Source organism: Hyla sarda, chromosome 2 (genome assembly GCF_029499605.1).
Source record: "Hyla sarda isolate aHylSar1 chromosome 2, aHylSar1.hap1, whole genome shotgun sequence".
Lineage (NCBI taxonomy): Eukaryota > Metazoa > Chordata > Amphibia > Anura > Hylidae > Hyla > Hyla sarda.
In genome coordinates this window covers 186571793-186632740 of record NC_079190.1, presented here as the reverse complement: position 1 = coordinate 186632740, position 60948 = coordinate 186571793, and the positions used below count along the sequence as shown (strand labels likewise).

General features: G+C 43.9%; 1 protein-coding gene across 3 annotated transcripts; it reads right to left on the bottom strand.

The window, feature by feature from the left end:
* Positions 1 to 681: 681 nt before the first annotated feature.
* LOC130355586 (uncharacterized) lies at positions 682 to 50395 on the bottom strand. Of its 3 annotated transcripts, none has more exons than XM_056555904.1 (6): positions 50328 to 50395; positions 42259 to 42445; positions 19548 to 19727; positions 2268 to 2379; positions 1973 to 2109; positions 682 to 1124 (listed from the first exon to the last, which is right to left on the bottom strand). In XM_056555904.1, exons 2-6 carry the CDS (start codon positions 42439 to 42441, stop codon positions 816 to 818), a joined length of 921 nt encoding a protein of 306 aa, XP_056411879.1. In that variant the 5' UTR covers positions 42442 to 42445; positions 50328 to 50395; the 3' UTR covers positions 682 to 815. The 3 variants fall into 3 exon arrangements, with proteins under 3 accessions (XP_056411879.1, XP_056411881.1, XP_056411882.1); XM_056555906.1 differs by lacking the exon at positions 50328 to 50395 and adding an exon at positions 47864 to 47946; XM_056555907.1 differs by lacking the exon at positions 50328 to 50395 and adding an exon at positions 45839 to 45989.
* Between the last annotated feature and the right edge of the window lie 10553 nt (positions 50396 to 60948).

The following is a 60948-nucleotide window of genomic DNA, read 5'->3' as shown; positions in this document are numbered from 1 at the left end:
CTGGTGTGGATAGGAAGGGGTGTGGAATTTAACCTCTGTGTTTTTTCCTGTCCCAATCAGGAGGAGGAGATAATCTCATGGGTTCTGTCGTGGAGACTTCCAGAAAAGGAATTATCAGTGAGTATAATTCACCATTTTAGCTGTCTATAGGTAGTTCCTGGTATTTCATCTCAACTGAACTAAAGTGAATGGGTTGAGCTGCAGTGCCACAAGTCTTGTGCGGTCATTGGAAGATAGCTGCAAGGTTTAATTCTGGACAACACCTTTAGACTAGGTTCACACTAGTCTAATACAGCTGTATTATTACAACTACAAGCCCTCACCTAAACGAGGGTCTAACTACCTGAACTGACAGGTACGTCACTAGACCTATGGCCATAATTATGTGTTCGTATTAGGCTAGTGAGAATGTAGACACATGCTTATAACTTTAAAGTACTCAATGTTCCCAACCTGACTCCATGTTCCCTATTACAGCATTGCTGTTCTAGCAGACTTGGAGAAACCACGTATTACGTAGTAAAGTATTTACAGCAAACTAATGTGAATCTGCATGACCTAGAACATTGTTCCCCAACCTGTAGCTCCTAGCTGTTGAAAAACCATGACTCCTAAGCTTACCTTGAAGGCTGTCTCGCCATGCTGGAAGTATTGTCCATACTTTTTAGCGCATTTGCAAGGTTATATAACTTTTTATTCAGATATATTATATCCTGTACATAAGCTACATTTTTAGAATACATGTGCAGTCGTTGTAAAAAGAAAAAAGTTACTCAAACAAAAGGTTTATTACTTTTCTCATAATGTGTTACTTCTTATAGAAGAGCATTCCATAGTCTTTCTTTAAAGAGGTCTAAATTACATTTCTTCATTAGTAAAGCTTTATGCTCCTTCTTCCACTTATCGTCTGTGTCCAGGACCAGCATGCCTCTGGCGTATCTCCCATGAAGTTCCACACTCACAGCACATGTCATATATTCTGTGATAATATTATCTTCAATTGCTGCAGCCATAGCATATGAGTCGTAAGAGACAAAATATTGTTTCTGAGGCCACTTTGCTGTGATCTTCTTCATAAATTTGGCTTTCTTTGTGTCCTGGTTTACCCAGTTATTGAAATATTCCTAAAGAAAAATTAAACACAAAAATTTTTATTTTATACCTCATCTAATATTAAAAATTATCTTCCCCCACTCTCCATTTTACAAAGGAAGTAGTAGTCCTGTAGAGTGTTTTTGCTGAAGTTTTATAAACACAAGTTGCAGGTAAAACTTGTTGGGGAAGAATTAATCTGCTTAGAGTGCCATATCCGGTTGGGACGATCGAAAACCGTCCGCTTCCGTATCCCAGCTGGATCCGGCCCGAACCCCATTCATTTCAATAAGCCAACCGGAGTCAAACGCTGACTCCAGTCAGCTCATTTTTGCCATGTATACGATTCTCTAACTGGACCTAAAACCGTGGTATACCACGGTTTTAGGTCCGGTCAGAAAAACATATAAGGTGCATATGGCTGGGATACGGGAACCTGTGTGAACCCACCCTAACTATGGGAAAATTCTGATTAATCTCCTCCAATTCACTTGTTTTTACTATAGTGCAGAAAATGTGCAGTATAGTCATGCCATTACCTAATTATTAGATTACATGATCTAAATGTAACCAAAAATTGTAGTATCCTAGTATTAATAAGAAGCCTTCACAGCTTCCCTAGTAATCCAAACAGCCCCTGTGCCTGTTAGCCACACACTGTGCATGTTAGCTGCTTGTGACTTACTGCCTGCTAACCCACAAATGGAGAGAACCGATGAAACAACAATATCGGCTGCTTTGATTTCATAGCTACAAGTTGTTTTTTCACCAGTAAGGGGAGTATGATGACCTTCAGCTTTACTGTAACAAGTTATGTCACAAGATAACTAGTGTTTGTCAGCTGTCATTACTTAACATTACAGCACGATCTGGTAAATACCGTGGTTAGGAAGTTTTCACGGGTGAACTCCAGAGCAGCAATAAACGTGGGACATGTAAACTCATTTGTTACAATATAAGCAGCTTCTGGATCCATGTAGAAATTAAATTCTGCACAAGTTGTCCTGTTCCCTCTGCCTGAAACACACAAAATTGCATTTATGCAGAAAATATAAAAATTATGTAAATATAATTTATGCATAGTGGACACCATTGCCCTGATTTTGAATACGAACAAGGCCTAAACCAGATGAGTCCTAAAGTGTAAGATTGTGTTAGTCGGTGAAATCAGTTACCTTCTGTGTTTCCTCCCATTATGTACAGCTTATTTAGCTTCTTTGGGAGGCTTGAATCTATTTTGACTGCCAACGCCAGATTAGTCAAGGGCCCCAACGCTACCAGGTTTATCTTAAAATGTTAAAGAAAGAGAAATATATTTCAGTCATATGAGGTTGTGAACCATTCAGCATTTAGTCTCTTAACCCCTTAAGGACGCAGCCCTTTTTCACCTTAAGGACTGAGCCCTTTTTCGCAATTCTGACCACCGTCGCTTTATGAATTAATAACGCAAAAACGCATTTACCAAATATTCTGATTCTGATATTGTTTTTTCGTGACATATTCTACTTTATTTTGGTGGTAAATTTTCAGCGCTACTTGCATCCTTTTTTGGTGAAAAATCCCCAAATTTCATGCAAATTTAGCATTTTTCTAACTTTGTAGCTCTCTACTTGTAAGGAAAATGGATATTCACAATAAATTTTATCTTTATTCACAAATACAATATGTCTACTTTATGTTGGCATCATAAAATGGACATATTTTTGCTTTTTGAAAAAATAAGAGGACTTCAAAGTAGAGCAGCAATTTTCAGAAAATTCTTGAAAATTGCTAAATCTGAAGGGACGCAATGGATAGAGTTTCTCCGAGACAATCGTGCTCAGGGGAAAAAAATCGGTGTCCAAAAAAGCGCTCTATCCTCTGCGTCAGCTCGCGGGTATCGGATACAAATGGTGGTCATGAAAAGAAATAGCCTTGCTCGGTGGAGTAGTTTAGTAGTTGGAGTTTTGAGAAAAATCACAGATAATGCGTTTCGAGGGGTGGGACCCCCTCTTCGTCAGATCCAATGATGTGGCATGTATGCAGAGGCCACTGATTTATACATGAAAAAGCCCGCGAAAATCACCGCGAATTACCGGGTGCAAGGCAAGAACATTAATGCAAACATGACCATAATTATAATATACATATGGGCTGTACCGTGTCAGCAGTGTTTACAACCCTCTGGCGGAGGTAAAACGGGAAAAACACAAATTCTGAAAATACACAGATACATCTCCCATAATAAAGATACTTAAAAGTATTGGGACCATTGGCCCTGCCCTCCGTATGAGAGGCGGTGTAGGTGTGAGTGATAGAGTGCTGCTTCCTGTAGTCCAGTGACATGCAGAGATAGATGTGCGGGAGGATCGCGGCTGTCTTTGGTATGGGAGACCTGGGTGAGTGTTTCCCATGTGGACCACATGTTAACATTACATTCCGAACAGGCCCGAGCTAGAATGAAGGGCTGTTTTTCTTCTTCTTCGGTGTGGTGTTTTTATAGGGGTAACGTATAGAGCTACCTCTCCAACAATCGGCCCCGTGGGAAGGCAGTGATGTAGCCAGGGCGTAGTCCCTGAAGGTTGGGTAAGGGAATAATCCTCTACCCACCGAGCCGAACAAAGAAACCCCGGGGATCCCACACCCACGAGTGGATGAGCACATGAAAGACATCAGACATTCCATAAAACGTCTGAAGGACAAACTGAAAGAAGATATGATGTTCAACATAGAGGATGTCGTACCAATCCTACAACTGTCCCCATCACCACTAAAGGAAAATCCCCTGGATCTATCAACACTAACAGTGCACGACACCAGCATTTCAGAACCAAACTCTGATTCACATACAGTCCTGATAGACAATTCTGCCACAGGAGAAAACGCCCTAGTCCCTTTTCTAAAAACGATAAGGGACTCTCTACACACCTTTACTGTCACGGCTGAGATTCACCAATCCGCCCACCTAAACGATCACCTATCTCCTTCACTCCGGACCACCGAGCGAGATCTTATCAACCTCTCTGGAGGCACCGACCATGGAGACATCCACAGCCCTTCAGAAACAACCACCACAATCCCAGAAACCACCCACAGTAATCTATCCACCCATTTTTTAGGGGTGGGTCACGATCGGCCCCGGCAAATAACGGATTACTTCCAACCTGGAAAACCAACAAAAAGAAAACTAGGAGAGGAACACGAGGAGGTGTCCGAAACACCCAGTGGAAAAACGCCAAAAAGAAAAAATTAAAACCTTTCATCACACTAGAACTCGCAAGGGAGTCTATAAAGGAATCAACAATCAAAATCTTTAACCTATCAGACCACCTACTAAACCAAGGAGAGATATCCTTGCTGCAGAAAGGTCTATCATATTGCCCTAAATCACACCCGGACAAGTTTGATCTATTTCTAGACCTTCATAGGTTCACGAGATGTCTGACACTACAGCGTCACTTCGCGCTACCAAGCATCAGCCCTAAATATCTCCCACAGGAGACAACCATAATACCCGGGGTGCACCCGGAGGTGAAGGCCAAATCCAAATTCTACCCTGTGGAAAGTCAGGGTCATCTTCTGAAGTCCTTCCATGACCTAGTAGCAAAGGACTACAAGAGTCTCCCCGACACCTCTAAGTCTACCACAAAAGAGGGCCACCTCACTAAGTGCGAACGCACTGCCCTGAAGGCATTAAAAGAAAACCTGAATATTGTGATACGTCCCGCCGATAAGGGCGGAGGCATTGTAATACAAAATTACATGGACTACGACAAAGAAGCATGGAAGATTCTGGGGGACACCTCGTACTATGAACAGGTTAACAGTAACCCCCTCCCTGCACTAAAACAAAAAGTTTTCTCTATACTGGAAGATGGTGTCAAACAGAATGTCATCACCAAGAAAGAAAAGAACTTTCTATGGATCTCCAACCCAAAGATGCCCTTTTATTACCATCTACCTAAGGTACATTAGGACCAGGAACATCCACCAGGAAGACCTATCATTTCTGGGATTGAGAGTATTACGAGTAACATCTCACAGTACCTGGACCTTATACTCCAACCCCATGTCCAGAATCTACCCAGTTATCTTAAAAATTCGGACCAACTAATCCAAATACTAAAAGATATAACATGGGAAGAGAACATGCTGTTTGTAACTATGGATGTGTCGGCCTTATATTCCAACATCAGACACGATCTAGGAATAAAGAGCACAGCGCCCTACTTAAGAAATGACACCAAAATCCCTGCAAATCAGGCAGATTTTCTAACTACATGTCTGGAACTTATTCTAAAGAATAACTTCTTCACGTACAACGGGAGAACGTTCCAGCAAACCAGAGGGACAGCCATGGGCACCAGAGTGGCGCCCTCCTACGCGAACCTCTTCATGGGGCAGTTTGAGGAAGAGTTCCTCTACAAAAATAACCTGTTTTGCGAGCACACAGTCATCTACAAACGCTATATAGATGATTTATTCTTGCTTTGGAAAGGTACAGTCGAGCAGATCCATACACTGATCTGCGAAATGAACAACACTAATTTGGGGTATCACCCTAACACCAAACATCTCCAACAAGGAAATCGAATTTTTAGACCTGCCAATCTCTCACCATGACAATAAAATCATCACCTCCACGTTTTTCAAAACCGTGGACTCACACAGCTATGTACCTTTTTTGAGTGGCCACTACTCGAAATGGAAGCAAAATATACCTTATGGCCAATTTCGCCGGGTGCGCAAAAACTGCACGAGTACAAAGACATACATTGACCAATCAAAAATTCTAAAGAACAGATTTGCTATAAAAGGATACCCTAAAACCCTGGTAGAAAATGCATTCCAGAAAGCACTTAAACTCACTCGGGAATCCTGCTTACCATCCCCTCGAGTGCCGTCAACCACTCCGAATGATGCAAACCCAAAAGAAGAATGTAAAAAGGAGAAATCAGAAGAAAACCGAGGGAACCCAAACAAATGTTTGAAACACAACACGGAGAGGAAGAACAGTAGTTTTATAACAACCTACTCCTCAGGCCACTACAACATAAGAAAGATACTACAAAAATACTGGGGTCTTTTAAAAAATGACCCCTACCTGAAAGAAATCCTGCCCTCTCAACCTATGCTTACATTCAGGAGAGCTCCCTCTCTTAGAAATATGATAGCGCCCAGTCGCTTGAAAAAACAAAGACCAGCCAAACGTTGCACTAAGGAGACCACCAGATCCCTCTATATATATATATGTTTATGGTGGTCTCTATATTCTTATTTTATATCTTTTATAATTTTTTACAAGTATATTTTTATATTTTATATACTGTACTATACATATGCTATAGTTCTTAATAGTTGGTGCTGCGCCTACACAAGGGCCCTGTGAGACGCAGTTGCTGCTATTTACATTTTATCTAATATTCAATTGTCACATTATATACAATCAATAAATTGAAATATTACTTTAAACACAACCTGTCCAGTTGTCTCAAACCCTGAGCCCTAATATATATATTTCTACAGACAAACTACAATCTGACACCTTGGGTATAAGTGTCTAATTAGGTAGCCCGGGTTTATTTGGTGGGTAGTCAGACAAGAGCCTCTCCAACTCTTTTATATTATTACCTTGAATATACCCAGGAGGTTAGAGCTCTGCCTTCCTACTACCATGGACATCTGGACACATTTAGCTAAAAAACAATCTAATGTTGAAACTTTCCAATTCTCCGACTCTACAGACAATGTACAAAATTCTAGTGATGCTACACAACCACAGAAAATAGTATCAGACACATTCAGGGAACTAGAATATTATCTAATTAAAAATTTAAAACAAAAATGGGAAATAAAAACATTAACCCATATGATTAATACAGAAAATATTCCCAAAGGCCTAACAGTTTTTAAAACACCAGCGGGAGACCTACATAGTGACACATTTGATGTCAAATGGAATACATTTTTCAAACAGGTCTCCATAGAGACAACTAAATTAGTGGTGGAAAGACGGGAACAAATTCTCTCAGATATTGACACTAAAATTGCCACATTACGTACAACAATTGACTCATTTGAACAAACAACTGAATTCTTGAAATATCAAGAATGCTTAATTAAAAAATTAGATGCAATTGAAAACGAAATTATCACTAAAAAAAACTAAAAAAAAGATTATGGAATGCCAATAAACAAATATCAGATCAAACTAAATTATCAAATAATCCACAAACACAAACTTATAGTGTACCCACATCCAACAAATACACAGCATTAGCTACAGATAATGCTTTTTTAGGGGTAACTCCCCAACAGCCAAATGCACCATTTTCCCCATATGCCACGAGTCACAAACCAAAATATGGACACACAGCACATCAAACATATCACCGTTCCAATTCCCAGACATATCCTCAGAGCCCTCGGTCTCCGTATTTCCCACACCCCAATTGGAGACAACCCAGACCATATGCTTCACACAAACCACGTCACCCAAAATTCAATTACACACATCACTACCCAACACACCCCCTCACACCAATACCCAGCTCCCCAACAGTATTCCAACAGACAACTTCCAGAACTGATGTCAGTCCCAAACCCCGCACAAGTCCCAGAACCACGCAGGATTATCAAAACAGTGGAAACAGTAGCTCAAATTCACCCGACACCATCAAACAGCATGGGAGTACCAACCCCCAACAGAAAAAGAGAATACGCAGAGGACACCATAGAAGAAACCGAAATACCAAAATCCAAAATGAGCAAACCATAAGTGACACAGATAGTGCTATTTTTAATCTTAGTTCCAAATCTCTCAATCCAGATCAACTCAAATTACTTAATAAAGGTCTAAAATATGCGCCAAGCCAACCGTTAGACAAATTTGGTACATACATTGGTCTAGAAAAATATATTCGCAAGTTATGTTTAAAAAAATATTTTATAAAAAACCCCATTCCGACTCCCACAAACACATCCATTTATAGCCATTCTATTTTAAAAAAGAAATCTTGTTTCTTCCCCTACCAAGAAGTTAGCACAGATATGTTATCATTCAAAAAAGCTATAGAGAATGAATTGAGAAAAATCAAAAAACCTAATAAAACATGGAACAATTTATCTCAGGGTGAAATAAAAGCCATCAAACTATTCCAAGAAGAGTTGTCCATCACTGTTAGGCCGGCCGACAAAGGAGGCGGTATAGTAGTGATGGACACTCCAACATACATGGCTGAATGTATATCACAATTGAATGACACAAACACCTATAGTAAACTCAAAGGGGACCCCACTATAGAATATTTTGAGGAATTGAATACTTTGTGCACTACAGCTAAAGAACAGGGAATCCTCACCAAACAAGAATATGAGTTTATTACTAACACTCCAAAAAGACTTCCAGTTTTTTACACAATCCCCAAAATCCATAAGAATCCCACCAAGCCCCCGGGCCGCCCGATAGTATCGGGTATAGGATCTATCACAGCAAATTTTTCTCAGTACATAGACCAATTCTTGCAACCCTATGTAAAAGAAACAAAATCCTATATACGGGATACCACACAAGTAGTACAAATAGTCGAGGCGATAAGGTGGGATCCATCCTGGATCTTGGGGACACTAGACGTCAGTTCCCTATACACAGTAATTAATCACCAACAAGGAATTGCTGCCATCCAATCCACCCTCACAAAGAAATCCGACTTACATCCAGACCAAATACAGTTCATTATTGATGGTATTCAATTTATACTATCACATAACTTTTTCTCATTTGCATCTGACTATTATTTACAGACCAACGGTACGGCCATGGGCACCAGATTCGCCCCCAGCTATGCCAATCTGTTCATGGCAGATTGGGAAGACACCACCATCTATCCACAGCTGGGGACGGATCTGGTGGCCTGGCACCGTTATATAGACGACATTTTTTTTCATTTGGCGCGGCTCTACCACAAACTTAGACCTATTCATTAATTCACTCAACAACAATAATTTAAATCTTAAATTCACCCCCAATACCAGCTCTGTTTCAGTAGAATTCTTGGACCTATTAATCACCACTAGCACTGACAGACTCATCTGTAGCACTTTCCACAAACCAGTAGCCAAAAACGGATTTATTCTTCACACCAGTTGCCACTTACCACAGTGGTTGACCAATGTACCAACAAGTCAGTACCGTAGACTAAAACGCAACTGCACACAGAATGAACAATTCGAACTGGAAGCCGCAACTCTCACACAACAATTCCTAGACAAATTATATCCATCAGAAAATCTGACACAATCATTAGAAAAGGTTAGAAACCTAGACCGAACAACCTTCTTTCTCCAAAAAAGCCCAGAAGCTCAAAATACCACCAATATAGACAACTCCAAACTAATCATCCCATATAATACTCAACACCGCAAAATAGCAAACATTATTAAAAAATATTGGCCATTACTCCAACAAGATAAAACAATTGGGAGCCTCATCCCCGAGAAACCTCCCATTATATACACAAAGGCCCCCAATCTCGGCATCAAGATAGCTCCCACTATACGTCCCAATCAAAAACGTACCAAACCAGACTCTACTCTGGTTGACTTAAAAGGTTTTTTTAGATGTGGACAATGTCCGAATTGTAAATCCACGAGATTCGACAAGAGAACCGTGACGGTAAAATCTACAGTAAATGATTACACCTTTACTATTAAAGAATTTTTTAACTGTGCCAGTAAGGGGGTTATTTATCTAATTGAATGTCCATGTCACAAACAATACATAGGACGCACGTCACGTGCACTTAAAACACGCATTCTGGAGCATCGATACAACATCAAAAAACAAAATGATAAACACCCCTTATCGGCACATTTTAAATCTGTCCACCAAGGTAACCCTAACCTTTTAAGATATACGGCACTACAACTGATACACAAAGATTGGAGGGGAGGGAATTTTATTGGGAAAATGTCTAGGGCAGAATCTCGCAAGATATTCGAATTTGGGTCACTAGCCCCCAAGGGCTTGAATAAAGACCTGGAACTGTTCGGCTTTTTGGAATAAAGATGGGTGAGGTCCCTTTGGACGGCCCGTCGGGGTCTGGCTGTACAATCAGCACCCTGACGGACCCTTTATTGGGCCCTTGCCTTTATCCACACAACTCGGGTATTTATATCTCCATTGTCTATAACTTTTGTATGTCTTATGTACACTATCTAGTCCCTTCTTCTATACTGCAACAGATATACTGACTGTAGGACACTTAGAGTATAGATACTTTTCTTCAGACACCTGGTCTCTAGTAATCCACAATCACCACATTTGCATATTAGGTTTCACCATCACAATTATACTCACAAGCAAAATATATATCCCATTTCACACTACACCAATATTTTAAATATTTGCATTATCATCAATATTTAGACTTTCACATAGTATTCATACTTTTATACAATTGTACACAGATACTATGATTTTATATTTATGGTCAACAATTGGCACACAATGAATTTACTTTATATATCTCAAACATTCCATTCACACAAAAAGACATCACTTTGTAATTCACTCACGTATATTATTTAATACAGGTCTTTTTTATTTTATTTTCAATGCATTACACAGCAGACTATATGTAATTGAAGACAGTCCTATTCATTTAGTACTGAGCTCTACTACTTTCATTCATAAATCTAACACCACTATTTTGTTTTGTTGACTTTGTTTACTCTGGATCTGATGTCACTAATTGATAGAGGAGGAGTTATATGTATAAAATACGACACAGTGACCCCCCATTACACTTATTCTTTGCTGCTGAAGAAAGGACTGAGAGAGTTCTGAAACGCGTCCAGCGTCCCCTCAATACCTATTGAGACCACCAGTATATTTGCCCTGCTTAAGTCAATAGCAGTCCGATACCGGACAATAAACTGTCAATCACCCGACACCCGGTAATGGAGACATCCGCGCCTCGCTGCCACGAGGACGCCACCGGCACATGTACGTGCGCATCCGCAGAACCGCTGCGACAACACCACCCGCAACCCACCATCTACCAACATCACCACTGTGGGAGACCACAATACCAGAATCGGTCTATATGAGCAGGACTTTTTTATGAGAGGAGATTATTTACCATAGAGGATGGACTAAGACTCTCCCATCCAGATCCCTCTATATATATATATATGTTTATGGTGGTCTCTATATTCTTATTTTATATCTTTTATAATTTTTTACAAGTATATTTTTATATTTTATATACTGTACTATACATATGCTATAGTTCTTAATAGTTGGTGCTGCGCCTACACAAGGGCCCTGTGAGACGCAGTTGCTGCTATTTACATTTTATCTAATATTCAATTGTCACATTATATACAATCAATAAATTGAAATATTACTTTAAACACAACCTGTCCAGTTGTCTCAAACCCTGAGCCCTAATATATATATTTCTACAGACAAACTACAATCTGACACCTTGGGTATAAGTGTCTAATTAGGTAGCCCGGGTTTATTTGGTGGGTAGTCAGACAAGAGCCTCTCCAACTCTTTTATATTAATAAAATCATCACCTCCACGTTTTTCAAAACCGTGGACTCACACAGCTATGTACTGTTTTTGAGTGGCCACTACTCGAAATGGAAGCAAAATATACCTTATGGCCAATTTCGCCGGGTGCGCAAAAACTGCACGAGTACAAAGACATACATTGACCAATCAAAAATTCTAAAGAACAGATTTGCTATAAAAGAATACCCTAAAACCCTGGTAGAAAATGCATTCCAGAAAGCACTTAAACTCACTCGGGAATCCTGCTTACCATCCCCTCGAGTGCCGTCAACCACTCCGAATGATGCAAACCCAAAAGAAGAATGTAAAAAGGAGAAATCAGAAGAAAACCGAGGGAACCCAAACAAATGTTTGAAACACAACACGGAGAGGAAGAACAGTAGTTTTATAACAACCTACTCCTCAGGCCACTACAACATAAGAAAGATACTACAAAAATACTGGGGTCTTTTAAAAAATGACCCCTACCTGAAAGAAATCCTGCCCTCTCAACCTATGCTTACATTCAGGAGAGCTCCCTCTCTTAGAAATATGATAGCGCCCAGTCGCTTGAAAAAACAAAGACCAGCCAAACGTTGCACTAAGGAGACCACCCTTAAAAAAGGTGTGTTCAAATGTGGCAAGAAGAGGTGTCTCTGCTGCAACATCATAGCAGATCACAGCACCGACTTTAAGAGCCACCACACAGGTGAAACTTTCCAATTGCAATTCCACCTGACATGCCAATCCCAGTTTGTCATCTACCTCATCAACTGTTGTTGTGGAAAACAATACGTGGGGAGGACCACGCGAAAATTACACCAAATACTAAATCAACACAGATGCAATGTGAAAAAGGGATTTATGCTCCATGGCCTATCACGGCACATCACAACTAAACACAATGAGATCAAAGAAGCCTTTTCCATCATGCCCATTGATTACATCCCAGAACACATTACCAATCGCTTGGAAGCTTTGGGAAAAAAAGAAATGTATTGGATTTACAGATTGGAATCTCTCCAGCCTCATGGATTGAATGAAGCCATTGAATTAATCCACTAAAGCCAAACACTACAGACCCACCTACTCTGACTGCCGCACCGCTTCTTTTCATCATATCATCCTCTCCTTAGGAACTTCAGTCAGGCCATATAGCCACGGGATCCACTCCCAAAGGGCTACACCTACATTGGAGGATAACATACCACAAAGGGTGAATCTCACTAAATGTTCCCTCACCGTAGCAACAACCTCCGCGAGTCGCGATCCTGCTACATCTCTGCCACCAAAAATTCCCTTATCCAACCTTCAGGGACTATGACCTGGCTACATCTCTGCCTTCCCACGGGGCCGATTGTTGGAGAGGTAGCTCTATACGTTACCCCTATAAAAACACCACACCGAAGAAGAAAACCAGCCCTTCATTCTAGCTCGGGCCTGTTCGGAATGTAATGTTAACATGTGGTCCACATGGGAAACACTCAACCAGGTCTCCCATACCATAGACAGCCGCGATCCTCCCACACATCTATCTCTGCATGTCACCGGACTACGGGAAGCAGCACTCTCACTCACACCTACACTGCCTCTCATACGGAGGGCAGGGCCAATGGTCCCAATACTTTTAAGTATCTTTATTATGGGAGATGTATCTGTATTTTCAGAATTTGTGTTTTTCCCGTTTTACCTCCGCCAGAGGGTTGTAAACACTGCTGACACGGTACAGCCCATATGTATATTATAATTATGGTCATGTTTGCATTTATGTTCTTGCCGTGCACCCGGTAATTCGCGGTGATTTTTGCGGGCTTTTTCATGTATAAATCAGTGGCCTCTGCATACATGCCACATCATTGGATCTGACGAAGAGGGGACCCCACCCCTCGAAACGCGTTATCTGGGATTTTTCTCAATAAAACTCAAACTACTAAACTACCCCACCAAGCAAGGCTATTTCTTTTCATGACCACCATTTGTATCCGATACCCGCGAGCTGACGCAGAGGAGAGAGTGCTTTTTTGGACACCGATTTTTTTTCCCCTGAGCACGATTGTCTCGGAGAAACTCTATCCATTGCATCCTCCAGACGTCCCGGACCCACAGGACGCCACGGTGTGAGCCGCACCTCCTAAATTCAGCCATTCCCGTTGCATCGGGAGACAAGCACTACATGGTGTTGTGCCCAGTGCACAACACCCCAAGGTGAGCAAAAACTGTTCATACATCTTCTGCCCAGTGTATTAAGAACTACATTTACGGCACATTGTCGCGCTATTCTTTTTTGCTTCTATTTTTTCATATATCAAGTATAAATCTGAAAGGACAGATGCTACAGAACTACAACTCCCAGCATGCCTGGGCAGTCCAGGCATGCTGAGAGTTGTAGTTTGGCAACATCTGGAGGGCTACCGTTTGGGCACCACTGCAACCGGCTCCAGAAAGTTAAACAGATTTGTAAATTACTTCTATTAAAAAATCTTAATCCTTTCAGTACTTATGAGCTTCTGAAGTTTAGGTTGTTCTTTTCCGTCTAAGTAATCTCTGATGACACCTGTCTCGGGAACCGCCCAGTTTAGAAGAGGTTTGCTATGGGAATTTGCTTCTAAACTGGGCGTTTCCCGAGACACGTGTCATCAGAGAGCACTTAGACAGAAAAGAACAACCTGAACTTCAGAAGCTCATAAGTACTGAAAGGATTAAGATTTTTTAACAGAAGTAATTTACAATTCTGTTTAACTTTCTGGAACCAGTTGATATATAAAAAAAAAGTTTTTTCCAGGAATACCCCTTTAAGGACTAGGGATGCAGGGCGTATACATACGCCCTGTGTCCTGAACAGGTTAATTCAATCATAGAAGTGGAGAAGGGAAAATGTCCCCCCCCCCCAATGAAGTCGCTGGTCTCACTGGATAAGATGTATAAACTTTATTGCAACGTGTTTCGATACCAAACTGGGATCTTCATCAGGCATACAGTACTTCATTATATTACGTATATAATCTTCTTTTGTTTGAACACTTCTGGATAAATGGTGTGCAACCTTGTGCAAAAGGGCAGGTAAGCAAACAGGTTGAAAGTGCCATGTGCAGATAAATAAATATAAGGCTTAAAAAATCAATAAAAACATTCATTATAGAGCAAATAAATAGATTGCCTGATGTATTTAAAACCAGAAAATCAAACATTTAAAAAGCACTGAAGATTGGTTGTCAATCAGTCTGTGCTATTCAACTAGTGGCCAGTAGATGGCATCAACAGCCCAAAAACAACGATAGAGCAACACTTTCACAAAAAAACGCTGGATGATAGTGGCCGTAAATATGTGGAATATTCACACGGATAGAAGCAGCACTCTCCTGAGCTGTATATGCTCCGAGGTGCCTTGGAGTTCTGAGGAATGTAGCTTGATACTAGAACGAAGGAGATAGCTGTCTATCAGTGAGTAATTTGAAATATTAGAGATCGCAGTCCATCAATAGATGAATGCTAATAGCCGGAGTTGTAGTGATAAGAAACATATATACTGTATTCCGCACTAGCAGAAATTACATAATTAGTTGAATGAACGTGTAAAGCAGAGGAATTGGTAAAATGAACAGGAATTATGAATACTATAAAATGGAATTGATTGAATGTGTAAAACAGAAAAATGTATGGAGTAAAGGGGAGTTATGAATACTATGGAAAGGAGATTTAAATAATTGCATGAAAAAATTTTGTGAATTATGTAGCAAAAAATACATATATGTACTGTAAAGAGTGTATACAGAGGCTGTAAATGATTATATAAATGCATAATATGAATACTATGTAAATAATTATGATATTATGAGAACTATGTAGATAATTATATAAAGGGATATTATGAGAACTATGTGACAGGGAATAAAACAGGGAAAGTAAAGAGAGTTCATTCAGGCTCTCCGGGGCCACAGTTCCCAGGCGGTAAATGCAATATACACTGCTCAAAAAAATAAAGGGAACACTAAGGTAACACATCCTAGATCTGAATGAACTAATCGTATGAAATACTTTCGTCTTTACATAGATGAATGTGCTGACAACAAAATCCCCCAAAAATTATCAATGGAAATCAAATTTATCAACCCATGGAGGTCTGGATATGGAGTCACACTCACACAAAATCAAAGTGGAAAACCGCACTACAGGCTGATCCAACTTTGATATAATGTCCTTAAAACAAGTCAAAATGAGGCTCAGTAGTGTGTGTGGCCTCCACGTGCCCGTATGACCTCCCTACAATGCCTGGGCATGCTCCTGATGAGGTGGCGGATGGTCTTCTGAGGGATGTCCTCCTAGACCTCCCTCAGGAGCTCCTGGACAGTCTGTGGTGCAAAGTGGTGTTGGTGGATGGAGTGAGACATGATGTCCCAGATGTGCTCAATTGGATTCAGGTCTGGGGAATGGGCAGGCCAGTCCATAGCATCAATGCCTTCCTCTTGCAGGAACTGCTGACACACTCCAGCCACATGAGGTCTAGCATCATCTTGGATTAGGAGGAACCCAGGGCAAACCGCACCAGTATATAGTCTCACAAGGGGTCTGAGGATCTCATCTCAGTACCTAATGGCAGTCAGGCTACCTCTGGCAAGCACATGGAGGGCTGTGCGGCCCCACAAAGAAATGCCACCCCACACCATTGCTGACCCACCGCCAAACCAGTCATGCTGGATGATGTTGCAGGCAGCAGAATGTTCTCCACAGTGTATCCAGACTTTGTCACATGTGCTCAGTTCAGTGTGAACCTGCTTTCATCTGGCAGGACGCCAGTGGCGAATTTGCCAATCTTGGTGTTCTCTGGCAAATGTCAAACATCCTACACAGTGTTGGGCTGTAAGCACAACCCCCACCTGTGGACATCGGGCCCTCATACCACCCCCATGGAGTCTGTTTCTGACCGTTTGAGTGGACACATGCACATTTGTGGCCTGCTGGAGGTCATTTTACAGTGCTCATCCTTGCACAAAGGAAGAGGTAGTGGTCCAGCTGCTGGGTTGTTTCCCTCCTACGGCCTCCTCCATGTCTCCTGATGTACTGGCCTGTCTCCTGGTAGCGCCTCTATGCTCTGGACACTACGCTGACAGACACTGCAAACCACCTTACCACAGCTTGCATTGATGTGCCATCCTTTCTGAGCTACACTACCTGAGCCTCCTGTGTGGGTTGTAGACTCCATCTTATGCTACCACTAGAGTGAAAGCACCGCCAGCATTCAAAAGTGACCAAAACATCAGCCAGGAAGCATAGGAACTGAGAAGTGGTCTGTGGTTACAACCTGCAGAACCACTCCTTGCTAATTGCCTATAATGTCCACCTGTTGTCTGTTCCATTTGCACAACAGCATGTGAAATTGATTGTCAATCAGTGTTGCTTCCTGAGTGGACAGTGTGACTTCACAGAAGTGTGATTGACTTGGAGTTACATTGTGTTGTTTAAGTGTTCCCTTTATTTTTTTGAGCAGTGTACTTCCTGTAGCTTCAGTTTTCCGAACCCGTGTAATCTTAATCGGATGTTCATTTTCTGGATGGCAATTGGCACAATGTTGGGAGACTCCATGTAATTGGAACTTATTCCTAATATTGTAGCGATGTTTATTTAATCTATTATGCAGGGGTTGCGTTGTTCGTCCTACATATTGCAAGCTGCATATGCATTGAAGGACATATATCACATAATCGGATTGACAGGTTAGATGGGTTTTTATTCGAAATGTTTCACCTGTTCTTTTTTATGTATCTGTAGTTAGACCGTGTACATGAGCAGTTCTTCCTGTTGCATTTATGGCTCCCTGTTTTAGTTGTAGCATCCGATTGTCCTTTGATATCCGGCCACTGTTGATGAAGCTGGCTAGGCTTTTAAAGGGGTACTCTGGCGCTAAGACATCTTATCCCCTATCCAAAGGACAGCCGTCACGCCCCTTCCCATAGGACAGCCGTCACGCCCCCTCCCATAGGATGTCAGATGGGGCCGTGACGTCACAATCCTCCAGCCCCGTGATCGCCAGTATTCAGACCCGGAGCGAACATGCTCCGGGGACTGATTGTAACTGGGTGCTGCGTGCAAGATCACGGGGATCTCCAGCGGCGGGACCCCCCCGCGATCAGGCATCTTATCCGCTATCCTTTGGATAGGGGATAAGATGTCTTAGCGCCAGAGTACCCCTTTAAGGTTAGGTGCATATCTATATGTTAGGCATGCTGTAGGTAAAGATTCCTTAAGGTAAGCGTCCTATTGGAGTACATGCCAATGAGTTTTTAGGATGTTTTTAATATCTGTGGTTTGGCTGAAAAGTGGTAATAAAATTGCCAGTATATTTCTGATGGTCCACTGACTTCAATTGCACTGTGCCTTCTTTTTGTTTTGACTTTGGGATTATACAGCTTTTTTGGTTGAGTTGTTTAGCTCTATCAAAAGCATTTTCAATGATTTGGGGCGGATATTTTTTGGTTTAAAAACGTTCCTTAAGGATGCGTGACTGAGCAAAAAAAATCACCATCCCTGGTGCAATTTTTTCTAATACGGCGATATTGGCTAAAAGGGATGTTTTGTACACATTTTTTATAATGCCAACTTGAGAATTCCAGGTAGCTGTTGGCATTGACAGACTTAAAATGAGTGAAGGTATAAAAAGAGTGATCAATGTGAGAAATACATAGATCTAAAAACGTGATGACTTCCGAATTAGCTTCCATGGTAAAAGAAATTCCCCAATTGTTATTGTTAACAGATTCTAAAAGCAGTGTCTCAGAGCCTGGAGGAGCCTCCCAAATAAAAAACAGATCATCAATAAAACGTCTATATAAAATAATGTGGGGAGACAATAGTGGGTTGTTCCAAATGAATTTCTGCTCAAAAGACCCCACAAAAAGATTAGCGAAGGCTGGGGCCTTTGGCCCCCATCGCTGTGCCGATTTCTTGGTGATATATTTTTTTGTTGTAGGCAAAATAGTTATTTTGTCAAATAAATTGCAAACAGTTTATTAAAAAATCTTTATGAAGGGCAGTAAGACTGGAATCCTGGTCAAGGAACTCCCGTACACAGGTCAGGCCTCTTTTATGATCAATATTACTATAAAGAGACGGGACGACACACGTCACCAACATCCATACCGGGTTCCAAGGGATTTCCCATTAAGATTCAATATGATGAGAGGAGTCCCGTAAATAGCTAGGAAGTGCTAAAACGTACTCCTGCAAATATAGGTCCACATAGTGGGACACATTGCTAGTTGTTAATTCAATCATTCATTGTCAGAGTGGATGAAGATTGGAAACTATTGATTGACCTGATGAACTTAAATTGATCTTATGTTTACTCCAATGGGCTGGAGAAGTTTGTGTTCTAAACTGGGAAACCTGATTATTAATAACATGATTTATTGTTCAAAACTATCTCATCACTCTTCTGAGTTCAAACATGAGGAGAAATCCCCAAAATACTGAAACACTAAATATGCCACGCTAAAGGCCAGTATATATGCTAGATTCAAAAAGTAAGGTGAGCCACCACATTCGGATCCCCCTCTATCAGCCAGAATGAGGAGCCACTGCAAACAGTGTCTCCCACTTAGGCTAAGTTTCCACTTGAGTTTTTTTCTGGCAGTTTTTGGATTGCTGCCACTGCAGTTTTTGAGCCAAAGTCAGAAGTGGATCCATAAGGGAGGAGAAGTATAAGTCCTTCCTTTATATGTCCTATTCCTTTTGAATACATTTCTGTCTTTGGCTCAAAAACTGCAGTGGCAGTATTCCAAAAACTGCCAGAAAAAAAACCAAGTGGAAACTTAGCCTTAGCAAGACATTGTATTTCATCTGTAGATTTAGATAATTCAGATATGACAACCGCTCTTGTGTACTATTGTGATTAAAACACTGTACATATCTACAATCTTACTTGACTTTCATTTTGATTGATGATCCTTATGAGAGCATGCACAGCATCTTCCTTCTGTAAGTATTCTAGTCCTGGGCTGTTTGGATCTTCTGCATCTCCCAAACCATCACCTCCGAAATGAGAAAACTTAGGATTGATCTCTCCCAAAAGTGAATTAGATGCACCACGAAACACAGGAATCTGATAATTCATCAAATGTATATACATTAATATTCTTCCAAAGCTTCAGAGTTCTATCCTCTTTCAAGTCAGCAGTCAGAGCTAAACAACTGTACAGTAGTCTGTCTTTTCAAATATATAGTTTATTCTTTAACCCTTTTTTTGTGTATTTGTTGTTTGCTCTTCAAATTTTAATAGCCATAATAGTTCTATTTGTATGTTTCAATCACTAATTTCACCACTATATGTATTGTGAAGCCAAAAAAATAATAATTTGTTGGACAAAGCTGAAAAAAATGCAATTTTGCAACTTTTGGGGGTTTCATTTTTACGTACTTTACGGTGAAAATTACGTGTTATCTTTATTCTGTAGGTAAATCTCTGGCCATCATGCCACCCATAAGCAGCACTTCTCCCCTGTACGCATGCAAGTAACTAAAGAACTGTCTGTAACATCTGCGTGCAATGAAGAGTCCACCATCTAGTTTGGACCATCTACATGTGGTGTGCCAGTACAGGATATGCTCCTACAGTCCTGTCAGGTTAAGTCCCTGTAGGTCCTTATGGCTCTCTTGCAGTGTTCCCCATAATGTGAATAGGTTGTATATTAAGTGTAAAGGACCTTTGACGTTGGTCACATGATTGTTAGTCACATGATAATGTTTGTCACATGTTTTAAGTCATATGCTTGTTACCCAGAGAGCATCAGGTAGCCTATGGGCTCCTTGCACAGCCCCCCTTTATAAGATAGGGAGGAGCTGCAATCGTGCTCTTGATATTCTTTACTGCTGAGGTTCAGTCCAGTCCAGACGTGTCAGGGTCAGTATCCAGCACATCTGGAGGACTCAACCTACATTGCAGCCACAAGTCAGTAAGTCAAGTCGTCTTTATCACCTGGCATCATCATCAGTCAAGTCAATTGTAGTCAGCGTGGCCTGCGCCTATAGTCTCTCAAGTCACTGCAAGTCCCAGCAAGCTGCGAGGTCCCCCATGTTACTGGTCACCTCTCTGGGATCCTGGTCAAACTATATAGACTGTACCATCTGTCTACCTCAGTAAAAGCTACCTTTAACCTAAACCTGGACTTGGACTATTATTTGCCCCTGCCTAACCTAGGACTAGCGGTACTACCTTCGGGTGGTTACATAGGCAAACCACGCCCTGGCGTCACGAACATGGAGTTAATACCATCTACCCCTGGGCAACACCATCTGCCCCTTACACTTCACCTCACACCCCATGCCACTCCACATACATATCGCCATTAGATAATGGTTGGTCTAGCAGAAACAATGACATTTCTTAGGAAGAGTGCTTTCTTATTTAGTACATTTTTCCTGGCATTTTGTTTAGAATGTGTGCAATAGAATGTAGTAATTGTTAGGCAGACAAGATCTGAATGTCTAAATCTATTGCATGTGTGCTGTCGGCTCAGTTATTCAATTTCTGGTGCACATGCAAATGCACTACCTAACAGGACAGAAGTAAATAAAAGAGCAGATGTTTGGCTGTTGTCTCCAGGGGTCTTATATGGAGCCATTGTTACGCTAATTACTCGTTTTAATTTTCAACTATTATGTTTTTTTCTGTCCTAGTTCAGAGAAGAAAGCTTTTCTGTGTGCTTCTCAGGGAGTTGAAATTGAAATACTTGTTTCCATATACCCAGTAAGAAAAAACACTAAACAATAATAAAGGAAAACTCGCAGCTGGTTCTCACACACTAAACCCAATACACCCGGGTGAACCACATTAAAATGACATTTTACTCACCCGAATCTGTGGTCCAGTTCCGAGAGAGATACTTGCCATATTACCACCCCCTTCCCCCGTTTATAATTTGTTGATTAACCCACTTTGCGCAATGAAGGTGGAAGCTGGTGTTCTGAGCTTTTCTGCCTCTGTCCTCTGCTCTAATATGCCTGCCCATCTCATACTCACATGGGTGAGGACTATGAATATTTACTGTAGGTAGTGGGCAGGCATATTAAGGCAGAAGATGGGGAAGCATGAAACACTGGCTCCAGAATTGCGTGCATCTCCGGGATCTGAGTGAGTAAAACAATTTTTTTAATCCGAATCACGCGCACTATAACCCTATGAATGGGTTTAGTCCAGCCTGTTTTATGGCTCCTATATACTGCACACATAGAAGAGGAGAATCTTCTCTTCTTTATCTGTATCCACATCCAATAAAGCAGCAGCATGGAGCACATCATAGAAAGTAATGAGCAGTGTAAAAGCAGTGCAACCCATGGGGTGAAATCTAAAACCCACTGTAAGATTGTGTGAAGCTCAGCTTCCTCTTCATAGATTTGTATTGTCGGCTTGTAATCTGATCTATCAGTAAGGTGAATCTGTTTTAACACAGGACAAATGTGAGCTGTTTTTCAGATGGAAATAAAGTTTAGTAATGGTAGGATGGCATGATAAGATGAGAAGGAAGCATACATTACAAAGTTTCTTCCCCTACGTCTGTCAGCAGCACAATGAAGGATTAACACTGGCCCCTATGAGCTTGCAGGGTTTCGGAATATTTAATGAAATTAAATAAGCATAACATCTACCTAACTCTATATATAGAGCCTTCTCCCCCAGCAAAATTGAGTTTTTTTTAGTCCTGTGTGCATGACTGTAGTTTTTCTAGCCTCATGCTAGTTACCTCAGGCACGTCACTGTGCACCCCCCGAAAAAACACACACCTTAAAAAAAAAATCCTCCAAGGAATCTGGGGTGAAAAGTACCTCCAAAAAGAGACACCTTACCTGTAGATCTTGTGAAACACCTACCTGATGACTGTGATTATAGAACATGTCAGTCTTGCCGTCCCAGACTACTGGAAAATGAGGAACCATCCATAAGAGATATTGTTATTTGGGTGAAGGATTTTGTTGAATCATCCATTAAATATTTAAAGGGCACTGTGGCTAATCTCCCTAAGAAGAGATCTAGGCCCTTCCCATTCTATGTCACCTAGAGATGAAGAGATGTCTGTTGTTGAGGAAAGACATATTTCATCAGCCTCGTCATCATCTGGGGAGAAGCTCCCTCAACTTTGCCAAGCAACCAGGACCCACGGCTAATGCCGGACATCGCGTCTAAAACTAAAGTACGTATTGCCGGTTAGCTTCGTGGTGCTGTCCGGGACCGCCGCAGCGTCCCGAACAGCTTGCAGGACGTGAGGAAGATCCCTACCTGCCTCCTTGCTGTCCGATCGCCAAATGACTGCTCCGTGCCTGAGATCCAGGCAGGAGCAGTCAAGCAGCAGAAACACTTATCTATGCTATGGCATATGGGGGGCTATAACATTGCACAAAAAATGGTAAAAATAAAAGTTAGTAAATGTGATTTAACCCCTTCGCTAATAAAAGTTTGAATCACCCTCCTTTTCCCATTTAAAAAAAAAAAACTGTTAATAAAAATAAACATATGTGGTATCGCCTGTTACGCCGAGCGCTCCGGGTCCCCGCTCCTCCCCGGAGCGCTCGCTTCACTCTCCCCGCGGCAGCGCTCCGGTCACGTCCTCTGACCCGGGGCGCTGCGATTCCGCTGCCAGCCGGGATGCGATTCGCGATGCGGGTAGCGCCCGCTCGCGATGCGCACCCCGGCTCCCCTACCTGACTCGCTCTCCGTCTGTTCTGTCCCGGCGCGCGCGGCCCCGCTCCCTAGGGCGCGCGCGCGCCGGGTCTCTGCGATTTAAAGGGCCACTGCGCCGCTGATTGGCGCAGTGGTTCCAATTAGTGTGTTCACCTGTGCACTTCCCTATATCACCTCACTTCCCCTGCACTCCCTTGCCGGATCTTGTTGCCTTAGTGCCAGTGAAAGCGTTCCTTGTGTGTTCCTTGCCTGTGTTTCCAGACCTTCTGCCGTTGCCCCTGACTACGATCCTTGCTGCCTGCCCCGACCTTCTGCTACGTCCGACCTTGCTTTTGCCTACTCCCTTGTACCGCGCCTATCTTCAGCAGCCAGAGAGGTGAGCCGTTGCTAGTGGATACGACCTGGTCACTACCGCCGCAGCAAGACCATCCCGCTTTGCGGCGGGCTCTGGTGAAAACCAGTAGTGGCTTAGAACCGGTCCACTAGCACGGTCCACGCCAATCCCTCTCTGGCACAGAGGATCCACTACCTGCCAGCCGGCATCGTGACATCGCCATGTGCATAAATGTCCAAACTATAAAAATATATCATTAATTAAACCACACGGTTAATGGCGTACATGTAAAAAAATTCCAAAGTCCAAAATAGCGTATTTTTGATCACTTTTTATACCATAAAAAATTAATAGAAAGTGATCAATAAGTCAGATTAAAACAAAAATGACACCGATAAAAACTTCAGATCACCGCGCAAAAAATTAGCCCTCATACTACCATACGGAAAAACAAAAAGTTATAGCATTTTTTAATGCATTAATTTTGGTGCATGTAGTTGTTTTTTTTTTGTAGCAAAATAAAATCAAACCTATATAAATTGGGTATCCTTGCGACCATATGGACGTACAGAATAAATATAAATCCACACATAGAAAAGAATGGGGGGCGGCACTACAGGCTTCTACTCAGGATCAATCAGGATCATCCCAGAGGTACAGGTGCGATTCCCAGCACACTCCCCACACAGCGGTGCTCTGTCCTGATAGCAAAGAGCAACTGATAATAGAGCCCAATAAGGCAGAAATGGATGGCACTCGCAAGTTGGATGCAAAAATATACAACTGTAGGGGAAGGAGCAGACTGAATGGAACAACGTCAGTTTCTCAGCCACCTGCCGCTTCTACTGGTTCCTCCGCCTGACTCATGTGAGTGAATAAAAATAGTTATATTTTTGCATCCAACTTGCGAGTGCCATCCATTTCTGCCTTATTGGGTTCCAAATATAAGGTGCAATTTTTACCGAAAACTGCACTGCGTAGAAACGGAAGCCGCAAAAATTTATAAAATGGCTTTTTTTTTCCCCAGAAAAATGTTTTTTCTGGTTTCGCCGTACATTTTGGGGTGAAATTATTAATGGTATTACAAAGTAAAATTGTTGAACAAGCCCTCATATGGATTTTTAGGTGGAAAATTGAAAGTGTTATGATTTTTAGAAGGTGAGGAGGAAAAAAACAAATGCAAAAATGAAAAATCGCCAAAGAGGGAAGGGGTTAAGTTTGATGCTATCCATTCTAGTCTCATGCAGGCTGAATGGAAAAAGCCTGAAAAGGCTCCTGTGATTTCAAAGAGATTTAAACTTCTCTGTCCCTTAGAGGAATCTCAATCCAAGGGTTGGGTTACTCCGCCTAAGGTGGATGTGGCAGTGGCTAAATTGTCTATAAGAACTTTAGTCCCTGCAGAGGATGGTTCGAGTCTAAGAGACCCGTTGGACCGTCGTATGGAAGTGGCATTTAAAAGATCATATATTTCTGCAGCATCTCAAAGTGCTGTAGCTATTGCCTCTCATGACGTGTCTACATCCCTTAGAAGTTGACTGAATAGGATACAGGAGAATATTGATTGGGGGTGTTTAGCGTGATGATATACTATTGGCTTTCAAACAAATTAACCTTGCTGTAGATTATCTTTGTGACTCAGCCAACCAGCAGTTGAGATTTGTCGCCAAGTCTATGACTTTATCAACTGCTGGTTGGAGAGCTATATGGCTTAGTCCTTGGCGAGGGGACAATCCATCTAAGGTTTATTTATGTAATCTACAATAATCCCCGGGGAAAGTTTTTGGGCCTGAACTTGATGCCTGCCACAAACTTCAAGACCCTTTCGAAGGGCTCCTGTAATGGACAGATCCTCCTTTAGATTTAGACAGTCACGTCAGTCCGGAAGAGGTAGAGGGGGTGGCTCCTCTAGACACGGTAGGTCCATCTGAGGTGCTAAGTCTGCAAAGAGACAGGTGTTTTGACGGTTTCCTGGCTCCAGTAGGCGGTTGCCTTGCTTTTTTTTCTGTCAGTGTGAATAACAAAAAAAAAAAAAGACCTGTGGGTCATAAGCATTATCCAGAATGGCTATGCTCTTTCCCCCCCTCCCCACAGACAGGTATGTAGAATCATTCAGGATTCAAAAGGCAAGAAGTACTTTGTTGGAAAGGTCCATTCAAGTGGTCTCTAAACTGTGGCCTTCTAGATCTTGCAAAAATACAACTCCCAGCAAGCCCACACAGCAGTTTGCTGTCTGGGCATGCTAGTATTTGTAGTTTTGAAACATCTGGAAGACCACAGTTTGGAGATTACTGTGCAGTGGTTTCTAAACTGTGGCCCTCCATATCTTGAAAAACTACAACTCCCAGCATGCATGAACAGGGAACGGCTGTCTTGCCATGCTGGGAGTTGTTGTTGCGTGCCTCCAGCTGTTGCATAACTACTACTCCCAGAGTTGTAGTTTTGCAACAGCTGGAGGCACACTGCTTGGAAAATACTGAGTTAGGTAACAGAACCTAACTGAAGGTTTTCCAACCAGTGTGCCTCCAGCTGTTGCAAAAGTACAACTCCCAGCATGCAAGGTCTGTCAGTGCATGCTGGGAGTTTTAGTTTTGCAACAGCTGGAGGTTTGCCCCCCCCCCCCCCCCATGTGAATGTACAGGGTACATTCACACGGGCGGGTTTACAGTGAGTTTCCTGCTTCAAGTTTGAGCTGCGGCAAATTTTTTCGCCACAGCTCCAACTCCTAGCGGGAAACTCACTGTAAATCCCCGCCGTAAAACGTCTCATAAGGCAGTGTTTCCAAAACGGAGCCTCCTGGTGTTGCAAAACGACAACTCCCAGCATTGCCAGACAGCAACTGACTGTCCAGGCATGCTGGGAGTTTATCAACAACTGTAGGCACCCTGTTTGGGAATCACTGGCATAGAATATTTTTGGTAGCAGAGGCAATTGTTACGCTTGCACCCGGGTTCGCCCCTATGCAAATCCCTAATTAACCCTTTAAAGACCACGGACGTAAATGTACGTCCTGCTTTGGCGGTACTTCGCGCAGCCAGGACGTACATTTACGTCCTATGTATGACCACGAGCATCGGTGCAGTGCTCGCGTCGTACACGGCAGGGACCTGGGACCCGCCGGGAATGGACGACATCTGCGATCACGTGGATGTTCGCCATTAACCCCTCGGATGCTGTGATCAGTACAGATCACGGCATCTGCGGCAATGCACATGTTAAAATAGATGATCGGATCGCCTGCAGCGCTGCCACGGTAATCCGGTTATTTGTAATGAAACCTGCCTCCGTCCGTCTCCCGGCGTCTCCTGCTCTGGTCTGAGATCGAGTAGACCAGAGGAGAAGATCGCCGATAATACTGATCAGTGCTATGTCCTATGCATAGCACTGAACAGTATAAGCAATCAAATGATTGCTATAGATAGTCTGCTATGGGGGCATAAAAAGTGTAAAAAAATAAGTTGAAAAAAGTTTTTCCCATTTTACCCCCAAAAAGCGTAATCATTTTTTTAAATAAATATATTTGGTATTGCCGCATGTGTATATGTCCGAACTATCAAAATATAATGTTAATGATCCCGTACGGTGAACGATGTAAATGTAAAAAATAAAAAAAGTCCAAAAATGCTGCTTTTTTGTCACATTTTATTCCCCCAAAAATTTAGAAAAAATGACTTAAAAGTTTTATATATGCAAATGTGGTATCGATAAAAATTACAGATGACGATGCAAAAAAAATGAGCCCTCATACCGCCCTATGTACGGAAAAATGAAAAAGTTATAGGTGGTCAAACTAGGGCGATTTTAGACTACTGATGTTGTACAAAAAGTTTTAGATTTTTTTTAAGTGGTACAAAAATATAAAAGTATCTAGCCATAGGTATCATTTTAATCATATTGACCCACAGAATAAAGAACACATGTCATTTTTACCGTAAAAAAATGTAATTTTATGTTAAAACGAGAGGTTTCATTACAAAGTGCAATTGGTCATGCAAAAAACAAGCCCTTATATGGGTCTGTAGATGGAAATATAAAAGAGTTATGGTTTTTAGAAGGCGAGGAGGAAAAAACAAAAAGCAAAAATAAAATTGGCCTGGTCCTTAAGGTGAAAATGGGCTTGGTCCTTAACCACTTAAGGACCAAGGACGTACCGATATGTCCTGAGTCCTTTCCCTTTCTATAACGTGGGGTCGGGCCCAAAAGTTGAACGCCGCTTCAAAAGTGAAAGTAAATCACTGCCAGCTAGCTCAGGGGGCTGTTCGGGATGTCCGTAGCGAAATCAGGGCATCCCGAACAGCTGCAGGACACGAGGAGGGTCTCCTAACTTGCCTCCTCATGTCCGATCGCCGAATGACTGCTCAGTGCCTGAGATCCAGGCATGAGCAATCAAGCGGTAGAATTATTGATCACTGGTTTCCTATGAGAAACCAGTGATCAATGTAAAAGATCAGTGTGTGCAGTGTTATAGGTCCCTATGGGAGCTATAACACTACAAAAAAAATATGAAAAAAAAAAGTGAATAAAGATCATTTAACACCTCCCCTAATAAAAGTTTGAATCACCCCCCTTTTCCCATTGAAAAAAACCCAGTGTAAATAATAATAAACATATGTGGTATCGACGCATGCGGAAATGTCTGAATTATAAAAAATATATAATTAATTAAACCGCACGGTCAATGGCATACCCGCAAAAAAATTCCAAAGTCCAAAATAACATTTTTGGTTACTTTTTATATAATGAAAAAATGAATAAAAAGTGATCAACAAGTCCAATCAATACAAAAATGGTACTGATAGAAAATTTAAGATCACGGCGCAAAAAATGAGCCCTCATGCTGCCCCATACGTGGAAAAATAAAAAAAAAGTTATAGGGGTCAGAAGATGACAATTTTAAACATATAAACTTTCCTGCATGTAGTTATGATTTTTTTCCGAAGTACAACACAATCAAACCTATATAAGTAGGGTATCATTTTAATCGTATGGACCTCCAGAATAAAGATAAGGTGTCATTTTTACCGAAAAATTGACTGCGTAGAAATGGAAGCCCCACAAAATTTACAACATGGCATTTCTTTTTCAATTTTGTCTCACATTGATTTTTTTTTCCGTTTCGCCGTAGATTTTTTTTTTAAATGACTGATGTCATTACAAATTAGAATTGGTGGTGCAAAAAATAAGCCATCATATGGATTTTTAGGTGCAAAATTGAAAGAGTTATGATTTTTAAAAGGTAAGGAGGAAAAAATGAAAGTGCAAAAACGGAAAAAACCCTGGTCCTTAAGGGGTTAAGGCCTCAAATGCGCCCTTATTTCAAGGAAACCGTTTAGGGTCACATATGGGGTATTTCCTTACTCCTTGAGTAATTGCATTACAAATTTTGGGGGGCTTTTTCTCCTTTTACCCCCTATAAAAAGGAAAAGTTGGGGTCTACACCAGCCTGTTAGTGTAAAACAATAAAAATTTTTACACTAACATGCTGATGTTGCCCCCAAACTTTTCATTTTCACAAGAGGTAAAAGGAAAAAAAGACCCCAAAATTTGTAACGTAATTTCTCCTGAGTACGGAAATACCCCATATGTGGATGTAAAATAATCTGCGGCCGCAAAAAGGCTCAGGAGTGAGAGCGCACTATGTACATTTGAGGCCCAAATTGATAATTTGCACAGGGGTGGCTGATTTTACAGAGATTCTGACATAAACGCAAAAAAATAAATACCCATGTGTGACCCCATTTTGGAAACTACACCCCTCTGGAACGTAACAAGGGGGGGGGGTATAGTGAGTCTCAACCCCTTAAGGACTGAGCCCTTTTTCACCTTAAGGACTGAGCCCTTTTTTGCATATCTGACCACTGTCAATTTATGCATTAATAACTCTGAGATGATTTTACCGATTATTCTGATTCCGAGAGAGTTTTTTCCTGACATATTCTACTTTATGTTAGTGGTAAATTTTCGTCAATACTTGCATCGTTTCTTGGTGAAAAATTCCCAAATTTGATGAAAAAAATGAAAATTTTGCATTTTTCTAACTTTGAAAGTCTCTGAAAATGGATATTCCAAATACATTTTATATTGATTCACAAATACAATATGTCTACTTTGTGTTGACATCATAAAGTTGACATGTTTTTACTATTTAAAGACATTAGAAGACTTCAAAGTATAGCAGCAATTTTCACAAAAATTTCAAAATCTAAATTTTTCAGGGACCAGTTAAGTTTGAAGTGTATTTGAAGGGCCTTTCTGTGAGAAATACCCCATAAATGATCCCATTATGGAAACTAAACCCCTCAAAGTATTCGAAATGACATTCAGAAAGTTTGTTAACCCTTTAGGAAAAAATCTAAATCTGCATTTTTTACACTAACATGTAAAAAGCCCCACAAATTTGTAGCCCAATTTCTCTCGAGTATGGAAATACCTCATATGTTCACATAAAGTCCTCTGTGGGCTCACAACATGACTTAAGAGGGAAAGAGCAACTGTGGGATTTTTGGAAACGAATTTTGCTGTCATGGTTTTTGGGGCCATGTTGCATTTAGGAAGCCTCCATGGTGCCAGAACAGCAAAAAAAAACAAAAAAAAAAAACACATGGCATACTATTTTGGAAACTACACCCCTCAAGGAATTTAACAAGGTGTATAGTGAGCCTTAACACCTCACAGGTGTTTGACGACTTTGCGTTGAAGTTGGACGTGAAAATGGAAAATTAGATTTTTAACACTAAAATTATGGTGTTACCCCAAATTTTTCATTTTCACAAGGGGTAATAGGAGAAAATGGACCCCAAAATTTGAAGCCCAATTTCTCCCATTTAAAAAAAGCGCCCCTTATGTGGACGTTAAGTGCTCTGCTGGCGCACTACAATGCTCAGAAGGAGCAAAATTTGGCTTTTTGAAAGATCATTTTTCTGAAATGGTTTTTGGGGGGGTATGTTGCATTTAGCCAGATGTGGTGCCAGAACAGCAAAAAAAAAAAAAAAAAAAAAATACACATGGCACACTATTTTGGAAACTTCACCCCTCAAGGAATGTAACAAGGGGTGTAGTGAGCCTTAAAACCTCACAGGTGTTTGTCTTTTTGAGAGAGAATTTTGCTGAAATTGAAATCAGGGGCCATGTGCATTTTCAAACCTTCCATGATGCCAGAACAGCAGAAACCCCCCACATGTGACACCATTTTGGAAACTAGACCCCTCCAGGAACATAACAAGGGTTACAGTGAGTACTTACAACACCTCACAGGTTTTTTGAACAGTGGGCTGTAAAAGTGAAAAATTAGATTTTTAACACTAAAATGATGGTGTTACTCCAAATTTTTCATTTTCACATGGTGTAATAGGAGAAAATGGACCCCTAAATTTGAAGCCCATTTTCTCCCGATTAAGAAAATGCCCCATATGTTGATGTTAAGTGCTCTGCTGGAGCACTACAGGTCTCAGAATAGAAGGAGCGCCACTGGTCTTTCGAAGAGAGAATTTTGCTGAAATTGAAGTTGGGGGTCATGTGCATTTTCAAACCTCCCATGATGCCAGAACAGCAGAAACCCCCCCCACATGTGACACCATTTTGGAAACTAGACCCCTCTAGGAACGTAACAAGGGTTACAGTGAGTACTTACACCTCACAGGTTTTTTGAACAGTGGGCCATAAAAGTGAAAAATTAGATTTTTCATACAAATTTGCTGTTATTAACCAACATTTTTATCGTTTCACAAGTAGTAAGAGAAAAAAAGCTCCACAAAATTTGTAGCCCAATTTCTCCAGAATAATGATATACCCCATATATGGCGGTAAAGCATTATGCGGGTGCAAAACAGGGCTTAGGAGTGAGACAGCACCAACGAAATTTGAGGCCTAAAGTGGTGCTTTGTAGGGATAGACCGATTATCGGTTTGGCCGATATTATCGGCCGATATTCACGATTTTGGGCGTTATCGGTATCGGCAATTACCTTGCCGATAATCCAATGATGCCCTGCCCCCCGCACCGCACCCCCCACCGCACCGCCCCGGCCAGAGACCGTCGCTGCCGCCGTTGTCCCATTGCCTCCCCCATCCCTGGTTTTATAATTACCTGTTCCCGGGGCCTAGGGTCCATGCTACTTCTGGCTCCTGCTATGTCCTGCGTTACGCTGTGCGCTGCGGTGCGCAATGACGAGTGACGTCTTCAACGCAACATCACCATCAGTGCGCACAGTGACCGCTCAGGACGCCGCCGGAGCCAGAAGTAGCGTGGACCCTGGGCCCCGGGAACAGGTAATTATAAAACCGGGGATGGGGGAGGCAATGGGGCAGCGGCGGCAGTCTCTGGCCGGGGCGGTGCGGTGGTTGGACTAAGGACGGGCAGGGGGAGAGAAGTGGGCGGCAGCGATAACTTATACCGGAATATCGGTATAAGTCATCGGCTATCGGCCTTAAAGTCCACAGAGTATCGGTATCATTATCGGCCCTAAAAAATCGATATCAGTCGATCCCTAGTGCTTTGCACTGCAATGATTGAGGTTCTAACGTAAAATCAAAAAAGAAAAAAAAACACGGCAAGTGACCACAATTTTTAAACTACACCCTTCAAGGAAGGTAACAAGGGTTACAGTGAGTACTTATACCTCACAGGTTTTTTGAACAGTGGGCCGTAAAATGAAAAATTTTATTTTTTACACTAAAATGCTGGGGTTACCCAATTTTCACAAGGGGTAATTGGAAAAATTGAGTTACAAATTTTGGAGGGCTTTTTCTCCTGACTATGGAAATACATCCACTTATGGGGTAACTTGTTGGGTGGGCACTTAACAAGGCTCAGAAGTCAAACAGGTCTGTTTGCATTTGATGCCTATGGCATATCAGTAGCTGACGGTTACATACATTCCGAGGAAAATACAAAAATGAAACACCCACATGTGACACCATTACAGAAAGTACCCACCCTGAGGAATGGGTATAGGGCTAAAGAGGACATTTTGAACGCATGGGTGTTTCCTAAATTTATTTTCCAGGAATGGATGAACTGTACTATGGGGGGAAATGAAAATTGCAATTTTAATACTGATATCCCAATTATATTCCCAGAATGATGACCCAGAGTAAAAATTATGCCGGCCCCAAACACTATGCTCTGAATCATCATTCTAGGAATGTGATGTGTGTGGCCGTCCCTATTCTATTACCTCAAATGCGCACCCCTCTAAGGTGGGGAGAGAGCGCTGCGCATTTGAGGCAACTGTAAACCCCCAATGCTGTTGACTTTTTATTATTTCTATTTTTTTTGGAGGGGGGTTGATTTTAAAATTTGGAAGACAATGTACTCTGGACTGGTACATTGGAGTATAATTCAGGGGAATTAAAATCAGGTAAAAGGATAAAAAATGTAGTGCTCTATGGAAGTGTGATACTCCCTGAAGCAAGTTTTAATGCAGAGGCCCGGATGATCGGGGCAAGTGTCACACTGAGTGGTGGTGTCCTTCCCAAACCCCTTTCCAGTGACACACACTGCATTTTTTCTGGGATCGTCCCTTCCGGGGTACTGAAGTTCCAGAGGGGCTCTGACCAGCTCCTTGGCGGTCACCAAAGATGAGGGCCTTTAGAACTACCTATTGAAACTGCAGGAATGACCCTGTGTTGCCAGCGTACTGAGACAGTACAAAAGATTTGTACATGGCAACTGGTGGCACGGACCGCCTATAGGTGCAAAAAATTATAATAAAAAAAGCTGCTATAACCCAAAAAAGCGCCTGCACCACAAAAAAAAGAAAACGCTGATCAGTACTACTGACTGATCTACTGTACTACTAGGACTGATCAGCGGCGGGTGGGCTTTAGCCAATGGTGGCGATCGCTCTTTTATAGCTAAGAGGGGCCCGGCCACACATTTAGCAAAAAAAAAAAAAAAAAAGGGCTGTGCCCCCCCAAAAAATGCTGGGGGCAGACCTTGGCGAACCTGTAGGGCCGGGGTAACGCAGCTTAAAGGTGCTACGGACCCACAGACACCTACAGACGGTGTGCCCAAAAAAATTATTCTTTTTTTTTACCCCTAACTGTCCCTACCTAATCTACTGCTTTTCCTTACTTCTTTCTGTGCCAAGGGGCCACAGAAAGGGGGCAAGAGGGCACTTTTTTAACTTTTTTAGGACTGAGGGGGGGAGATGGCAGCACTGGGCTCTGTCCTGTACACCAGATCTCTGAAGAATGGTGGGCAGAACAGAGCAGCGTGCTCCTGCACCCACCACCCCCCTCCCCATACTGCAGTGATTGGTGCGGTCACTGCGGCCACCCAATCACTGCTGTACTGGGGGGTGGCAACAGTACCGCCCCCCAGTACTGTACGGATGATGATTGGTGGTGTATATTACACCACCGATCATCATCATTATCCGGGTCATCGGGTCACACGTGACCCAGATGACCCCGAACCACCGCAGACCGCCGGTTAGTATTTACCGGCAATCTGCGGCCATCGCCGATATGGGGGGTCCTCAGGGTCCCTCTCGGCACTTTGCCGGGATGCCTGCTGAATGATTTCAGCACCCATCTGGCTCTGATCCCTACCCGGCGAGCGGCGGGGAACGGAATCACAGCAAATCGCCGATCTGAATTGACCGGCGATTTGCAGCGATCACCGATATGGGGACCCCCCTGAGCGATATGCCGGGTTGGCTGCAGAACGATATCAGTAGGCATCCTGGTCCGGTCCCTGCCCGGCGAGCGGCAGGGGCTGGAAGAGCGCAGGGCGTACCCATACTCCCTGAGTCCTTAAGGACTCGGAAACGGGGGGGGGGGGGGGTGGATGCGCCCTGCGTCATTAAGGGGTTAACACCCCACAGGTGTTTGACGAATTTCCATTAAAGTTGGAATTGAAATTTGCTTTTGGAGAGAGAATTTGTCCAGAATTAAAGGCCACGTGTTTACAAAGCCCTCAGGGTGCCAGAACAATGGACCCCACATGTGACCCCATTTAGGAAACTACATCCCCCACGTATTGTAATAAGGGGTACAGTGAACATTTAGGTTAGGTGTCTGACAGATTTTTGGAACAGTGGTCCGTGAAAAGGAAAAATGTAATTTTTCATTTGCACAGCCCACTGTTGCAAAGATCTGTCAAACGCCAGTGGGGTGTAAATGCTCACTGCACCCCTTATTAAATTCTGTGATGGGTGTAGTTTCCAAAATGGGGTCACATGTGGGGGGGTCCACTGTTCTGGCACCACGGGGGGCTTTATAAACGCACATGGTCCCCGACTTCTATTCCAAACAAATACTCTCTCCAAAAGCTCAATGGTGCTCCTTCTTTTCTGTTGTAGTTTGCCCACAGAGCACTTTACAATCACATATGGCATATTTCCATACTCAGAAGAAATGGGGTTACAAATTTTAGGGGGCTTTTTCTCCTAGTACCCCTTGTGAAAATGAAAAATTTGGGGTAACACCAGCATTTTAGTGAAAAAAATATAATTTTTCATTTTCATGTCCAACTTTAGGGAAAATTCAAACAAGGGTGCCTCGGCAATGCGGCGTCTGACCACGGGTGTACTCTCAAAGAAGGTAGGATAACTGCTGGTGCAAATACGGTGGTGCTCTGACTTTAATAGAATGTAGCAAGTCACAGTCCAAGAAAAGAAAGAATCAGTCGGCGACTCACCATTCAGTTGCTTCACTGTTCTTCTTTTATTGAAGGAACATACTCACATACATAGGGGGAGAGAAGGACAACAAACAGATGTGGGGGGTACTGCTCAATCAGCCTGTTGAGCAGTACCCCCCACATCTGTTTGTTGTCCTTCTCTCCCCTTCCTATGTATGTGAGTATGTTCCTTCAATAAAAGAAGAACCGTGAAGCAACTGAATGGTGAGTCGCCGACTGATTCTTTCTTTTTTTAGGGAAAATTCGTCAAACACCTGTGGGGTGTTAAGGCTCACTGTACCCCTTGTTATGTTCCTTCAGGGGTGTAGTGTCCAAAATAGTATGCCATGTGTTTTTTTTTTGGCTGTTCTGGCACCACAGTGGCTTCCTAAATGTAACATGCCCCCCAAAAACCATTTCAGCAAAATACACTCTCCAAAATCCCATTGTTGCTCTTTCCCTTCTGAGCCCTCTACTGCGCCCGGCGAGCACTTTACATCCACATATGAGGTATTTCCTTACTTGAGAGAAATTGGGTTACAAATTTTGGGGGGATTTCTCTCCTTTTACCCCTTGTAAAATCTTTTGGAATCAGAATAAAAGGTAAAAGGATCCCAGAGTTATTAATGCATTAAGTGACAGTGGTCAGAATTGCAAAAAAAGGGCTGAGTCCTTAAGGGGGAAATGGGCTGAGTCTCTAAGGGGTTAAACATAGCTCTAGCTCTTTTACAAGAACTAGGATAGTTAATAAACAGAGAGAAGTCAGATCTGACTCCTGCAAGACAAAAGGTGTTTTTGGAGTTTATAATAAACTCCCAGACCATGAAGCTACATTTGTCCAATCCCATAAGAGAGCGCATCAGGAAGGGATCTCTATATCTGAAGACCCCACGTCAGGTCACACTCAGAACTCTAAGTGTACCTTGGGCGCTTTGGAATATGAGACCCTTACAAGCAGAAGTACTTCAGACATGGAACAAGACTCTATTAGACCTAGACTCCCTTCATACTCTTTCCCTTGGTACAAGGCGTTCTCTTTAGTGGTGGGCTATAGTCAGAGACAGAATGTCTCTTCAGGAACCAGATTGGGAAGTATTAACTACAGACGCCTCAGGCTGGAGCGCCCATCTATTGGACATGACTGTGTCAGGAACCTGTAAACAATCAGAAGAACTGTTGTCCAACATCAAAGAACTAAGGGGGAGATGTATCAATGTTGTTGTTGGTAGACGTTTTTTGTAGATCATTTTGGTTGGTCTAAATTTGGAGCAATTTCTCCAAATTTATCAAACTTGTTCAAGCCCCATGATAAATTTCGTGCAATGGTCTAAATCTCCACAAAGTTCTATTTGTAGACCTGTTCTACACCTCACAGGAATAGTGGTGTATCCTAGACGCTCGGCTTTTGTTCTATTGTTTTTCAGGATTCCACTGAGGTTTTTTTTTTGTCCACCAGCAAAAATGCCTGAAAAACGGTCCCAGCTTTTCCTACATTTTGGTAATTTTTCTTGGGGGAGATTTATCAAAAACTGTACAGAGGAAGAGTAGTGCAGTTGCCCATGGCAACCAATCAGATTGCTTCTTTACAAAAATGAAAGGAGCAATCTGAGCACCGCTCTTCCTCTACATAGGTTTTGATTAATCTCTCCGCTTGTGTTTTTTCTGGCATTTTTGCTGATGTGCGGAAACAAACATTTTTGTACCCTGTGTGCATTTTTTTCACTGCAGGTACTACTCCATGGGTCGGATGCAGAGCGCCAGCCCCACGGAGTGTAAGGAGGTGAGGAGTGATGTATAGCATATACATATACAGGGTGCAGAGCATCACTACTTACCTCCGCCCGCTGTATAGTATACAGGGGTGCATAGTGTACCCATGTATACTATACAGGAGCCCAGCAAGGAAAGAGTTAACCCACACTGCAGCTCTGAGTTAAATCTTTGTGAGCTCTCCTGTATATACAGCCATCTATAGATGACTGTATATACAGGATACAGTAGGCAGACAAGAACAATTGGAGGCTCCCTGTTACATACTGCAGTATGGGCGCACTCCCCAGGTGAGATCGCAAATGATGTCCTTTTTTTTCTCATTTCAGATACGTGAATGGGGAGGAGTACGTCAGATTCAGTGTATTGCGATGATGACCAGCTTTTTTTTTAATGTCAATAAAAGGTTTAATGAGGGCTGTGTGGGGAGTGTTTTTTTTTTTTAAATACATTTTTTTTTTCAATGCCGGGCTTAGCGTTAGCCACAAAAACAGCTAGCGCTAACCCCCAATTATTACCCCGTTACCCACCGCCACAGGGTTGCCGGGAAGAGCCAGTACCAACAGGCCTGGAGTGTCAAAAATAGCGCTCCTGGCTGGGGTCATTTAGGCTGGGGAGGGCCAGTAACAATGGTCCTCGCCCACCCTGGTAACGTCAGGCTGTTGCTGATTGGTTGGTATCTGACTGACACTGAAAATATGGGGAACCACACACTTTTTTTTATTACAAAAAAAAAACAACACATAGGCTTCCCCATATTTTCAGTGTCAATCCGACACCAACCAATCAGCAACAGCCTGACATTACCAGGATGGGCGAGGACCATTGTTACTGGCCCTCCCCAGCCTAAATAACCCCAGCCTGTTACCGCCTAGGCCAAGGAGCGCTATTTTTGATGCTCCGGGCCTGTTGGTAACGGCTCTTCCCGGCACCCCTGTGGCGGTGAGTACCAGGGTAATAATTGGGGGTTAGCGCTAGCTGTTTTCGGGGCTAACGCTAAGCCCAGCTTAGTAATAGATTCCGTCTACAAGACGGCTTCCACTACTAAGCCTGAAATTTCAATTTTAAAAAACACAACACATGAAATAAAAAATGGATTTAAAAAAACACTCCCCCACAGCCCTCGTTAACCCTTTTATTGACATAAAAAAAATGCTAGTCATCGTCACACTCCACCGAATCTCAGGTAGTCCTCTGCATTCACTTATCTGAAATGACATTTTTGGCGCTCTCCCCTGGGTAGAGCGCACATAATGCAGTGTGTTCCTAAAGAGGGAGCCTCCAATTGTTGCTAAACTACAACTCCCATCATGGGGGCTGTAGGTAAACAACAGCTGGAGTCTCCCTGTTTGGGAACACACTGCCAAAAAGGCTCTGTTCCCATTATGCAAAACGCATAATGAGAACAGAGCCATACTTACCACCCTGGCTTCAGGCCTGGACTGTGAAGCTCCGCCCCCTAATCATGTCATCACTAGGGGGCAGGGGCGGAGAAGTTGCAAGGGGTCTCAAGAGTGAGACCCCTGAGATCCGTCAGTCTGCCCTTGGACTACTACTCCCATCATGGGAAATTTTGTGTCCCATGATGGGAGTAGTTGTAGTACCGTAGTGCTGAGGGATGGCTCTTACACATCCCCCAGCTGCGAAACTGTATTGTGACTGTTAGGACTACTACTCCCATCATGGACAGACTCTGTCCATGATGGGAGTTGTAGACCTCGGGCTGAAGGACAGATCGCAGCAGGTCATTCTCCAGAGACCGGCTGCGATCTGCATTTATTAACTTAAAAAGCCAGCGGCAACACTGCACTCCCCTCCCCCCCCCCCCCCCCTCCTCCTGTATACAGATGTCACGATTCATAATCCCCGCCGCCGGGAGAGGGGAGCTCTGATTGGTGGAAAGCTATTCATCACTATACACCAATTACAGCTCCTGTCTTCTGGTGGGGGTTATGAATTGTGACAGGTCTATACAGGGGAGCGAGTGGAGCCGCTTCTACAGTATATAATTATGTGTACTGTACCCCCCCCCCCCCAGACTAATACTGACCCCTTCTATAGTGAGCGCTGGGACCGCTGTGTGATTGACAGGTCCCCAGCGCAAGTGTCCGGCCCCACTGACCTTTATATGTTATAAATCTTCATGATACACACTGCCCGTCCTCCTCTTCATTCTTCTGATACCGGAGACGCGCGGCTTCTGTATCATAGTCTATAGTCAGAGCGCCCCCTCCTGGCCTCCACACTGCACGGGGCTGGGGCCAGACAACGGCAGGGGGCGCTCTGACTATAGTGAAAGCAGAAGCCGCGCGTCTCCGGTATCAGAGGAATGAAGAGGAGGACGGGCAGTGTGTATCATGAAGATTTATAACATATAAAGGTCAGTGGGGCCGGACACTAGCGCTGGGGACCTGTCAATCACACAGCGGTTCCAGCGCTCACTATAGAAGGGGTCAGTATTAGTCTGGGGGGGGGGGGCAGTACACATAACAATTATATACTGTAGAAGCGGCTCCACTCACTCCCCTGTATAGACCTGTCACAATTCATAATCCCCGCCAGAAGACAGGAGCTCTGATTGGCTAATAGTGGTGAATAGCTTTCCACCAATCAGAGCTCCCCTCTCCCGGAGGCGGGGATTATGAATCGTGACATCTGTATACAGGAGCCGGCGGCAGCGCAGTGGAGCCGCATATACCGCCGGCTTTTTAAGTTAATAAATGCAGATCGCAGCGGGTCTCTGGAGAATGACCGGCTGCGATCTGTCCTTCAGCCCCAGGACTACAACTCCCATCATGGACAGAGTCTGTCCATGATGGGAGTAGTAGTCCTAACAGTCACAATAGAGTCCCGCAGACAGGGGATGTGCGTCTCTCAGCGCTCCGGTACTACAACTACTCCCATTATGGGACAGATTCTGTCCCATGATGGGAGTAGTTGTAGTACTGCAGTGCTGAGAGACGGCTCCTGCATCCCCCACCTGCATTTTCCACCGTCCGCCATTTTCTACGAGTCCTTGCTAGCACTCTTAGGTTTAGACTACTTTTCTTGCAAAAAAGCGCAATTGTGCAAAAAAAATCTACTTTTTTTTTGCGCAATTGATAAATACCAGTCCACTGGATTAGTTGGTGTACGGTAGACCAAACTGGTGACAACTTTAGAAAACTGTCCACCAAAAAAAACGCAGCTCTATGCAAAAAAAGCGCAATTGCGCAAAATTTGTAGACGTGAAAAATGGTCTAAATGCAATGATACATGTCCTCCTAAGAGCAGTCTTTTATGCCCTAAAGCACTTCAAACCCTTCCTTTTAGGGAAAGCCGTTCAGGTCAAATACTACTGACATGTCTGTTTTTACCCAAACAAACAGGGAGGTACCAGATCTCCCATCCTACTTTCAGAAGTAGGGAAACTCTTAGAATGGGCAGAAAGAAGAAGAATCAAAATATCACCTGTTCATATTTGGGGGACTCTGAATATTCTGGCGGATCATCTCAGTCGAGGTATGACTTTAGCAGGCAAATGGTCTCTAAACCCCGAAATATTTCAGCAGATAGTGGATCGCTTGTGTCTACCAGAGGTAGACTTTAATGGTGACCAGACTGAACGCCAAACTGGAGATTTTTTGCTCCCTATACTCCACAGACCATATCAACCTGGTATCTCAAGGAACCACACTTTGTCACAACCTCAAAGCATTCAACCTCACGGTTTGGAAATTGGAAGGTCCGTATTAAAAGCCAGAGGGTTTTCTGACCGTGTTCTAGATACATTGGCTCACTCTAGAAGTGCATCCACTAACAAAACTTATGCCAGAATAAAACAAGTTTTTTTATTTCTGGTGTGCTATCAAATTAGTCAATCCTAACTCTCCTTCTATTCCTCAAATCCTAGATTTTTTGCAGGAGGGATTTGATAGGGTTTGCCCCAAACACTATTCGTGTCCAGATTGCTGATATGTCTGCTTTTTTGCAAATTAAACTATTACGTTTCAGAAAGTCAAGGACTTTATCAGGGCACTTAGTAGATTAAGACCTAAGGTTGTCAGACCGGTAGCCCCTTGGGACCCGTCTTTGGTCTTGAAACAGCTTTGTGGGGCACCCTTTGAACCTCTGGAGGAAATTCCTCTAAAGTTTCTGACCATGAAAACATTTTTTTCTTTTAGCAATTACAACTGCTAAGAGGGTAGATGGAACTACAGGTGTTCTCCTCTGAAGAACCTTATCTTATATCCTGCCAGACAAAGTTCTCTTGAGGTTTCTTCAAACTTTTTTGCCTAAATGTCCATCTTTTTCTAACACTAATCAGGTGATATCTTTACCAAGCTATCCAGAGACTGACAACACTGAAAATATATATTATTCCAACTTGGATGTTGTTAGATGTTTGAGAATTTACGTGGACAGGACTAATGTGTTTAGGAAAGATAAAAATCTTTTCTTATCCTACCAGGGCAGGAATAAAGGTAAAATTGCATCTAAATCCTCCATATAAAGGTGGCTTACAGATTGCATTAAAACTTATCATTTAGCAGGAACGGATCTACCTGAATTTAGCAATGCTCATCCCACTCGAACTGTTTCTACCACTTGGGCTGAAAATAATTTTGTGCCCTTGGAACACATTTGCTAGGCTGCTTCCTGGTCTACACCTTTAACTTTCTTTAAGCATAAGTTCCAGTCATTAGGTTCTGGAACATTAGATTTTGCTACAACAGTCTTAAACTTTGCAAAATCTGTTGGCCCTCCCAGGGATATTTCTTTTACAACTTAACTCCCTTCATTGTGTTGCTGACAGACGTAAAGGAAGATTCGATTTAAGTAGTTAATCTGTTTTCCCCCTAGCCTTGTCAGCAGCACAAGTTTTCCTCCCGTGGATCTATTACTTTAAAAATTACTCAATGGAGCAGTGGGAGGAGGCTCTCTATATATACGTTTAGGGAGGTGCTATGCTTAATTTAATTAAATATTTCTAAATCTTGCAAGCTCACAGGGGCCAGTGTTAACCCTTTATTGTGCTGCTGACAAGGCTAGGGGAAAACAGATTAACTACTTAAATCTAATCTTATATTCACTTGTACTATTCTGCTGAAATGTGATAATGTCATAATTTAAAGCCCATTAATTGTCTTTTCCCTTTTTTTCTTTTTATTTAGCTTTACCACATTATTTACACATTTGTCTAACTGTATTAGCAAAATGAAACATTATTGCTTCTAGCTAAGAATGTATTACCTCCATTCTGTTACACACTTGAAGAACTCGCAGGACATTCCTACAGACATGATCGATAGTTGTGTTCCCAAAGCAACACGTTATTCCTAGGACCTCAACTTCTGGTGCTGCCAGAGCCATCATCAAAGCCTGAGCATCATCCACACCACAGTCCACATCCACTAGTAGCCGTGTCTTTGCCATTCTTCTGAAATAGGAACAATATCAGAAAACAGGTAATTTTAAATGTCATTCACAACAGTGCTACATATTATAGCATATCTCATAATAAATGACTCACTACATAAACATTGCCTACAGCAAAAGTCAACAAAGGTGGAACGCTGCTCTACAAGAATTGTTGGCAGATCATGTGCCCATTTTACTGCTATAGTCTGTGGAATGTAAAATATAGGCTTCCAATAAGTAAAAATAAAATGCATAAATTGTGGAAATTAAATTAAAATTTATACAGTATGAGTGAATATATTTATAACAGATTAAAGTGATTACAATATCAGAGAGCAATGAGAAGTTTATTGGGGAAAACTGTTCAACTGAAAGCAAGTTATAGTACCCTGTTAGGCTGCCTTTAGCCTTGGTACAAGATGAATCGGTTGGACATGGAAGCATAAAGGCTCTGTGTGACATCCTGCACTTGCCCATAGATGTTGCATGTGGCCTGTAGATCATGGAAATGTTACAATCTGGTGGAGACATTCCTGGTAAATCCTTGCTCTGTGTTGGCAAGTATTATTCTACTGCAAAAATGCCAGTTAAATGTTGTGCCACGAGAAGCAACACATATTGCCACCGGATGTCCTATCTGCACTTATCACTGAGCTCTTACCTCTCAACCACTACTAGGAGATGACTAACCATTGTATGTGATGACTCCACACATCATTACACCAACTGTTTGGACCATGTGCTCCACAGCAAAGGTAGGATTGACTTTCTAACCATGAAGTCTTCATAACTCAGCCCGAGAGCCATCCGATCTTAGACTGATCCTGAATTCTGGCTAAAGATGATACAATTCTAGTTCCAGTCTAAGTTTCTTCTTTACGACAACACTACAAACATAGGAAATAGTGGCTGGCTGTTAATGGCAGGACCCCAAATTTCCTTCTACTAACACACAGGGGTGTGTAATGAAGGTACCACCTGGGTCTGGATGGTGGACACAAAATAAAAGAAATCTGTGGCAGCTGCTTGTGCTTATTAGCAGATTAAAAAGATTCTCCCTATTGGTGGTCTGTCTTACCTGACGAGAGCCTTTTAGCCATGTGTGTGTGTCCTCATGTTACCACTGCTCTAAACAGCCCCTAATGGACAAAACAGCCTACAAGGTGGGCATTTCATCAAAACAACCTCTCAAAGTCTGCCAGATGGGCAAAATGTCTTTGGGTGTGTCATAGAGGCACTCCTAGCAACAACGTTCTCTCACTAAAACGTACACTACCTAAATTTAGCCTCTGAGAGCATTTTTATAGGGCAGCAGGGGAAGCACTTTTAAACCCCTTTTTGGGTCAGGTTTCTATTCAGACCACGAATGCAATTGACATGCCTTAGACCAGTGTTTCCCAACCCAGTCCTCAAGGCACACAAACATTCCGTGTTTTTTCAGTTACTCCATTGGAAGAGAACAGGGAAAAATTAAAATCCTGGACTGTTGGTGTGCCTTGAGGACTGGGTTGGAAAACACTGCCTAGACAGCCTTTTGCAGCAATTCAACTTGAACTATCTGGGTGCATTATTTTCTTTGAGTGTTTGAAGAAATATATAGTTAGTTATATACATATATACAGTATTTCCCATAAGGAAGTACACCCCTCACATTTTAGTAAATACAGTATTTTATTCTATCTTTCCATGTGACAACGCTGAAGTAATGACACTTTGTTACAATGTAAAGTAGTGAGTGAACAACCTATTTAACAGTGTAAAATATTTTGCCCCTTCAAAATAACACAACAAACAGCCATTAATGTCTAAACCTTGGCAACAAAAGTGAGTAAAACCCTAAGGGGAAATTAAATTAGGTCCATTTAGCAATATCAAGCCTGTGTGGTGGCAACCAAGTGAGGAGTACAAAGACAGGTGTGTCTAGCCTACATTTAACATCATGGTCTGGGGCTGCATGAGTGCTGGTGACACTGGGGGCTACAGTTCATTGAGGGAACCATGAAAGCTAACATATGCTGTGACCTACTGAAGCAAAGCATGATCCCCCTCCCCTCGGAGATTGGACTGTAGGGCAGGCCTGGTGCAAGAATTTTTACCACCCTAGGCAAAAGGCTACCCCAGGCCTATTTTGCCTATAGCCAGACCTGGCCCTTATATCAACCCAAACACAGCTCCAAGACGACCACTGCCTTATTAACCTGTTGGGGACAGAGGGCGTAACTGTACGCTCTCCACCCACTCCCTTTCTATAACGAGGGGCCACGCCGTGGCCCGCAACATAGCGGGTCGGGCCCAGCCTCTAACAATGGCCGGGACCCGTGGCTAATAGCGCGCTGCATTTTTGGTAACTTTTTATATCATGAAAAAATGAATAAAAGCGATGAAAAAGTCCGATCAATACAAAAATGGTACAGCTAAAACAATTTTAAATGTATACATTTTCCTGCATGTAGTTATGATTTTTTCCATAAGTACCACAAAATCAAACCTATATAAGTAGGGTATCATTTTAATTGTATGGACCTACAGAATAAATATGGTGTAATTTTTACCAAAAAATTTACTGCGTTGAAACGGAAGCCCCCAAAAGTTACAAAATGTCGTTTTTTTCTTCAATTTTATCGCACAATGATTTTTTTTTTCCGGTTCGCCGTAGATATTTGGGTAAAGTGACTTATGTCATTACAAAGTAGAATTGGTGGTGCAAAAAATAAGCCATCATATGGATTTTTAGGTGCAAAATTGAAAGGGTTATGATTTTTAAAAGGTAACTAGGAAAATAAGAGTGCAAAAATGGAAACACCCTCCGTCCCCAAAGGGTTAAAGAAGCTGAGGCTAAAAGGTTTTGGGCTGGCCAAGAATGTCTTTAGACCTAAACCCTAATGCGCATCTGTGAGGAAGGTGGGGGAGCACAAGGTTTCTAACATCCACCAGCTCGGTGATGTTGTCATGGAGGAGTAGAAGAGGACTCCAGTGGCAACCTGTAAACTCCATGCCCAAGAGGCTTAAGGCAGTGCTTGAAGATAAAAGGTAAATATTGATACTTTAGGCCCAAATTGGGAATTCCCATTTAGGGGTGCAGTTACTTACTGTATGTTGCTAAGGTTTAGACATTATTGGCTGTGTGTTGAGTTATTTTGAGAGGACCGAACATTAAACACGTTTATACAGACTGGGATAGTTGGTGGGTGGTTGTCACAGAGGGTGGACCTTGCACAATCAGACACTTATCCCCTATCCTGTGCATAGGGAATATGTTTATCTAAGTTTGGAAGAAGTTTGGAACAAACAAAATCCAAAGATCCTGTGTGTGGATGTGAGAAACCTCCAAAAGGTCAACCTTATCTGCAGCAAACCACCAATCGGGTCAGTAAGAAGCCTCTAACTTAGTCAAAGACACATGGAAGCCTACCTGGAGTATACAAAAAGCACATAAAAGGACTTTCGGGCTGTAAGAAACAAGATTTTCTGGTCTGAGGAAACCAAATTTAAACTTTTGAGCTTCGATTCTACGTGTCATGTCTGGAGGAAACCAGGCACTGCTCATCACCTGCCCAACAGTGAAGCATGGTGGTGGCAGCACATTCTGTCGGCTGTTTTTCAGGATCTTGAACAGGGAGACTGGTCAGGGTAGAGAGAAAGCTGAGGTAGGCACAGAACAGAGATATTCTTGATAAAAACCTGATCCAGATGTCTTCGGAATATGTTTTTTCTTTTTTCTGAATGTCATATTGTAAAATTATTTACAAAATATATAAATAAACATTTATATAAAAAAAAAACCTGATCCAGTGTGTAGGTTCACCTTCACACAAGACAATGGAGAAGATTTATTAAAACCTGTGTAGAGTAAGAGTAGTGCTCATAGCAACCAATCATATTGCTTCTTTCATTTTTCAGAGGTCTTTAAAAAAACTAAAAAGAAGCAATCTGATTGGTTGCTATGGGCAACTGCTCCACTCATCCTGTGCACAGGTTTTGATAAATCTCCCCATTAATGAAGCTAAGTACATAGCCAAGCCAACTCAGGAGTGTCTTAGGGATAACTCTGTGAATGCCCTTGAAGAATTTAAATTCACAGCATGTCATTTTATGTTGCAGGTCCACTGTGGATTTTCTGCCCTGACTTCAATAGTGAAGCAAGAATCCACAATAAATCTCAGTGTTGCACAAGATATTAAGCAATGTCTAATAGTGGACGTTATCTTGACGCTCATAGCTGGCGGAGACTGTGCATGTTTAGAACTATCTGCAGCAGCAGAAAAGTATCATGACTTGTAGGACATTGTTACCGTATATACTCGAGTATAAGCCGACCCGAATATAAGCCAAGGCCCCTAATTTCACCCCAAAAACCAAGGAAAAGTTATTGACTCGACTATAAGCCTAGGGTGGGAAATACATCATCCCCATGTCATCACCCCCCCCCCCCCGTCATTAACACCCCCGTCATCATCACCCCCTTCATCATCACCACCTGTCAATCCCTTCATCAGTGGTCTTCAACCTGCGGACCTCCAAATGTTGCAAAACTACAACTCCCAGCATGCCCGGACAGCCATCGGCTGTCCAGGCATGCTGGGAGTTGTAGTTTTTAAACATCTGGAGGTCCGCAGGTTGAAGACCACTGCGGCCTTCATCATCATCCAGACCCCCCTTTAGTTTTCTACTCACCTCCTCTCGGTGGGAAGGAAGGGTGACCTGGTCCGGGCCATCTATGCTGCAGGGACCGTCTGGTGGGGAGGTTTAGTCATTCCGGGCTGTCCATCTTCACCGGGAGGCCCTCTTCTCCGCTCCGGGCCGGCCCCGTACTAGTGACGTTGCCTTAATGACGAAGCACAGGGACGTCCGTGCGCAGCAGACATCCGTGATGTCCCTGCGCATGAACGTCACTGTGCTTCGTCGTCAAGGCAACATCACTTGTCCGGGGCCGGCCTGGAGCGGAGAAGAGGGCCTCCCGGTGAAGATGGACAGCCCGGAACAACTAACCCGCCCCACCGGACGGTCCCTGCAGCATAGATGGCCCGGACCAGGTCACCCTTCCTTCCCACCGAGAGGAGGTGAGTAGAAAACTAAAGGGGGGTCTGGATGATGACGAAGGCAAGGCAGTGGTCTCCAGATGTTTTTAAAACTACAATTCCCATCGGCTGTCCGGGCATGCTGGGAGTTGTAGTTTTGCAACATCTAGAGGTCCGCAGGTTGTAGACCACTTGAAGGAATTGACAGGCGGAGAGTTCACTCGAGTATAAGCCGAGGGGGACGTTTTCAGCACGAAACATCGTGCTGAAAAATTCGGCTTATACTCGAGTATATACGGTAGGAGAGAATGGCATATTATACCTAAATCTTACTCAGACAGAAGATTTGACTTGTGACTAGAATTGAGAATTCCTATGCTACATAGCAGGGGAATCTAGAAATGGCATTAGTAACTCACCCTCCTTGCAATATGAGCAGTAGGCCAAAAGTAGTTTCCTTGTTTACAAGTAAAACCTCTATCTGCAATCACTAAGCCTAGAGCCCCTCCTGGTGGTGACTGTTCTGTACTGACAAATCCCTCACTAAATTCAGGAGGTGAAAGCTACATGTGAAAATGTGTTTTTCTTAAAATGTATTTTGGCACTGCTCAAAATAAAAACATACTGCACATGTAATGTCAGGTACATTTGATACATTTTCCCCAATATGTACCAAAAATTCCCCACAAAACTGAATTACGAAGAACATTTTTTTTTTCTTTTTTTTTTAGGGCAAAAAATGCTATTAAAAAAGGTATTTGTGAAGGAGGCCTGCACCTGGTTTTTAGGCTTGTTTTTTGATTCACTAAAATATAAACAGACTTACAAAATGTATTTATTAGAATAGACTGTATATTTTCTGAAGTATATACCTACTAACACCATGCTGCCCTGCCCATTGGTGACATGTTTGGTACATTTTCTAAACATATACGTTTATTTTGTGGAAAGCGTGGCTGGGCAATTCAGTCCTACAGAATAAATGTATACATATGTAAAATGGGCTGAACATGTCACTAGTTGACTATGTTCTGTCTGTATTCATATTTATCTGCTTCCCTGTCTGAGAGGTTTGCCAACATATATGCCAAACAGACAGAGCAATGTGGTATAAACGTTAGGCTGGGTTCACATATATCCGGCCTCTAGATCAGTAAACCCCGTCTAGAACTTGCTGCAACTGATGCCACACCTGATGGCTAAGTACATCAGTTGTTTATCAACCTGCGTTCATGAATTGCGCATGCTGGCAGGGTCGCCATCAGGGCAGTACTGCCGTCAGGGGGTCCGGACCTGGTGCACTATGTATAGGGGCTGCTGCTGCCAGTGTACGGGATTGCTGTATACAGCTCTGTAGTTGGGGCATAGGAGGAGGGGAGGGCTACAGGCTGCTGGAGGCTACACAAGATGTCGATCCCCTGGAGCTGTCGAATCCAGCCTAAAAAGTTAGTGTGTGTGTGTGTGTGTATGTGTATGTGTGCATACTGTATGACCCTATTTGTGTTTGTGTCTGTTATTGTTGTATACATGTAATATGCATGTGTTTGTATCTGTACTATGTGTATATATATATATATATCTGTATCAACTGTGTGGGGCACTATATGGGTATATGGGGGCTCTCTTCAGGAGACTGGGAAACTGGGTGACAAGACCGTACATAGTGCAGGGCTTACAGTACTTTCCCAACTTTATGTACTGCCGGTCCCCAACCTCTCCCAGTTTCCCAAAGGAAATATCTTGCTGGTGTAGCAGCCATATTGGTGTGGACTGGAGACCTGGAGTGAAGTTGAATGGCAGAATACTAGTGTGACAGCTTTTCCTTCATGTCTCCAATATTACTGCTTCTCCAGACAGATATTCCCTTCAGGAGACTGGAAAAAAATTATATATGTATACAGTGACCCCCCGACCTACGATGGCCCCGACATATGATCATTTCAACATACGATGGCCTCTCAACATACAATGCTTTTGTATGTCGGGGCAATCGCATAAACGGCTATCTGGCAGCGCTGACTGCTTCAGCTGCCACCGGATAGCCGTTTACGGGGCCCAGTGTGGTCCGCTGACGATCACTTACCTGTCCTCGGGGCTCCGGCGCGTCCTCTTCGGGATCCCCTGCATCGTCAGCGCTCTCCATCATCGTCATCACGTCGCTGCGCACGCCGTCCCGTCATCCAATAGGAGCGGCGTGCATAGCGACGTGATGGCGGCGACAGAGAGAGAGGATGCCGGGGAAGCAGAGGTCTTGCCGGAGCATCGGGGAAACACCGGGGACGCTGCGACAGCGATGGAGGGCGACATCCAGGGCAGCGGTGACTGTCCGGAGCGGCGGGGACACGTGAGTATAACCTCCAATACCAGTGGTCTTCAACCTGCAGATGTTGCAAAACTACAACTCCCAGCAACGGCTGTCCGGGCATGCTGGGTGTTGTAGTTTTGCAACATCTGGAGGTCCGCAGGTTGTAAACCACTGTCCTATACTTTACATTGCACGGATCCCTCAACATATGATGGTTTCAACAAACGATGGTCCATTTGGAACGGATTACCATCGTATGTTGAGGGACCATTGTATATATATAGCTAACGTAGCAAACAGAATATCATTTAGCACTTATCTTCAAGACAAGAATATTGGAGTTTGCTTTTTTTGTTAGAAGTTGAGCTTCTTACCTCGTGGTTTACCATGTACTCTGGCTAGATATAGGGCTGCATTGGTGAGGGCATGGAGTAGTTGAGCACAAAACAAGAACTTTATCAAAGTATAAAAAACACAAAGCAAAGTGCAACATAAGAACACAGCGTTATCATAGCATTAACTGCGCAATGTAGAGCTTCCACGAACATTGTCCCATGGTATTACATGAACATACAGACCTCTGTGTCCAGAACAGGATATTTCTAAGGTAGGAAAGGATCCCTGGTAAGCAGTCTGGCGTATGGTGTAGAAGTGGATAACCTGTGATCACTTCCTTAATTTCCTAACCCTTATTTCTCATTAATGTTTATCTACTATCCACACAATGAATTGCAGGTCACATGACTAAGTAGAAGTGTGTTACACATTTACAGACAGTTGTTACATATCAGTAAACTTATAACTACAACCTGATGGTTCCAGCTTTCCTGCATTGACCTCATCAGTACAGTGGACATAGTTGGAGAGACTGTCTGGGGTGCAGAGATGGAGCTTTGAATTTGACCTGATTCGAAGCTCCATCTCATGGGAGAGAGCGCAGTTAATATGGAAAGTTCTGTGCTATATGGCTGTAGGGGGTCAGCCTCTTGAATGACTAAACTCCATTACACTGCACTTCTATTGAGAAAGCCCCACAGACTGTCATGCATCTTCCAGCCACAAGAGGTCACTGTTGTTGTAAGTGGGAATAAGACACAGTTGTTGTTGTTGCTTTAAGAGAAAAGATCTCTCTGGAGAGGAGGAGGAGCAGGAAGTCCCTGGGACTGCGTGGTGTTCGGCTCTCTATGGCTGTGCAGAGCTGAGGAAAGAGTCCGGATAAAGTGGTCTTGAAAGGGCATATAGACTGTGTAATGCAGGGACTGAGCAACAGGATCCTGCCAAAGGAGACAGCTAAACTGTGATGCTACAGACTGCAGCTGAGAACCAGAGAACACCTCAAGCAAGTTACAGAGCAAGGGACCAGGCTGCAGTGACCTCCAAGTGACAGAACAAGATAAGCAACCTGCAAAGAAACCCAGACCAGTGCATAAGAGACTGCAGCTGTAGACAGCAAGGGAGAGATCCAGAGACCTGACTGCAACCACCATCACAGAGACTGAGATAAAGAACCTGTGGCCTACAGAACTGTGAGTGTGCACCGTTGCTGACCTGCGGTAGGGCATAGAGAAGGTTCCCTTAGACAGAACGTTGCAGCAACGTGTCCCGGTTAGCGGGAATCAGATAGGATCATATAGCAGCAGGGGCGTACCTAGAGCATTTGGCACCCGGGGCGGACCCTTTGTTTGGCACCCCACACACACACACACGCACCCCCCCTTAATTACACCCCCTCCCTCCCCTCCCCCCAGGAGCGGACTGACAACACTCGGGGCCCCCGGACCAAAAAAAAAGCAAGGGCCCCTGCAGCTCGTCAATCTTCTGCCACACTCCTATTCCACCCAAATTCCACACACAATAAACTAAAATTTATATATGTAAGAAACACTTTAACGTAGGTAAATTTCTATAACCAATAATACTGGTATACAAGGAGTAAATATATACCACCACACAATAACTGGATAATACCGACATACTGTATAAAACCACTATATACAGACCAGTATACGATAAAGGATCTGTATACAATATAAGTGATAATATACAGGACCATATGGCGGTAGATATCAGCTGTACACAGGATATGTATACTATATAAGTGATTACAGTTACATTTTGGGACTCACAATTACGTCTTTTCTGATCAGCGGCATCCTCTTTCCTTTTCTTCTCCGTCCGGATAAGACCGCCATGTGGATCTCTTAACATCTGCAGGAAAAACATGTCAGACTCTGCATATTTTCAGTGCCCTCCCCTCCTCTACACAATCTTCCCATCTATAGGCCCACAAACTGTAATAATGCCCTCTTTGGTGTCCTGCACAGTAAAAGGGCAGGTAGGTAGGTAGGTAGGTAGGTAGCCAGGTAACCCCCTCTTTCCCATAGGTATATGCAGAGTTACACCCCCCCCTCTTTCCCATAGGTATATGCAGAGCTAAACCCCCCACCCCCTCTTCCCCAAAGGTATATGCAGAGCTACACCCCTCCCTCTTTCCCATAGGTATATGCAGAGCTACACCCCCCCTCTTTCCCATAGGTATATCTAGGGCTGGGCGGTATACCGGTTCATACCGAATACCACATTTTTTGGGCTGCACAATATGGATTTTCCCCCATACCGCAATACCGGTTAGGCTCCTCCCCCTCGGGAATGTATTATCAGCCTAGCACAGCGCTGTCCCCACATCGGGGAACTAATCCTATGTTACCTGCCAGCACTGTTCTGCTCCCCCCAATTAATGATCAGCCCAGCTGGGTACTACTCACATATGTGAAGCACTGCCCTCCTCCTCTTTGTTGGGGGCCGCCGGGCACTGGAACTCTATACTGTACGCCAGTGGTCTCCAACCTGCAGACCTCCAGATGTTGCAAAACTACAACTCCCAGCATGCTCGGACAGCCGGTGATGGAACTCTCTGTACGCCAGTGGTCTCCACCCTGCGGACCTCCAGTTGTTGTAAAAGTACAACTCCCAGCATGCCCGGACAGCCGGCGATTGAACTCTCTGTATGCCAGTTTTCTCCACCCTGCGAACCTCCAGTTGTTGCAAAACTACAACTCCCAGCATACCTGAACAGCCAACGGCTGTCCGGGCATTCTGGGAGTTGTAGTTTTGCAACAGCTGGAGGTCCGCAGGTTTGAGACCACTGCTGTACGCTGTATACCTATGCCCGGGCTGCAAAAGATACATAAAATAAACTTTTAACTCACCCACGTCGCTGGGAACGGGAACGCCGGACAGCCGTCAGCCTATCACCGGCCAGAGCGATGCCCCGCCCCTGCCAGTGATAGGCTGAGCTCACTGTCATGTATGAAGCTGTATACAGTGTACAGCAGTGGTCTCAAACCTGTGGACCTCCAGCTGTTGCAAAACTACAACTCCCAGCATGCCCGTACAGCCGTTGGCTGTCCGGGCATGCTGGGAATTGTAGTTTTGCAACAACTGGAGGTCCGCAGGTTAGAGACCACTGGCGTACAGTGAGTTCCATCGCCGGCGGCCCCCAACAAAGAGGAGGAGGGCAGTGCTTGACATATGTGAGTAGTACCCCGCTGGGCTGATCATTAATTGGGGGGAGCAGAACAGTGCTGGCGGGTCACATGATTTTGGGGGGGGGGGGGGTGGGAAGCCGAACACCGTGCGCGGGTCACATGATAGGGGCGGGGGGCAGAACAGCGCTGGCGTGTCACATGATTTTGGGGGGGGGGGGGAATACCGTTATATACTGTGGAACCACCGTAAGTTAAAAAAATACTGTGATACACATATACGGTCATACCGCCCAGCCCTAGGTATATGCAGAGCACCCCCCCTCTCCCCCCCCTTCCCTAGAGGTATATGCAGAGCACCCCACCTTCCCTATAGGTAAATGTAGAGCACCCCCCTCTCCCCTATAGGTAAATGCAGAGCACCCCCCCTCTCCCCCCTTCCCTATAGGTATATGCAGAGCACCTCCCCTCCCCCCTTCCTTATAGGTATATGCAAAGCATCCCCTCTCCCCTATAGGTAAATGCAGAGCTTTCCCCTTCCCTATAGGTAAATGCAGAGCACCCCCCTCTCCCCCCTTCCCTATAGGTAAATGCAGAGCACCCCCCTCTCACCCCTTCCCTATAGGTAAATGCAGAGCTTCCCCCTTCCCTATAGGTAAATGCAGAGCACCCCCCTCTCCCCCCCCCTTCCCTATAGGTAAATGCAGAGCACCCCCCTCTCACCCCTTCCCTATAGGGAAATGCAGAGCCCCCCTCCCTCTCCCCCCCTTCCATATAGGTAAATGCAGAGCACCCCCCTCCCTATAGGTAAATGCAGAGCACCCCCCCCCCCTCTCTCCCCCTTCCCTATAGGTAAATGCAGAGCACCCCCCCCTCTCTCCCCCTTCCCTATAGGTAAATGCAGAGCACCCCCTCTCCCCCCCTTCCCTATAGGTAAATGCAGAGCACCCCCCCTCTCCCCCCCCTTCCCTATAGGTAAATGCAGAGCACCCCCCCTCCCTCTCCCCCTTCCCTATAGGTAAATGCAGAGCACCCCCCTCCCTCTCCCCCCTTCCCTATAGGTAAATGCAGAGCACCCCCCCTCTAGGTATATGTAGAGTAACCCCCCCCCTTCCCCATAGGTAAATGTAGAGCAAAAAATAAAAATAGAAAAGGATGCTCATCTGATATCCCACGCAGCGATCTCTTCAGCTGCAGGGCCCGCGTCTTCTCCCCTCCACAGTACAGGCGCCGGATGAGTGATGTCACCGACGCCTGTGCTGCGTGGGGACGGAGGTCACATCTCCTCTGTGTAGCTGCAGTTGCGGCTCACACCAAGGGGACGCCTTCTCCTGTATGTGCGTGTATCGCGCATACAGGAGAAGGTAGCGTTTACTGCTGGGGATCTGGGACGAGTGTCCCGGACCTCAGCAGCGGCGGGTCAGTCCGCCCCTGGCACCCCCCTTGAGAGTGGCCCCCCGCCCACCCCCTTGGTGCGCCACTGTATAGCAGAGTAGCCTGTATTTCTGTGTGTACGTTGGCGGGAGTGCCATTTTATGTATCAAGTTGTAGTTAACATTGCTGTAAATCTATGTAATCTGTTATTTCTGTTAACATCATTCTCCGGCCATTATACTCTGTTGGTTAATAAAACCGGTTTCTGCTTCAGCCTCATTGTCTGCTGTACCGTACTTGAATCCTGCACTGCGGTCCCCTACTCCTTTGAATGCTACATGGCTAATAACATTATATTAGTAAGTTGCTTTATTATTCTTTTTAACACCTTATACAGATTGTTTCTTTCACAACCCCTTTAACCCCTAAACAACATCAGGCATTAAATGACTATGAAGCAAGTGCAGTAGCTGCATTTTCTTTATATGTGGGAAATGTTGACTATGATCAGTAGCAAGACATTCACTGCTAATGATGGAAATCAGTAATCCCGCCGCTGACCATCATTAACCCTTTAGGCGCTGTGATAGATGATTAATGAATCACATGACTTGTATTGGGGAAAAAAATGCCATAGGAAAAAAAAAACAATAAAGAAACACATACTAAAACACACTATTTTGGAGAAAAAGCCACAACATCTGCATTGTGAAGCACATCCTGTGGATAGGGGATAAGTTAATTTTCCCCAGAGTACTCCTTTAATAATAGAGACGCTAAGAATTTTCTTAAAGGGAACCAGTCATCAGATTTTACCCTACATAAACGTCAACAGGTTATATAGGGTAAAATAATTTAGCTTACCATGTCCTCAGGGTCTGCAGGTTTCAAAGTTGTCCTGCGCTGAATGCTAACTAGCTCTAAGTAGTCCTGGGGAGGTGTGGTATTCTTAGGTAGTCACTGTGCTCTGGGCTATATTCATGCCTACTCCTGCAGGATTGACAGCCTGGGCACCTCCAACATCAACTGCTCTGCTTCCTTTTTACACTTAAGTCTCGTAAGCCTGGAAGAAGCTTAATTTGCAGGGATAGCGCTGCTCTGGACCTGCTTGAGTAGAGCGGTGATGTCAGAGGTGCCTGGGCTGTCAATCATGCTGAAGTAGGTGTGATTATAGCTCAGGGTACAGTGACTACCTGAGGACTACAAAGAGATAATTAGCATACAACGCAAATCAACTTGGAAACCTATTTATGTAAATATCGCTTCTGACACTGTAGACATGGGGGACATGGTAAACAAGCTAATTTTACCCTATATAACCCATTGGCAACAGTTATATGGGGTTAAATCTGATGACAGGTTCCCTTTAAAGCCCTTCTTGCCTATAGATACCAATTGAAGGTTAGTAGAAAGACACCAATTGAGGGGGAATAGGAACTCTTCAGAGTCTACACCAATTTAAGAAGATCAATCTGACTCTGGAGTAGATCATGTTGTAACAGAACCTCTGGATTGTGGAAAATTGGTATGAGGAGATGTGAAGGGGTAGAAAATTGAAAATGCTTTGCAGAGACACCCTTCTCTGAAGATGTCAATTCATTGAAACCTCTGATAGGAAGGGGTTATAGGAATATGTGTAATGTCAGCGCTCTGGCCAGCCATGCTGGCTGTGAGCGCTCTCCTGTCATGTCCCCGCAGCCGGAGGGGATTGGCATTGCAGGACGTGCCCGCATGCGAGTCCCAGCCCATCACTCACCTCACTGGTCTTCCGTTTTCTCAGCCCCGGCGCGCATTCCCCCTCCTCCTAGGGTGCGTGTGCGCCAGAGCTCTTACATTTAAAGGGCCAGTACACCCTTAATTAGTGAATTCATCTGCACCTTCTGTTACTAGTATCAGTTTCTCCCATGACTCTCTGCCGGTTCTTGGTTGCCCTAGTGCTGAGAGAAAGCTTCTGTGTTCCTTTAATTCCTGTTATCCGTGTACCTGACCCTTGTTCCATGTCCTTACCCTGCTACTGTGCCACCTGTCCTGTCCATCAGTTATCCTGACCACATCTTGTCTTTATCCTTCTGTGCCATTCTTCATACTAGTAACCTGTGTGGATGGGTCATGCCAGGGGTAGCGACCTGGGTGCCACCTGCCACAGCAAGACCATCACTCTTTGCGGCGGGCTCCTGTGAAAACCAGCAGCACCTTAGACTCTGCTCCCTGGCACGGCTCACGTCATCATCCACACAGGCCCAGAGGATCCACTACCTGCCGTGACCGTAACAGTAAGATCTGGCCATGGATCCTGCTGGGGTACCTCTGCCAGATGTTTCAGGTCTTTCCACCATCGTGGCTCAACAGTAGGAGCAGTTAGCTCGTCAAGCGCAACAACTGAATCAACTTTCTGCTATGGTGCAACAGCATCTTGCCGCTCAGCAGCAACAACAGCAGCAATAACCTGTGCCTGAGTCTCCTCCTGTGTCGGCTACTTCTTCCGGGTCCAAGCTTCGCTTATCCTTACCTTCAAAGTTTGATGGAGATCCTAAGATGTGTAGAGGCTTTGTGACTCAGTGTTCCATGCATCTGGAGCTCATGAAGGATCAGTTATCGACAGAACGAACTAAGGTGGCATTTGTGGTCAGTCTTTTGTCTGGAAAAGCCCTGGACTGGGCTACATCTCTCTGGGATCGTAATCATCCGGTCTCCTTGAACCTGCCGGCCTTCCTTGTTTCGCCTAATGCATCAAGAAAGATCCCGTCGACGCAAAGAGAATCTGTGCCTACATTGTGCCAGTCCAGAGCACTTTCTCAAAGACTGTTCTATACGTCCTCCTTGTCCGGGAAAATGCTTGCATCTTGGACAAGTAAGAGTGGCTTCCCTAGATGTGAATATTACTTCTCCTCATTTGACCATCCCAGTAAAGGTCTTTTCTCCTGCCAAGACGTCTTTCAACATTTCTGCACTTTTGGACTCTGGTTCCGCTGGCAACTTTATTCGTGCCTCCCTGGTTCAGAAACTTTGCCTTCCAGTGACTCGTCTTGCCAAGCCCTTGTACATTTCCTCTGTTAATGGACAAAATATGAACTGTAAGTTGCTATACCACAGAGAACCTCTCATCCTGCAAGTAGGAGATTTGCATAAGGAAAAAATTGAGTTCTATGTGCTGCCACAATGTACCTCATATCTTGAACGCGATGTCACAGATTTTGTTTGTTCCTGCGTCACCTGTGCAAGTGACAAAATTCTTGTACAGAAACTTACGGGCCTCTTACAGCCTTTGCCCACTCCAGAAACCCCTTGGTCTCATAGTGCTAAGAACTCTATTACCGATCTGCCACCCTCCTATACTCTGGAACCTTATAAATTCCAAGAAGAGGGGGAGACCAAAGGGGGGGTACTTTAATGTCAGCGCTCCGGCCAGACATGCTAGCCGTGAGCGCTCTCCTGTCATGTCCCCACTGCCCGCGGGGCTGGGATTCGCATCGCGGGACACGCCCACATGCGAGTCCCAGCCCATCACTCACCTCCCTGGTCTTCCGTGCTCTCAGCCGTGGCGCCTGTACCCCCGCCTCCTAGGGCACGCGCGTCGGAGCTCTTACATTTAAAGGGCCAGTACACCCATAATTAGTGAACTCACCTGCACCTTCTGTTATTAGTATCAATTCTTCCAATGACTCCCTGCCAGATCTTTGTTGCCCTAGTGCCTGAGAGAAATCTTCTGTGATCCTTTGTTCCTGTTATCCATGTCCCTAACCCTTGTTCCATGTCCTTACCCTGCTACTGTGCCACCTGTCCTGTCCATCAGTTATCCTGACCCCATCTTGTCTTTATCATTCTGTGCCATGCTTCATCCCAGCAACCTGTGTGGACAGGTCGTGCCAGGGGTAGCAACCTGGGTGCCGCCTGCTGCAGCAAGACCATCCCGCTTTGCGGTGGGCTTCGGTTAAAACCAGTGGCACCTTAGACTCCGGTCCCTGGCACGGCTCATGTCATCATCCACACAGGCCCAGAGGATCCACCACCTGCCGAGGGCCCTTACAATATGAAAAATGTGTCTTGTTTTCAGCACGTTTTCCATAAGAACACAATTTAAAGAGTGCCTGTCACCAAATAAAACTTTTAATATACTGTTCCTTGTATAATTAGCAGACACTTTCCCATTCACTTGCTTTTAAAATTATCAACATAAATATGTTTAAAAGGTAATAGAAAAAAAGGCCACTAGGTGACTCTGTTCTTACCCTGACCACAATTAATACAGTGAGTTTTGTCTCCTCCCAGCGTGGCAGGAGACCAAACTCAGGAAGTGCTTCTCTGCACTGAACTTGATTGACAGCTGCACAGAGCCCCTCTGAAAGCTCCACAGAACCTCACTAAAAGCTGCAAAGAGCCTCACTGACAGATGCATAGAGCCTCACTGAAATATGCTGATGCACAAAGCTTGAGATCTTCTTTTCATCACAGCACTGCAATGATGTGAGGGTGGAAGTGGTCCCCCAGCAGGCTTCAGTGATGTCATGCCTGCTGGGAAATGCCCCCTTTCTCCTGCTGGGAGATTGCACTATGTGAGCAAGAATAAAGGCATGATACAGAGCTTATTAAGGCTTTGACATTTTTTTTTAAGTTGAGTTAGTTTAGAACAGTTTATTTGGTGACAGGTACTTTTTAAGGAATCAAGTTTGGCAATTATGCTCCAGTCCTCAAGGGTTTTGGCACCATGAGTACTCTTGAATATATTTCCAGGCTTCCCTAGACGGAGAATATCCACTAAAAAATTTGTATGAAGAATCTGGAATTAATCTGGAAATAACTGGTTTTAGAAATTTAGGCTTTATCTCTCACTATGGAGTTTTTTGAGGGCGAGATTGAATCTGTCTCTGATAGGGGTGTGGCCTGGCTGCCTAACTGGTCGCACGCTAGCTGTGCTCCGCTAATCTCGGCTCCATGAAGTGACTAGACAGCACCACAGTCACCTACTTTATATCCACAGCCGTGGGATCGACTGGGGAACATGTGGGGATGAAAAGAGGCAGGTGAATCAAGGGACACTTGCTAAATTCTACTTTTTCCAGGCGCCAGGCGGTCTCCCAACCTACTGCACCAGAAGCCGCTCCTCTACAGAGACGCTCCTTATCTGACCCAGCACTGCATGAGACCTGCCTGCCGCCAGATCACTTGTGCCTGAGGTCTGCTTCCACATCTCCCGTTGCGGCCACCTCCACTCATCAGCCAAACCGTGAGTCTGTCTCTCCCTCATGCCATCCCCTATCCTCCAGCCTGCCTCCATCACCCTTGGGTAGCCCACTGAAACAAAGTCCCAGATACTCCTCGCCTGCACCTGGCTGTGCACGTCTGGGACCTGGATGCTACTCTCCCTATGGAGGAAAGTGAGGGATTGGGGTCTCTAACGGTCTATGATAAGTCCCTCATGGACACTACTATGAGAAACATGCTTTTAGTTCTCCAGCAGTCCTTCAGAAAGTACATACATACCATGATTGCTCCGCTGACTCGTACTGTAGATGATCTAGGAAGCAGGGTTAATCACATTGAAAAAAATTTGGAGAATGCCCTAATTGATCTGCAAAACATGGCAGAAGATGACATTGCGGCCCTCAAAGCTAAGGTCTCAGGCCTAGAGGATCGCAGCTGCCGAAATAACGTGAAAATGAGAGGGATTCCTGAGTCAGTCCCTCCGGCTGATATAATTCAGTATGTCCGCAGTCTCCTGGAGACTGTATTGCCTTAATGCTCACCTCAAGAATTGGGGGTGGACCGCGCTCACTGTGTCCTCCGACCCAGGCACCTGAATGATTCTGTGCCTCATTACGTCCTGGCGTGGATTCATTTCTTCTCTACCAAAGAGCCCCTAATGGAACTGACCCACAGAAATTATGGCTTACCTGCTCTGTACCATCAATTGTCCTTGTTTACGGATCTGTCTGCTGCCACTCTCCAACTTCGCAGGAACCTTCACCCTGTCACCATTGTCCTTCGTGAAGCGAAGATCCAGTACAGATGGCGATTTCCTGTCCGCCTGCTCATCCATAGGGATAATCAAGTATCAGTTGTCCGGTCCCTGCAGGAGGACGAATACCTTTTGCAATGCTGGAAGATTCCCATGGAGCTCTTGCGGGACTCTCAACCCACCTCAGCCTACAAGGTCCACCATGAATGGTCCACTGCAAGGTGACTTCTGTGCCCCCTTGTGCCCTATTTCTCCACATGAGCTGATTTATCCTACCTCGGTTTTTGGCTTCGGCATGGACACTCGCCCTACCTGTGCTTATTGGCTTATGCCATGATTTCTTACCAATTTTACATGTTTAATATTTACTGTTTGCACTGTTTT

Excerpts from the sequence above, each read along its gene's own strand:
- LOC130355586 (XM_056555904.1), bottom strand. The coding sequence starts at position 42,441 with ATGGCAAAGACACGGCTACTAGTGGATGTGGACTGTGGTGTGGATGAT. Across the intron at positions 2,110-2,267 it reads AATGGGAGGAAACACAGAAG|GCAGAGGGAACAGGACAACT; the intron begins GTAACTGATTTC and ends TGTGTGTTTCAG. Across the intron at positions 1,125-1,972 it reads GTGAAAACTTCCTAACCACG|GAATATTTCAATAACTGGGT; the intron begins GTATTTACCAGA and ends ATTTTTCTTTAG.